Here is a 55,374-nt window from a genome sequence, read left to right on the forward strand (position 1 = left end):
GCTAAGCGAAATAATCCAGGCTAAGAAAGACAAACACCAGATGATAACAGCCATATGTGGAATATAAACAAACACATTGACAAAGAAAACAGTTTAGTGGTTACCAGGGGAAGGAGGGGTTGGGGGGTAGGTGCAGGGGGTGAAGGGGGGCACTTATGTGGTGACAGACAAGGAATAATATACAACTGAAATGTCACATTGACGTAAACTATTATGAATTTAATTAAAACAAAAAAATGTAAAAAGTCAAGCGAACACTGTTCCCTAAGCAGTAAGAGCAAAATATGTTTTTTAAATAAACTTTTGACATGAGACCATGGCTAATGGTTAACGAGTCCAGGAGTAACGAAAGGTGAGACTTAGAGCCAGCCTACAGCATCACCTGCTGTGTCCCCAGGTTGTCCAGTGTGATAGGCACGTGCTGCTCGAGCAGATCAGTTGGTGAAATATTCTGGGAGCAACGCATGACCATACCATGAAGGGTTAGGAGGCATCAGGCACAGCCCTGCTGGAAAGCGTGAAAGTCTCAGAATCAGCTGTGGGTTTCCTGACCCTTTTGAACCATTTCCCATATTGTTTCCGAACCTGCAGAGGAAAAGCCCATCTGCTTCTCTGGATCAGCTCACTGAGAGGGGTGAGGATGGGAAGAGTCCTGGGCGAGAGGGAGCATTAGTGGTACCTGCTGGCTGAGGAGGCAGTACACCAGGAAGATGAAGACGCCCTGCAGGCTGTTGATGATGGTGAAGAGGTGGGCCATGACGTGGGCAGCTGGACGAACCTGCAGGATTCCCAGACACCACGTGCATCCCAAGATGAAGAGCTGAGCTGTAGCTTTAAAAGTCAGCATCTTGTGGAGGAGGAGAAAGGAGACTCCTAAGGCACCCAGAGCAACAAAACCAAGAGTATTTTCATCTCCACCCAATGGATGCTCCTGCCTTCCTCTGCTGGTGATGAGTTCTCAGGCTGCGCTGTGATCATCTTTGATCTTTACCAGTCAATGATTCCCCACAATGGAAACGGCACTCAGGTACAGGAGGGCAGTTTGATTGGAATCGAGGAGGATAGTGATACTTCAAATGTAAGGTTCAAAAATTTTATGACGCTCCACGGGGATCCCTATTTTCACTCAGCAAACACTACTGAGGAGGTACTGTGCATCGGGCTTTGTGCTGGGGTCTGGGCATTAAAAATAACAAAGGCAAGATTCTATTTTCATTTGGAAAAGATGATGATAGGAATATAAGAAGAAAGAGTGTTAAATTTGCACAAGGGTTCCTGGAGCAAAGGGCTGCCAACCTCCTAGATTTGATGTTGACTAGATTCCAGAGAAGGAAATGGACAAGGGGTGAGAAGTAACCTTAGCCGAAGGTGTTGTATGAAAGTGTAGGCTGGTGTGGGAGCAGACACAGAGTTTTCTGAGTGCTTCATGGGAACATAAATCTTACTTGCACTTTTGTCATGGGACTGCTGATAAAAGTCCAAAGAATGTTATGAACCAATGTCAATTCTTCCTGCTGCTGAGGGAGGAACAATCTGGGATTAGAGATGGATGGAAAGTTTTGGCTGTGGTGTCAGCCACACACCGCTGAGTCTGAGCTGGCTGCTACAGAAGCATAGCTGGGTCTGATTACTCTGGGTTCTCAGAAGACCCTGAGAAGCGGCAGCAGGGGCTGCTGAGGACCATGGCTTCGCCCTTGGGACCACATGCGGCTGTGGGCTGTCACCTGCTCCTCCGGCTTACCTTGTGTTCTGGAGGGTGGACACATCACTGTTAAGGGGAGAGAGCCTGCTTTTCAAAATCCAGAGGGTCATCAGAAAGAAAGCTAGGTTGACCTTCAGGAAACCGCAGAAGGATTATTGATTAAATTCCAATCATTTTCTGTATCCTAGCCCATCCAACATCAATTCCACATAGTTTTCATATTTCCTAACAGTGTTAGAGTTTGTAGTTTTGGGGGCAGTCTTAGAAAACCAAACTGAAACCATGACAACCCAAGGACATTCCGGCTCATTCACCCCTTTATAATTCTGCCCTTGTAATGACCCTCAGGTCAGGAGCATGAAGGATGCTCTGAAGTCATCACTCACAGAGAAGATGGCACAGACTGGTCCAAGGAAGCCCCATATAAATCCACTTTCTGAGCGGAGCCAGCAGCTGAGCAAGACAGAGAATAAAAAATACATGGGTCCTTAGGGAAATAGAAGGACAATGTAATGACATCCATTCATCCTTCAACAAATACTGAGTATCTTGTCTGTGATAGGCTATGTGGTTGGGCTCTGAAGATACAGCAGTGAAGAAAGTAAACATTGGACTTCCAAACAACATGGCAGAGTGAGCTGTCCCCTTCGTCTCTCTCCCCTTTGAACTACAACTAAATTGGCATGCCCTGACCAACAGAGGAGGCCCACACAGCACAACAGGACTCCTGAAAGACACACGCAGCTTATACATCTGAGGGTGGATGGACTGGCCCCCTGGGAAGTGGTGGAGATAGGTGAGCACACCCTGCTCTCTACTGGTGGGCCTGTGCACACATATGAATGCTTTCCCACCTGGTACATGTTCCCAGAAAGTGGGAACATGCACCAGGGCGACTGTAAGAGGAGGCAGCAGTAACCCTTAGCCCGTGCTCATGGTCAATCTCCCAGCAGAGAGGGGGACCCCACCGCACCCCTCCAAGCACAGCAGGCCTGTGGACCATGGACTGTGGACCATAAACAGAGATGTCAGCAAATCTACATTCTGGGGCAAAATCTCCCCAGGAAAACTCACAAGAGCTCACAGTGCTGCTGAGCCCCAAAGAGGGCAGTTCCCAGGCTGTTGAGGGAATAGGCATGGTAGGTTTGAGCCCACTGGTGATCATTTTTGGGCAGGGAGGGCCCCTGCAGCGCCAGAGTGAACCTAGCCCAGCGAGGAAGCCCCGACTGACAAGGACAGTCCACATAAGTGCCTGAACACACCCCAGGCAAGCACCCATAATACCCTCACAGCTTCCAGCAGACAAGGTGGGGCCAGGAACACTGCTCCTGCTCCCCTCCCCCAGCAGTAACAGGGGGAATCTGTGCCCCAAGAAGATGACAAATGCCCAAACAAAAGATTAGTTCATCAAACACCATGAGAAACTGCAGTGACAATTCAGAGCAGAAGGAAAATGACAATTCTCTAGAAACTGACACTGAAGGCACAGAAATATACAACCTAAATGACAGAGAATTCAAAAATAGCCATCATAAGGAAACTCAATGACTTACAAGAAAACACAAAGAGACAATTCAAGGAGCTCAGCAATAAAATGAACCTCTGCAACAAAAGAGTCAATAAAACTATAAAACTATATAAACTATATAAGACTATAAAACTAAAATCAAGCAGAAATTCTGGATATGAAAAACATAATTGATGTAATAACAAATAATCAAGAATCATTAATAAATACAACTGATCTTATGGAAGAAGAATTAGTCTCCTTGAAGATAAAAATGTGGCAATTCTACAGGTGGGGGGGAGACAGAACTAAGATTGGTAAAAAAAAAAAAAGGAATTCTTTGAGAAATATCCAACTCAATTATAGAAAGTGACATGAGGATTATAGGTATTCCAGAGGGAGAAGCAGGGGAGAAAGGAGCAGAGAGCTTGTTCAAAGAAATAATTGCTGAGAACTTACCAAGGGTGGGGTGGTTTCAGATTTACCTATAAATGAAGCTAATCAAACGCCCAACTTCATCAGCACTAAAATACCTTCTTGAAGGCACATAATTGTAAAAATGGCAAAAGTTTGTGATAAAGAAAAAATGTTAGGAGCAGCAAGACAGAAGGAAATAACCTGCAAAGAAAACCCTATCAGGCTTTCAGTGGATTTCTCAGCAGAAACCCCTACAGGCTAGGAGAGAATGGAAGGATATATTCAAAATACTGAAAGACAAACACTTTCAGCCAAGAATACTCTATCCAGCAAAACTTTCCTTCAGATACGATGGAGAAATGAAAGCTTTCCCAGGTAAGCAAAAGCTGAGGGAGTTCATTGCCACTAGACCTCCCCTACAAGAAATAAAGAAGCCCTCACACCAGCAACAAAAAGTCAAAGGTCTACAAAGCTCTGAGCAAGGAGACAAATAAACTGACATGATCAGAAATCTGCAGCTCTCTAGCAGAGCAGGGATTCAAAGGCTCAATTACAACTTATAAGATGAAGGGAAAGAAAGCATCAAACACAATGATAAGCACTTCAACTCAGCCACAAACGTACAAAATTCAAAACATAAAATTTGTAATGGCAGTTACTCAGAAGAGGAGATGAAAAAGGAAGGAACCTGCCTAGATTAATGGAGCTAAGAGGTTATAAGAAACTGGACTATCTCATCTCCAATATCTTTCCTACAATCCTCATGGTAATCACTAAACAAAAAATCAGAGCAGAGCCACAATTCACAAAGAGAGAGAAAACTGAGAAATCCGTCTCAGAAAACCAACAAAATGAAATGACAATCAGAAATACAAAGGAAGAGAAGAGTGGAAACATAGAACAACCAAAAAAAAAAAAAGGTAAAATGGCAGCATTAAGCCCTCATATAACAAAAATCTCTTTAAATGTAAACGGTGTGAATTCTCCAACCAAAAGACGCAGAGTAGATGGATGGATTAAAAGACAAGACCCAACAATATGCTGCCTCCAGGAAGCACATCTCAGCTCCAAACACAAACACAGGCTTAGAGGGAAGGGATGGAAGAAAATACTCCAAGCTAACGGCCAACAAAAGAAAGCAGGTGTTCCCGTACTTTTTTCAAACGAAACAGACTTCAAGTTAAAAAGACAATGAGAGACAATGGGGCAGTATGTAATGACAAAAGGTCCATTCCACCAAGAGGACATAATACTTATTAATATATTTGCACCTAAGACAAGAGTACCAAAGTACATAAAGCAATTATTAACAGACCTAAAGGAAGAAATTAACAGCAACACAATAATAGTAGGGGACATCAACACCACATACATCAATGGACAGATCATCCAGACAGAATGTAACGAAGGAAACAGTAGATTTAAATGAAACAATTGATAAGATAGACTTAATAGATATATATAGAACATTCCACCTGAAAACAGCAGAATATACATTCTTCTCAAGTGCAAATGGATCATTCTCAAAGATAGACCATATGTTGGGAACCAAGGCAAGCCTCAATAAATTTAAGAAGATTGAAATCATCCCAACCATCTTTTCTGACCACAATGCTATGAAGCTAGAAATCAACCATAAGTACAAAATTGGGAAAGTCAGAAATATGTGGAGACTAAACAACATGCTATTGAACAACCATTGGATCATTCAAGAAATCAAAGAAGAAATTAAAAAATACATGGAGACAAATGAAAATGAAAATATAATATACCAACTCTTATGGGATGTAGCAAAAGCAGTCATAAAAGGGAAATTCTCAGCAATACAGGCCCACCTCAACAAGCAAGAAAAATCTCAAATAAGTAATCTTAAAACGTACCTAACAGAGCTAGAAAAAGAAGGACAGACAAAGCCCAAAGTCAGAAGAAAGAGGGAAATAATAAAAAACAGAGCAGAAATAAATGAAATAGAGACTTAAAAAAAAATAGTAGAAAGGATTAATGAAACTAAGAGCTAGTTCTTTGAAAAGAGAAACAAAATTGACAAATCCTTAGCCAAACTCAACAAGAAAAAGAGAGAGAAGTCTCAAATAAGTAAAATTAGAAATGAAACAGGAGAAATTACAACAAATACTGCAGAAATACAGAGGATTATGAGAATACTATGAAAAACTATATGCCCACAAATTCAATAACCTAGAAGAAATGGATGAATTCCTAGACTCATACAACCTCCCAAAACTGAATCAAGAAGAAATAGAGAATCTGAATAGACCAATCACAAGTACAGAGATGGAAACAAGAATCAAAAACCTCCCAAAAAACAAAAGTCCAGGACCAGATGGCTTCTCTGGAGGATTTTACCAAACATTAAAAGATTTAGTACCTACCCTTCTCAAACTATTGTTAGGTGCAAATATATTAATAAGTATTATGTCCTCTTGGTGGAATAAACCTTTTATCATTCTATACTGCCCCTCTTTGTCTCTCATTGTCTTTTGTAACTCGAAAAGTTGAGGAAGATGGAACACTTCCTAACACATTCTATGAGGCCAACATTACCCTGATACCAAAACCAGACAAAGACAACACGAAGATGGAAAACTACAGGCCAATATCACTGATGAACTTAGATGCGAAAATCCTCAACAAAATATTGGCAAACTGAATACAGCAATACATTAAAAGAATCGTACACTACCATTGAGGGGGATTCATTACAGGGACTCGGGGACGGTTGAACATCTGCAAACCAATCAATGTGCTATAACACATTAACAAAATGAGGAATAGAAATCACATGATCATCTCAATAGATGTAGAGAAAGCATTTGACAAGATCCAACATGCATTTATAATTTTAAAAACTCTCAATAAATTGGGTCTAGAAGGAAAGCATCTCGACATAATAAAGGTCATATACAACAAACCCACAGCTAACATCCTACTTAATGGGGAAAAACTGAAAGCCATCCCTCTGAGAACAGGAACAAGACAAGGGTGCCCACTCTCACCACTCCTATTCAACATAGTACTGGAGGTATTGGCCAGACCAATTAGGCAAGAAAAAGAAATAAAAAGAATCCAAATTTGAAAGGAAGAAGTGAAACTTTCACTATTTGCAGATGATATGATTCTATATATAGAAAACCCTAAAGAATCCAACAGAAAAGTATTAGAAATAATCAACAACCACAGCAAAATTGCAGGGTACAAAATCAATTTTTGAAAATAAGTTGCATTCCCATACACTGACAATGAACAAGCAGAAAAAGAAATCAAGAATACAATCCCATTTACAATTGCAACAAAGAGGGTTAAATACCTAGCAATAAACTTAACCAAAGAGGTGAAAGACCTGTACGCTGAAAACTATAAGACGTTATTGAAAGAAATTGAAGAAGACATAAAGAAATGTAAAAATATTCCATGTTCATGAGCCTGAAGAATAGACATAGTCAAAATGTCCATACTACCTAAAGCAATCTACAGATTCAATGTAATCCCTATCAAAGCTCCAACAACATTTTTCACACAAATAAAGAAAGAATTCTAAAATTTATATGGAACAACAAAAGACCCTGAATAGCTAAAGCAATCTTGAGAAAAAAGAGCGAAGCTGGAAGCACCACAATCCCTGGCTTCAAAACATACTCCAAAGCTACAGTAATCAAAACAGTATGGTTCCAGCACAAAACCATGACAAACAGACAAACAGATCAATGGATCAGAATTGAAAGCCCAGAAATAAAACCACACATCTGTGACAGTTAATCTTTGACAAAGGAGCCAAGAACATACAATGGAGAAAGGAAAGTCTCTTCAATAAATGGTGTTGGTAAAACTAGACAGCCACATGCAAAAGAATGAGAGTAGATCATTATCTTGCACCATACAAAAAATCAACACTAAATGGATTAAAGTTTTAAATGTAAGAAGTGAAACTATAAAAACCCTAGAAGAAAATATAGGCAGTACACTCTTTGACATTGGTTTTAGCCACATCTTTTCAAATACCATGTCTAGTCGGATAAGGGAAACAAAAGAAAAAGTTACCAAATGGGACTACACCAGACTAAAAAGCTTCTGCGAAGCAAAGGAACCATCAACAAAATGGAAAGACAACACACTAACTGGGAGAGAATATTTGCAAGTCATTTATCAGACAAGGGGTTGATATCCAAAGTATATAAAGAACTCACACAACTCAACAACAAAAAAACAACCCAATCAAAACATGGGCAGAGGATATGAACAGACATTTTTCAAAGGAAGATATACAGATGGCCAATAAACACATGAAAAGATGTTCAACATCACTAATCATCAGGGAAATGCAAATCAAACTACAATGCTATATCACAATGGCTATAATTACCAGTCATAATGGCTATAATTATCAAGACAAAACAACAACAAATGTTGGAGAGGATGTGGAGAAAAGAGAACGCTCATATACATAGAAATGCCATATGACCCACCTATCCAACCACTGAGATCTACCCAAACAATTTGAAATCAACAATCCAAAGTAACATATGCACCTCTATCTTCACTGCAGCACTATTCACAATAGCCAAGACATGGAAGCAACCCAAGCGCCCACTGACCAATGATTGGATAGAGAAGATGTGGTATATATATATACAATGGAATACTACTCAGCCATAAAAAAGACAAAGTTATCCCATTTGCAACAACATGGAAGGACCTGGAGGGAATTATGCTAAGCGAAATAAGCCTGACAGAGAAAGACAAACACAGGTGATTTCACTCATATGTGGAATATAAACAAACACATGGACAAAGACGACAGTTCAGTGGTTACCAGGGGAGAGGGGGAAGGGGGTGAAGGGGAGCACTCATGTGGTGACAGACAAGAAATAATGAATAACTGAAATTTCACAATGATGTAAACTATTATGAACTCAATTAAAAACAAAGAAAGGATCTTGTCAAGATGGTGGTGTAGGCAGATTCTTCCCACAAACACAACCAGGTTACAACTATTCTTGGAAAAATTACCCTGGAGAGAAACTCAAAACTGGATAAAAAGAACTCCTACAACAAGGGACAGTCCTAACTGAGGCGGAAGAGGCAATAATGCCTTCTGGAGAGAAAAAAACTACCTTTGCAAGCAGCAGAACTTCACAGCCAGCCAGGCAAGAGCCACCCTAAGGTACACAGCCCTCCCTGGCAGAGTAGGAGGGTATCGTGGGAGTTCGTTACCACTGTAAGCATCCTTTAGACTCAGCACAACTGAGACAAGGGTCCTACTATCTGGCATTGCTGGTTATTAATTGCAGCAGCAAATACCCACAGAAAAGCTATCGGATGAAAGCCAAAAATACCTGGCTCTTAAAGGGCCCATGCACAAACTCACCCATCTCAGCAACCTAAAATCACCAAAAAGACAGCTGCACCATCCTTTGGTGAAGAGAGACTCACCTGATAGGCTCTGGGTGAATCTCAGTGAGAGGTGAGACCTCTCCAGAGACTAAGACTTCGGTGGCAGCCATTGTTGTGACCTTGTACAGGCATGCTGACACAGATGGTGGCAGATGTCATTGATGTTCTTCCCATGGCCTGATAGCCCAGAGGTCTGTCATACCCACTAGAGCACAGATTTAATCCAGTTCAGCCAGGGCAGGAAGCCCATCCTAGAGATCGGCCTCACCCAACAGCAAGCCCTCAGACTACTTGTCGACCTGCATAGACTGGGTGCCTTGATCCTCTAAGGCAGGCGAGTGTGTCTGCCTCTGTGGCTGTGGGACAGGGCCTGTGTGAGGACAAGGTGAACGGTGGGGGGCGTTGGTGGAGAGGTGGGGGCCACTGCAGTGGGGCAATTGGGTATGCTCCAGGTGATCAGGAAGTGTGCATGGACCAGGGCTGTGTTGACAATGTGTGTAGAGCTGTGAGATGATGCTTCTCAGTCACCCACAATTAGCCACAAAGAGGATTGGATCCACCTTCCAAAGCCTGAAACAATTGGATGCTCCCTGCTACACCAGCCACACTCAGCTGCAATCCTAAGAGAGCTGACAATAGCCTTGGAGGTCTGAGACCTACAGCAACTGTAAGCCCCTGAGCCTAGCAATCAGTTACATGAGTACCTACCCAATTAACAGGAAAACTGCAAAAGGAGTGTGCTAATAGACCTTGTAGGCAATGGTGCTGGGGGTCCCCAAACCCAATTTAAAAACAGCTGGCTAGGGAAGGAAAGACTAGACTCCCAGAGTACCTACAGTATGAGCAACACTGCCACAGCAGAAGCACACAAGTAGGCAAAACAGGGGTCACTCCTAGATCATTTGGACTGGTGATAGAGAGGGAAGCACACTGCTGGGCCTCATAAGGCATCTCTTACATAAGGCCACTTCTCTGATTCACCTAATGCATAGATAGAAGCACAGAGAAAGAGGCATAATGAGGAGACAAAGGAATACATTCCAAGCAAGGGAACAGGACAAAAACCCCAGAAAAAGAACTAAATGAAATGGAAATTAGCAATTTACCTCACAAAAGAGTTCAAACAAAAACTCCTAAGGATACTCACTGATATTGGGAGAAGACTGGATGGACACAATGAGAAAGTGAACGAAGAATTGGAAAATGTAAAAAAAGAACCAATCAGAAATGAAGAATACAATACTGGATATGACAAATTCACCAGAGGGACTCAATAGCAGAGTAGATGATACAGAAGAACAGATCAGCAAGATGGAAGAAAGACTAGAGGAAATCACCCAAGCTGAACAGATAAAAGAAAAAAGAATTAGACAGAATGAGAACAGTCTAAGGGACCTCTGGGACAATATCAAGTGCACTCGCATTCGTATTATTGGTGTCCCAGAAGGAGAAGAGAAAGACAAAGAAGCAGAGAATCTATTTGAAAAAATAATAGCTGAAAACTTTCCTAACCTAAGGAAATAAACAGACATCCAAGCACAGGAAGCACAGAGATCACCAAACAGGATGAACACCAAGAGGCCTACACCGACATATTAAAATTAAAATGTTCAAAATTAAAGATAAAGAAGAGAGAATCCTAAAAGTGGCAAGAGAAAGGCAACAAGTGACATACAAAGGAAACCCCATAAGGCTATCAGTGCACTTCTCAGCCAGAAGACTAGAAGTCATAGGCTAGAAAACAGTGGCAAGACTTATTTAAAGTGGTCAAAGAAAAAAAACTACAGCCAAGAATACTCTATCCAGCAAGGCTATCATTCAGAATGGAAGGAGAGATAAAGAGCTTCCCAGACAAGGAAAATTAAAGGAGTTTTATCACCAAGAAACCAGTTCTACAAGAAATGCTGTAAGGACTTATTTAAGTGGGAAAGAGAAGACCACAAATAGGGATAAGAAAATTATCAGGGGGCTGGCCCCATGGCTGAGTGATTAAGTTCACACACTCCACCTTTGGTGGCCCAGGGTTTCACCAGTTTGGATCCTGGGCGCCGACATGGCACCGCTCATCAGGTCGCGTCGGGGTGGCATCCCATGTGCCACAACTAAGAGGGCCCACAGACTGAAATATACAACTATGTACTGAGGGGATTGGGGGAGAGGAAGAAAGGGGGGAAAAAAAGAAAAAGATTGGCAACAGTTATTAGCTCAGTACCAATCTTTACAGAGAACAAAAAAGAAAATTATATAAAAAAAAACCCGGCAATTAAATCACTGGTAAAGGCAAAAATACAGCATTGAGATGATGTGCTGGTGAAAAGACAAAAGTACTCAGTCCTTACAATGATAAGAGGGTAATGGATAGACACACACAAAACAAGAGATTAGATATGATTTCAAAAACATAAAATGTGTGAAGAGGGGATTAAAAGAGTAAAGCTTTTAGAAAGAGGTCAAGCTAAAGAGAATATCAACTCAATATAGATTGCTATATATGTAGACTATTATACAGAAACCTCATGGTAATCACAAAACAGAAACCTATAATAAGTAAACAAATAAGTAAGATGGAATAAATCAAGCATATTACTAAAGAAAGCCATCAAACCACAAAGGAAGAGAGCAAGAGAAGAAGAAAGAAGACGAGAAGAACTACTAAAACAACTAGGAAAAAGAGGTAACAAAATGGCAATAAATACAGTTTCATCAATAGCTGCTCTAATGTCAAATGACTAAATGCTCCAATCAAAAGACAGAGGGTGGCCAATTGGATAAAAAAAAAAAAAAAGATCCACGTATATGCTGCATACAAGAGACACACTTCAGATCTAAAGACACTCACTAACTGAAAGTGAAAGAATGGAAAAAGATACTCCATGCAAATGGCAAAGAAAAGAAAGTTAGGGCAGCAATACTTAGATTAGATTAAATAGACGTTAAAACAAAAATTGTAACAAGAGACAAAGAAGGGCACTACATAATTACAAAGGGAACAGTCTAACAAGAGGATACAGCACTTGTGAATATCTATGCACCCAACATAGGAGCACCTAAATATATGAAGCTACTATTAACGTACATAAAAGGAGAAATAGACAGTAAGACAATAATAGTAGGGGATTTCAACACTCCACTTACACCAATGGATAGATCATCCAAACAGAAGATCAATAAGGAAAGATTGGCCTTAAATGACACGTTAGACCAGATGGACTTAGTAGATATAGAACATTCCATCCAAAACCCACAGAATACACATTCTTTTCAAATGCACATGGAACATTCTCCAGGACTGATCACATATTAGGCCACAAAACAAATCTCAATAAATTTAAGATGATTGAAATAATACCAAGCATCTTTTCTGACCACCAAGATATGAAACTAGAAATCAACTACAGGAAGAAGAATGAGAAGCAAAAAAAATGTGTAGATTAAACAGAATGCTACTGAACAACGATTGGGCCAATGAAGAAATCAAGGCAAAATCAAAAAACTCCTGGAGACAAATGAAAATGAAAATACAACATGCCAAAATCTATGGTATACAGCAAAAGCAGTTCTAAGAGGGAAGTTTATAGCGATTCAGGCCTACCCCAACAAACAAGAAAAACCCAAATAAACAACCTAACAGTGCACCTAAAGGAACTTGAAAAAGAAGAAAAAACAAAGCCCAAAATCAGCAGAAAGAAGGATATAATAAAAATCAGAGCAGAAATAAACAAAATAGAGACAAAAAAACAATAGAAAAAATTAATGAAACCAAGAGCTGGTTCTTTGAAAAGATAAACAAAATTGAAAACCCTTAGCTAGACTCACCAAGAAAAAAAGAGAGAAGGCTCAAATAAATAAAATCATAAATGAAAGAGGAGAAATTACAACAAATACCTCAGAAACACAAAAGATTATAAGCGGATACTATGAAAAGCTATATGTCAACAAATTGGATAATCTAGAAGAAATGGATAAATTCTTAGAACCATCCAACCTTCCAAAACCGGATCAAGAAGAAGTAGAGAATTTGAATACACCAATCACCAGCAAGGAGATCAAAACAGCAATCAATAACCTCTCAAAAAATAAAAGTCCAGGACCAGATGGCTTCCCTGGTGAATTCTACCAAACATTCAAAGATAACTTAATACCTGTCCTTCTCAAACTGTTCCAAAAAATTGAAGGAAGGCATAACTCATTCTACAAAACCAACATTATCCTGACACTGAAACCAGACAAGGACAACACAAAAAAAGAAAATTACAGGCCAATATCACTGATGATAATCGATGCAAATATCCTCAACAAAATTCTAGCAAATCGAATACAACAATACATTAAAAAGATCACACATCATGATCGAGTGGGTTTTATTCCAGGGATGCAGGGATGGTTCAATATCTGCACATCAATCAAAGTGATACACCACGTTAACAAAATGAAGAATAAAAAATCACATGATTATCTCAATAGATACAGATAAAGCGTTTGACAAGATACAGCATCCATTTATCATAAAAACTCTAAATAAAATGGTATAGAAGGAAAATACCTCAACATAATAAAGGCCATATATGACAAACCCACAGCACATATCATTCTCAACAGAGAAAAACTGAAAGCTATCCCTCCAAGAACAGGAACCAGACAAGGATGCCCACTGTCACCACTCTTATTTAACATAGTATTGGAAGTCCTAGCCAGAACAATCAGGCAACAAAAATAAATAAAAAGGATCCAAGTTGGAAAAGAAGTGAAACTGTCACTATATGCAGATAACATGATTTTATTGAGAGAAAACCCTAAAGAATCCACGAAAAACTTTTAGAAATAATAAACGAATAGAGTCAAGTCACAGGATACAAAATCTGCAGACAAAAATCAGTTGTGCTTCTATTCATTAGCAATGAAGTAGCAGAAACAGAGATTAAGAATACAATCCCAATTACAATTGCAACTAAAAGAATAAAATACCTAGGAATAAACTTAACCAAAGAGGAGAAAGATGTATACACTGAAAACTATAAAACATTGTTGAAAGAAATTGAAGAAGACACAAAGTAATGGAAAGATATTCCATGCTCTTGGATTGGAAGAATTAACATAGTTAAAATGTCCATACTTCCTAAAGTAATCTATAGATTCAATGCAATCCCTATCAAAATTCCAACAACGTTTTTCACAGAAATAGAACAAAGAATCCTAAAATGTATATGGAACAACAAAAGACCCTAAAATACCAGAGGAATTCTGAGGAAAAAGAACAGAGCTGGAGGTATCACACTCCTTGATTTCAAAATATACAACAAAGCTATAGTAACCAAAACAGCATGGTACTGGCACAAAAATAGACACACAGATCAATGGAACAGAATCGAGAGCCCAGAAATAAACCCACACATTTATGGACAGATAATATTCAACAAGGGAGCCAAGCGCATACAATGAATGGAGAAAGGAAAGTCTCTTCAATAAATGGTGTTGGGAAAACTGGACAGCCACATGCAAAAGAATGAAAGTAGATCATCATCTTACACTGTGTACAAAAATCAACTCAAAATGGATTAAAGACTTGAATGTAATACCCAAAACCATGAAACTTCTAGAAGGAGACATAGGCAGTACACTCTTTGACATCGGTCTTAGCAGCATATTTTCAAGTTCCATGTCTGACCGGGCAAGGGAAACAAAAGAAAAAGTGAACAAATGGGACTACATCAAACTAAAAAGCTTCTGCACAGCAAAGGAAACCATCAACAAAATGAAAAGACAAAGTAACAATTGGGAGAAGATATTTGCAAACCATATATCTGATAAAGGGTTAATATCCAAAATATATAAAGAACTCATACATCTCAACAACAAAAACACCAGACAACCCAATTGAAAAACAGGCAAAACATCTGAACAGAGATTTCTCCAAAGAAGATATACAGATGGCCAACAGGCACATGAAAAGATGCTCAACATCATTAGCTATCAGGGAAATGCAAATCAAAACAACAATGAGGTATCACCTCACTCCAGTCAGAATGGCTATAATTAACAAGACAGGAAACAACAAATGTTGGAGAGGCTGTGGAGAGAAGGGAACCCTCGTACACTGCTGGTGGGAGTGCAAACTGGTGCAGCCACTATAGAAAGCAGTATGGAGTTTGCTCAGAAAATTAACAATAGATCTACCAGATGATCCAGCTATCCCACTGCTGGGTATTTATCCAAAGAACTTGAAAACACAAATGCATAAAGATACATGCACCCCTATGTTCATTGCAGCATTATACACAATAGCCAAGACTTGGAAGCAACCTAGGTGCCCATAAAGGGACGAATGGATAAAGAAGATATGGTATTTATACACAATGGAACACTACTCAGCCATAAAAAATGATGAAATGCAGTCATTTGTGACAACTATTAATGAACTTGAGGGTATTATGCTAAGTGAAATATCAGAGGGAGAAAGTCAAATACTATATGGTCTCACTCATAAGTAGAAGATAAAAACAATGTCAAACAAACACATAGCAACAGATGTTGGATTGATAGTTACAAGAGGGGAAGGGAGGAGGGTGAAAGGGGTAATTAGGCACATGTGTGTGGTGATGGATTGTAATTAGTCTTTGGGTGGTGAACATGGTGTAATCTACACAGAATTCAAATATATTATGATGTACATCTGAAAGTCATATAATGTTATAATCCAACGTTACTGCAATAAAACCAAAAATTAAAATTTTAAAAAACATAATGAATTAAAAAAAAGTAAACATCTTTTTAAGCCCCAGAAATATCACATCAGTAAGAGGCACACAGTTAGACACACTGTGACAATAAACAAAAATGTGGGGCAATGACAATGTATCATAGTTGTCCCACTTCATTCTGGGCCTGAGAGATTAGGATGGTTAGTGAAGATTCCCACCGGAATTTACAGGTTAGTTGAGATATGAGCAATGAGTGGATGTCACTGAGAGAAACAGTGTTGAGGCAGGGCCCTAAAAATTCTTGGGTTCGTGGGACTCAGTTTCAAGAGTCTCGTGAACCTAATGTGGTTTGAGAGGGTTTTCCTGAACTATTCAATTTATTTATCCTTCACCTGCTGCAAAAGCCATCCACTGAGTCTAAAATCATTTTTCTGGCTTTATTGAGACATATTTCGCACCTGTAACATTCACGGATTTACACTGTGCATTTCAGTGATCGTGAGTATATTCAGAGTTGTGCAACCATCACCACAATGTAACTGTAGGAAATTTTCAACAAACACATGGAGAAAGAGAACAGATTAGTGGTTACCAGAGGATAAGAGGATGGGTGAGGACAAAAAGGGTAAAGGGACACATATGTATGGTGACAGATAAAAACTACACTATGAGTGGTGAGAAACTGAAACTGAAATATAATAATGTACAAAGAAAATTACACAGTTATAAGCCAATATGATCGAAATAAAACAATTTTTTAAAAATTACAAATTCCACCCTAGCACGTGCTACCTGTTTATAAAACTAAAGGATTGAAAACAAACTAAATGTCCATCAATACAAGGCTAGCTATTGAAATTATGAAAAATTTATATAATAAAATCTTATCATCTGTAAAAGGAAATGAAGAATCTCTATATGTATAGCTGAAGAATGTTCAAGATACGATGTTAAATGAAAAAATTTAAAGTGCAGAACAAAGTATATGGTATGCAACCATTGGTAGTAGAAATATATTTAAAAGAAAAATATGTGATTTTTATATTAACAAAATGCTTTTGAGAGAATAAAAAAAGAAACTTCCTTCACATTAGTGGTCACACCTCATCCTGACTGGCAGGTGCCCCACCCCCACCCTAGCCTCAGGGCACCGTTAATCTACTTTCTATCTCTATGGTTGCCAATTCTGGACATTTCACGTGAGTGGAATCATAAGATATGTGATTTTTTAAAATTGGATTTTTTTTCATTTAGCATAGTTTTCAAGGCTCATTCATGTTGCAGCATATTTTCATGGGTGAATAATATTTTTTATTCTTTATTAATGGCTAAATAATATTCCACTGTCTGGCTATGCCACACTTTGTTTATCCATTCATCATTGAGGAAGGACATTTCAGGACAATGGAGAGTGAGGCGGGACATTTCAGGACAATGGAGAGTGAGGTGGGACGTTTCAGGACAACGGAGAGTGAGGTGAGACATTCCAGGACAATGGAGAGAGAGGAAGGACATTTCAGGACAATGGAGAGTGAGGAAGGACATTTCAGGACAATGGAGAGTGAGGAGGGACATTTCAGGACAATGGAGAGTGAGGTGGGACATTTCAGGACAATGGAGAGTGAGGTGGGACATTTCAGGACAATGGAGAGTGAGGCGGGACGTTTCAGGACAATGGAGAGTGAGGTGGGACGTTTCAGGACAACGGAGAGTGAGGTGAGACATTCCAGGACAATGGAGAGAGAGGAAGGACATTTCAGGACAATGGAGAGTGAGGAAGGACATTTCAGGACAATGGAGAGTGAGGAGGGACATTTCAGGACAATGGAGAGTGAGGTGGGACATTTCAGGACAATGGAGAGTGAGGCGGGACATTTCAGGACAATGGAGAGTGAGGCGGGACGTTTCAGGACAATGGAGAGTGAGGTGGGACGTTTCAGGACAACGGAGAGTGAGGTGAGACATTCCAGGACAATGAGAGGAAGGACGTTAGGACAATGGAGAGTGAGGAAGGACATTTCAGGACAATGGAGAGTGAGGAGGGACATTTCAGGACAATGGAGAGTGAGGTGGGACGTTCAGGACAATGGAGAGTGAGGCGGGACATTTCAGGACAATGGAGAGTGAGGCGGAATGTTTCAGGACAATGGAGAGTGAATTAGTTCAAGAGAGTCACTAACGAACAAAAACAAACTAGAAACAACCACCACCTTTGAGGAATCTGATAACAGGAGTGTTACAATATATGATCTAAAACACTTAGTTTTTAAAAAATGTATGATATATAAGGAAACAAAATAGTATGCATCGTATACATGAAAAAAATAGCCAAAAGAATATGCCCCTGAAGAGGCACAGATTTTGGTCTTAGTATCAAAGTCTTTAAATGCATTATTATAAATATATTAAAAGAACTAAAATAAATGATGTCTGGAAAATTAAAGGGAAGTGTGACTACTGTCTCACCAAATAAAGGATACAAATAAAGAAATAAAAATTATGAATGAAACAAAATGGAAATTCTAGAGTGGAAAAGTACAATAACTGAAATGAAAAAATACTCAGAGTGGCTCAACAGAATCGAGCGGGCAAAACAAAGACTTCATGGGGCCAGCCCCAGTGGCATAGTGGTTAACTTCAGCACACTCCACTTCAGCGTCCCGGGTTTGATCCCCAGGTGTGGACCTACACCACCCGTGGCCATGCTAGGGTGGCAACTCACATCCAAAATAGAGGAAGATTTGCACAGATGTTAGCTCATGGCAAATCTGCCTCAGCAAAAAAAAAAAAGAAGACTTGCCATATGGCCCAGCAATTCTACTCATAGATATACACCCAAGACAAATGAAAATATGCGTCCACACAAAAACTTGTACGTGAATGTTTACAGCAGCATCATTCATAACAGCAAAAAAATGGAAATAAGTTAAAAACTCATAAATTGGTGGGCAGATAAACAAAATGCAGAATATGAATATAATGGAATAATATTTCCAAAACAACAAGAATGAAGTCATGATACTCACTACAACATGGATGAACCTTGAACGCACCATGCTAAGTGAAAGAATCCAGTCACAGAAGATCACATGCATGACTTCAGTTATGTGAAATATCCACAATGGGCAGATCCACAGAGACACAAAGTGGATGAGTGACTGTCGGAGGATGGGGTGGAGGAGTGGGTAGCGGGAATGGGGAGTGAATGGTACTGTACACGAGCTTTCCTTTGGGGAGTTGAAAGTGTTCTAAAATCGGATTGTGGCAAAGGCTGCACAACTCAATGGTTAGTCTAAAAGCCACTGATCTGGACACTTTAAAGGGGTAAATTTTAGGGATGTGAAATATATTTTAATAAAAATGTAAAAACAATAAACCTAGTATGAAAAGCTGAAAATAAAAGACTGCAAGCTCTGGAGCGTGGCTGTCTGGATTGGAATCCCAGCTCTGCTACGTGCCAGCAGTGCACCTATGGGCATTCACCTAAACTATGTGTGCCTCAGTTTACTCATCTGCAAAATGGGGCAAGTGACAGTGCACATCTACCTCATACTATTGGTGTGAGGACTGATTAAGATAACACAGACAAAAATGGTTAGAAAAGTGCCTGGCCAAAAATAAGCACCTTGTAAATCTTAACTATGATACAATCTATTATTTTGATTATTTAAATAAGGTCTACTTTTCCAAATGAAAAATTGGAATATCCTTTGGATTTCAATAAGGAAGCAGATTAGATTTTTTTAATTTTGATTTCATCTTTGTAATTTCAAGGACAGAGATTGAAAGACATTCTCCTTAACTGTTACTATCTTCCTCCAGAAAACATCCTAGGGATTATTACTTAGTGTCTCTCTCCATATTATGGTCTTGGATAATCAAAATACTATGCTGGTTCTATGGTGGCCGTGGTTGTGCTGGAGAAGATGAGGACAAATGGGAAAGTGCATTTACCGGGTTGATGTTCCATAGAGACGAGGCCTGGATGCTGCAGAAATGACCACGATCACGGCCAGGACCCCGTAGCCCACAGGGAACATGAGCTTCTTCATGAACCTGCTCACACTGGAGTAGTTGACCACCGTCAGGTTGCGCGCAGTGAGGAAGAGGTGCAGGCCCTCCAGCAGCATCCAGGTGAAGGAGGCCAGGTAGAGATAGTGTAAGGCGCCCGCGATGATGGCGCACAGCACCTGGAGGAGGAGTGACGCAGCACCAGGAGGGAGGGTGGGGGTGGAGTGTGGCCCCAGGACCTCTCCCGTGCCTTGCCATTGGGGAGAAGTCTGATGCGTATGAAGGAGCGGTAGGGGTTTGTTGTCTAGTTGCATCAGTCAATGTGACATTGGTCACTCACCCCCTGACCTTCCCTGGGACCCAAGATCATTACATTAACGTATCCAGAGCAGCATGGCGTCATGGACTCAGCACCCCCTTGGGGCAGGCTGGAGGGTCCACTGGGACAGGGTCAGTACAGTGATCTCCGTTCGGTCAATGGCGGTGGAGGAAGGGAGGTAGGGGCCAGGAAGAGGCAGAGTGAGAGCTGCAGGTGGAGCGAGGTGCTGGTGTTCTGGATGGCTCTGCACAGCAGGAAGGTGAGGGCCGCCAGGAGGAGGCACAGCAGAGAGAGGCTCAGCCCCACGTGGGTGATCACATCCAGCATGGGATCCTCCTCCTGGGACCCAGCAAAGAGGAGACCATAGTCACTCCTTCCTGCTCTGGGGTAATGGCCCTTCCACCATTTTTTTTTTTTATTTTTAGGCATAGAAAAATTAGGAATGGAGGAGCCAGGTAAACTTTTGATGTTTGACTTCAGTTGCCTACAGGTTCAGAACGTTAGGACACTATGTGATTGTGAACTGACTGATTCAGAGCCTGGACGAAGCCCTGCCTCTCACAGGGGCTTATTTTCCTTAGAGGTCACCTGAGTGAGTCTCTGGTTTTGGTGACCTAGAGGAAGTAACCAGCTCACCTGCACAGGGGAGGAGGCCAACACGGCCCCTGACCCACCTGTTCTCAACGGCTCCCCTGGTGCCCTCTGCCCTCTTCCAAGTCATCCTTTCTGCAGCCCCTGAGCACTGCTGCACCAGAGACCCCTGAGGTGAGCAGAGGTCTAATTTGGGCGGCCATCCCTGCCCCCGGGTGGACACACCCCTGCTTCCAGGGTACTAGTCAAAAGCCAATCCAAGTGCGGCTGTGAAGGCATATGGCAGATGGAGGTCCCACATCAGGTCCTACATCAACTGACTTGAAGAGAAGGAGTTTATCCTGGGTGGGCCTGGTCTAACCAGGTGAGCCATTGAAAGATTCAGGGTCTTCCTGGAGCAAAACACTCAAAGTTCGAGCGAGTTTTCATGTGAGGGAGCATCAGCTGCTGGCCTCCAGATAGGAACGCTGACACCTTGTGAGAAACCCCAGCAGACAAGACCACATCAGAAGGGATGCAGGCGGCCCCCAGGTGCTGAGCATGGTCCCCCGCTGCCAGGTAGCAAAAAAGTGGGACCTCAGTCCTACAACTGCAAGTAATTGAAGTCCCCCAACAACAGGCAGAGCAGAGGAGAACCCCAGGCCTCAGAGGAGAGGCTTGTAAGACCTGTAAGATGCCGACAGACAGCCCAGCTGCACCACGCAGGACTGCTGACCTGCAGAGACTGGGGGTGACACATATTGTGGGTACTTAAGCTGCTGCATCTGTGGGAGTTTGTTGTAGTGTGACAGACATTGAACACAGCCCCTCTCAGGGTCCTCACCTCCACATCCTCGGGGGTTCACCAGGATAAGCAATGCTGCCTGGCAAGAAGCCCAGGCAGGTGGTGTTGCCGTTCCAGCTGCCCAGCGTCCGGCACCCTGTGGTGGCCCAGTGCCCGCCCCCGTCATCAGCTCCCTTCCAGAAGGCACAGATCAGCTCCTGCCGTGTCCCGGGCTTCTCTGGCTGTGGGCAGGTGGGGTTGACCAGAGAGGTTGGCCTGGAGACCTCGCTTGGGTCCTGAGCGCGGGCTGAGGCTGAGGATGCTGTTCATTTGCAGCTGCCTGCTGAGCACCTGCTGCGTGTGCCAGGTGGGGGCGCAGCAGTGACCAGGGCAGACCCACGTCCCTGCCCTGGGGGGCTGACACGCTCGGGGAGACAGAGGGTAAATAATAGACCTGATAAGTAAGTAAACTAGACAGTGTGTTGGAAGGTGTCAGGGGCTGTTAAAAACATAAAAAGAAGGCACAGGGAGGGAAGGGAGCTGGCTTCAGGTTGTAATTTTCAATCAGGAGGTCCGGGGAGGCCTAAAAGAGAAGGGGACATTTGAACACACTGGAAACAGGGAAAGGGCTGAGTCACGGGAGGGAAAGGTGTCCCAGGCAGAGGGCACAGCAAGTGCAAAGGCCCTGAGGTTTGAGGAAGGAGCAGAGTGGGCGCAGGTGGGCTGCAGAGGGACCACTGGTGACCCTGGCCACCGGGTGAGCAGTGGGGCTGACCCCTCCCCACCCCAGGACTCACAGGGTGGGGAGAAGGCGAAGGTGACCTTGGGGTCGAGTTTCGTCGTGTTCGTGTTGCTCAGAAAGACCGAGTTGACGGTCGAAAGGAGACTCAACTGGATGCCATAGAGGGGGCTTTCGTGGGTCTCCTCCAGCTCGGCTTGCCTCTTCGGGGTCCAGCTCCAGGGAGGCGTTGGCCAGCAGTTTCTGCATGTTGGGGTTGGAGAGGATGCCTGCCACGGTGGCCTGGACAGACACACCGGCCCGTCTGCCCTCCCTCCTCCCTGAGATGCCTCATCCAGGCTGGCCATTCCTGGGGGCCCGTCTGACCCTCACCCCTGGCCACATCCCAGCCCTCCCTCTCCACGGGTGCCCCCCGCACCCTGCCTTACCCGACCCCGCAGCCACGGCCGCCACGGCCCAGTCCAGGAGCATCCGTGCGTGGCTCTGGCCCAGGGTGACGTTCCCGTGCCCCTGCTCCTGGATCACCAGGGACAGCTCTGAGGGGAGAGGGGCAGTGACTGGGGGTCCGGGGCAGGACGCGTGTAGGGCTGGGGCAGGCAGGGCAGGACGAGGCCTCACCTGTGCCTGCAGGAGACTGGTAGGTGAAGGAGCCTCCAGGCACGGCCTTGGCGAGGGTCCTCAGGACTTCTTCCAGGCCCGAGAGCAGGTGGGTGACCGTGTGGTGCCGGTCAGGCAGGGCCAGGGTCTCCAGGTCCCCGGGGGCTTTCAGCAGCTCGTCCACTGACTGGATGAGGTCCTGGGGGTGGTGGGTGACAGCCCCTGGGTCATCGCACCACAGGGGCCCCCTGAATGACCCTGCTCTCCCCCACCAGTGTCAAATAAAAATGGCAAGGAATAGGATATATTGGAGTATATGAGGAAGCCATTTGGTGTAAACCTAATTCGGCCTGAACTTGTCTTTCCAAAAGGGCCTGACTGAGGCCGTTGAGCATGCATTGTATATCTGCTTTAGAGATTCCCTATGGCAAGAGCAAAGGCCCTTGAGATAAAGGTGCAACTTCCCTCCCCCTCCCAACTTTGGCATCTCCTTAAAGATTAAGCATCTTTCTTAGGCTGGGAACAGATTGCAGCGCTCATCTGTGACCCGCCAGCCCGAGGCAACACACCTGCCACCCTGCGGGGTTCACTAAGACAGCAGACCTATCTGCCATTTCCATCAAGAGCTGTGCTGACAGGGCAGCCTAGTGACTACTGTAAAAGGGACACTTCAATCATATGTGAAACACACTCTTTGAGGGTATAAAACCACCCTATGTACCCCCACTTCTTTGGAGTGCTCCGTTCCTTTGTGGAAAGACTCTCCCGGGTTATAATCCTAAGATTTAAGCTGAGGCAGCCTGTGTCCTGTGCGTGTGTCACAGCCACGGCGCTCGAAGTCCCTCAGGACGGGCCTCCTGCCCCTCCGCCCAGAACAGTCGCCACGAGCCACGTGGCCGTCGGGCACTGGAAATGTGGCTGCTCCAAATGGAGCCAAGCTTGAATGTGAAATACGCAGCAAAATTGCAAACAATTAGTTTGAAAGAACGTGGAATATCTCAGTGACATTTTTATGATTCTGGGTTAAAATGGTAATATTTTGGATCTATTGGGTTAAAGGCCATTTTCTCAGTAATTTCCCTTGTTTACTTGTACTTTTTGTTAACATAGCTACCAGGAAATTTAAAATGACATACGGGCTCCCGCTTTTCTACCTGATAAGCGTGCTCCACACCGCGCCCCGGGCGCCAGCTGCTGTTCTTGGAGCCTCTTCTCTTAGTTCCTTTATGAAGTGAGGAGACGGGCGGAGTCACTTGCCTGAAGTCACACGGCAGGGAGGGGCAGAGGGTGGGACGGGGGATTTGAACCCTTGTGGCCCAGCTCTAGAGAGAAAATCCTTAACTGCTCCCTTCTCCCCCTCGAGTGCACGCGTGCTTTTCAGGCTGTGTGGGCACGTCCGCGCTTGAGTAACTGGTGTAGACATGGCGTGTATGTGGCCCACATGGACATGAGTCTCCCTGAGCAGAGGCCCTGCTGGGGCTGTCTCCACTCACACGGAAGCATCCCCCAGACACCGCAGAGGGGACAGTCCTGGGCCTCTGGGTCCTGTCCCTACCCAGACGGTGTCCTGGGCCGAGGCTGGCTTGAAGTGTCTGCGCAGATCCTGGACTCCTTCAAAGAAGCCAGAGAGACTCTGGGGGAAGGGGAGAAGTAGAGGTCAGGGAACCTCGAGGGTGGGCGGGGAGCTTGGGGAAAAGGGGCAGACAGGGCAGGCTACACTGGGGGGGGGAGGGGGGGATTCCTCCTCCCGGTCCCTGCTGGAGCCACTCACCTGGCTCTGGATTCCAGGGACGGAGCCCAGGTGGGGAAGGTCACCTCTACAGGGGACAGACAGGGGTTCATTAGGGGTGACAGGGTCAGTGCTTGTTGGGGTGGAGTCTGGGGTCGTGTCAGATGAGGTTGCTCTTCGCACACAGTAGTGCGTTGGTTGTCCCCGGAGCCCCAGTAGGGGTGTCCACCCTGGGCGGCAGCGGCACCTGTATGAGCCCGCGGTGTTGACACAGACAGTGGAGTTGTGAAATGAGTTCTGCCCAGAGCTGTATTCATTGACATCTGGGGACAGGAAGATGGGGTCAGACCAGGCCACAGCCTGGAGGAGGCCCCTCTCCCCTCCACGCCCCGCCCCCTTCTCCGTATTTGTGTCCCCTTGCCCCCTAGGCTGGAGGCGATGACACCTGGTGACAGCACACCCCGAGTGGTGACCCCAGGTCATGGGGAGTGCAAATGTGACACAGCAGGTGAGCCAGACGGAAGTGCAGGTTGTGAAATAATGGGAACCTTCACCCCAGTTAGTAATCAGCTGCTGTCTGGGGTCCGGAGGTCTTTCCCCATGGTACCCCAGCTCCTTCCCAGGACCCCCAGATGTTTTCCCATTTGGTCTCTAAAGGCTTAGTGCCTGGCCCAGCAGCCGCCCCCAGCCTTCATGCTGCTGGGTCCGCGTGGGAGCCATCGAGTATGTGAGCAGGTGTTCTGGGTAGGGGTCCCCAGGAGGGCAGCAGCCGAGCTCTGGACCTGCACAGACGGTGCTGTCTGGGCCTTTGGGGACCCAGGAACCGGCTTCCAGCCAGGGCGGCAGCAGCACTTGTAGCTGCCCAAGACACTGAGGCAGTGGGTGGAGCTGTGGCAGGGATTGTGCCCCGAGGCACATTCGTTCACATCTGAGGACAAAGCCAGAGGGTCAGGCCCTGCCCTCCACTCACTGCACACCCCTCACTGCCTGGCACTAGGACCCCACCATTATTGCATGCGCCACCACCTGGTGAACTTCGCCTTCACCCTCAAAGCACCTTATGGTGGCCTCCCTGCAACGTGGCCTTGCAGGGACCACAGACCCCCACTTTACAGGCAGGGGACCAGGAGGGAAACTGAGTCATGGGGGCTGGACTTTTTGACCAAGTACTCTTGCTGGCTCCTTCCTGGGCCCTGGTCCAGGTTGCCTTTTTGCTGGAAAGTGGAAGTGACAGCTTCCTCTGCTCCCATGTGACAGACGAGGAAGGGGCAAAGTCTGGGGGTGCTCTCAGGGGCAGGGGGGATCCATAGGGGACCCAGGCTCAGAGGCCCGGCCACCTCCCTGCTCTGTGGGGACTTTTCGGGAGGCGGGGCCCTGGGCAGGCTCAGCGGGTGTCTTCATAGGGCCTGAGGATCGGCTCCTCCTCGGGCTGCAGGACCCGCCTCGGCTCCTTCCCAGTCCATCCAGCCTCGGTGTCTCCCCCGGGGCTCTACCTGTGCACAGATTCGGGTCCTTTGGGTTGAGCTCCAAGCCGGGCGGGCACGTGCAGGTGTAGCTGCCCAGGGTGTTGATGCAGACACTGCGGCCTTTACAGATTCTGGGTTTCTGCTGACATTCGTCCACGTCTGCAAGGGGAAGGAGAGATGACGCGGCCTGTAGCCATGGGCAGCCCTCAGGCTGGGAGGCAGCCACGTTTCCTGGCAGAGAAGCATCTGGAAGGCCCCACTGTCTGTTCCCGGGTGAGTGGGCGCCCTTTTTCATTCACGTGGAGGCCTGAGGATGGATGTGGTGGCCTGGATGCGCTGATGTCCAGAAGTGGCTGGAGGTGGCCTGAGTCCTCCCTGTCCCCAGCTCTGACTCCCTCAGCCTCCGTGGGCAGCTCCCAGCTGGGTTGGGGACAGCAAGGCCACCTGTGTCTGAGGATGTGGTCAATGGCCAGGTGGGCTTCCCTGGGATCCAGAGCAGTGAAATGCTGCATTCCCCGAGCAGCACCATCCTGGACCCAGTGATGGCCTTTGCTCAGGGTGGGTGCTTCTGGCTGAGCTCTCCTTGGAATCCCCGTGAGCCTGGCAGGACTGTACTCTCCCATCCACACTCACTCTGAGACTCCAGCTCCGTGGAAATGGACCACGAGCCACCCCTGAGCCAGGACCCTCCAGAAGGAGGCGTTCGGCAGCAGAAGGGAGAGTGAAGATGGTGCTGGACAGTCCAGGGCGACCCAGACAGCGGGCGCCAGGCTGGGTGGACAGTGGGGCTGACAGACGTCTGGCCAGGTAGGCTTGGGGCTGTGAAAGTGCCTTTTCCTGATTCCCATGAAGACATCCTCTGGACTGACAGAAGTGGCGAGATTCACATTGGATCAAGGCCAGCAGTGGGTGAGGGCTGGTGGCTGGAAGGGGAGCAAGTGCTGATGGGAGAGGGGTGGCAGAGGTTTCTGTCTTCTCAGCCCTCAGCCTCCCTCCAGGGACACAGACCTGTGGACCCGTGGAGTGGAGCTCAGCCTCCATCTTCTGTGCCCAAGTGGTCCAGGTCAACATGGGGCCAGTCTTGACCCCCTTGGGAGAGGGTCAACCTGGGGTGATGGTCCATGATGACGGCCACTCTTGCCATTTGGTCCAGACAGGAGCTCTTCTGTTCACCCGATTCTCTGGGTTTGTGTGGGGGGTTTCCATGTCATGCTGTCCACCTCTGACCCTGCTTCCCCCCAGGGTTCCGGTCATCCGTGTTGCCCACAGGCCATGAGCTGAAATTACTGGGGAGGGTCCGGGCAGCGCCTTGTCCCAGAGAATTTGATGGAGGCCGAGCCGCCGGGTCAGGTGGCAGGAGGCGTCTTCACCAGGTGGGGATGTTGGCCAGGGACAGAGCCAGCTGGGGAATGTGAACCTGCCCTTGAATCTCCCCTCTCTCGGGTTTCTGGACGGGGCGCCTGGGTACATCATGGCCTGGGGGATCTAGGGGGCTCCAGGTGTGGCCGAGCCCCTGTGGGCTTCTGGCAGTGACTGAAGAGGATGCATATTGTGCTGGTACCAAGACACTGTGAGCCCGTGAGGTCTCTTGATGCCAACCCTCTCTTTTGTTTCATGAAAATAAGATGCCATGTCATCAAGGACGATGTTCCAAAATTCCAGAAGTGTTCCTCTGTGGAAGTTTCTGAGCCTTGAGGTCCAAAGAGGGCAAGTGACTAGGTTGGTGCCAGGATGGCCCTCTGCTACCTGGAGAAAGTGGTGCAAAAGACCCCAAACCTCATAGACGAGGGGATGGCAGACGCGGGGTGGTTCTTACCTTGACACGTGTTCTCACTCTCGTTTCTGAATGTTGTTGCCCCAGAAACAAGCCCATATCCTGGGCTACACGTGCAGTAGTAGCTCCCATGCACATTCTGGCAATCTGCAAAATTTCCACACAACACCCAAAGGGTGGTCCACACTCATTGACGTCTCGAACACAACAGCGGAGAGGGTTACCTCTCAAACGGGAGAGTTCCTAGAGAGCAGAGACGCTGGCCCCAGGCTCACCCTGCCACAGGGACAGCACAGAACTCAGCTCCTGGGTGGCACCGCTGGGACACAGCTGGGCTGGAGCCATCTGCTCCAGAAATTCTGCCTAATTGTCTGCTGATCTCCACTCTCTGGCTGGGCCTGAGGGCACCTAGATTCAGAAACTCTGCTGTCCCATGATGGGGGCTGGAAGGAGGTGTGCACCCCTCTCCACAGCTGGAGGGGTAGACGGAGGCACTGACTCAGCTCTGGACCCTCCCCTGGGTGCTCTGGGCACCACAGGGGACCCTGCAGTGCACTCCAGTCAGGGTGCCAGTGGCATTGAAGGCCACTCTCGATGCCGAGGAAGGGGAGGGAGCCATAGTGGGGGCTGTCCAGGGCCACGCTCATCATTCACACCTGGGGATAAAGCCAGGTGGTCAGGAGCCTGCCCAGCGCTGGCTTCCATTGCCCTTTACTCACAGTGGCCCAAGTGCACCCACACTCCCCATCAGGCACTCCCCAGCTCCCCAGATCAGGCCTTTCCCAGATGCCCCAGGATGTCTCCAGGGGAGTCTTTCCATCTCCACCCCTGAGGGAAGTCTCCCCTTATCAGAGCCTGTGGTGGATGTGAAATGAGGAAGCAGCACAAGCTTCTCACGGCTGAGTCATCAGGGTGTCTTCTGGCATCTTCTCTCTCCTTGTTCTCTCATCATGAGAGGAAAGATGCCCATGAGCCACATCCCCTTTGAGCAGCTCAGGACCCACAGAGCAGGGGCTGCACAGCGTAACTGAAAACAGCATCAGCTTAGTAAGAACCGCAGACGCAAAAACGAATCAACATGCAGGGCAGGAATGCAGCCCATGTGCATCCAAGGAGGGGACCAGAGACTTCAACACCTGAGAGGACTCACAGCGTCATGTTGAGTGAGGCAGACGGCTGGTCTCCCTCAGATCGGAGCTCTCTTCTCTGCACCTGCATACTTCCCTTCTAAGGCCCAGACCCAGGCTGTGGGTGTCAGCACCAGGACAGGACAAGACGCAGGAGGGATGCATGCCTGAGGGATTCGTGTTCAGCCCCCACCTGGCAATAGGGCTTCCCTCCTCTGTTCTATGATGGCGGCAATGGCTGGACATTGTTCCCCAAAGTTGACTGGAGAGAGTGAAGCCAAGTGTGGGACCGTTGAGAATGAGGTGCAAGGGATGGCGGGGAGACACGAGGATGGGACCTCTCCACCTGACAGGCGCCCTCCAGAGAGGAGCTGGGATCCAGCTGCATAAGCAGCAGGGTCTCCTGTCCATGGTCACCTGTCTAGAAATCTCCGTGAGACACACACGCACACACAGAGGAGCCTTTAGGAACACCACCAGGGTCGTAGATGGCTGGGCCATTGTCACAAGACCGTCGGCTTTGTCCACCTGACAAAATTGACTTTCCCCCAAATATTAAATAACACATGAATACTAGGAAAACAAGAAAATTATACATAATCCACTCCACAGACTACTGAAACTTTTAAGGGAATTTTCTCTCATTTTTTCAAATCTATAAGGAGTGTTTTTCCCTTCATTATCAATAAATACGCATCCAAGACCATTTTGAGTCAATGAGGAGTATTTCCTAGTGTAAAAACAGTATAATTTTCTTCTTTTCCCATTTTTAAAACTCGTGGTAAAATGCACAAGATAAAATTTACCATCTGAACTATTTTTAAATACAACAATGTCCTTTTATGACCCTGTATTGTTGAAGAAGGAAAATTGCTTCGTTTTACACCTGGAATTCGATTCGACCACATGATTAGTTGTAGGATGTGGGAAAGTCACTCGATCTCTTTCCACCAAATTTGATCATTTTAAACCACAAGCCGAGCTCTGCCTGCCTCACGGGGCTGCTGTGAGCAGGAGGTGAGAGACCGTGGTTGTGAGCTGGGTTCCTGGCGAGCTCTGGCTGGTAGCAGGGCCTGAGCTCCCCGGCCCGGGCTGTGTCTTTCCTCCTGCTGCTTCCATTATTTCTCCCGTTTCTTTGTGTTATTAGAATAATGACAATAATAACATCAGTAGCAATGATGATAGCTGCCATTTGTGGACAATTCGCTGTGTACTAGTCTTTCCCTGTTCTTCCCACAGAGAAATGTTAAATCTCACACCATCCACCTGGGGCAGGTGCAGTGGTTATCCCCCAACTCACAGACAGGCAAACTGAGAGCAGACTAATTTCCCGAATGTCGGAGAGCCAGTCAGGGGCAGAGCAGCACTCGGAGCCCTTGGAGCCCAGCTGCCCTGTGTGAGCTCGCGACACTCTCCCTACTGACTGTGAAAGCAGGTGCCCACGTCCCTCACACTTCCCCTGCCTGTCTCCTCTCTCATCCCTGACAAAGTGCTTCTGCGCTGCTCTCAGGGCTGAGGACTCTGGATGCCCCACAGTCTCCCCCACTGTCCCCACGTGACCCTACCACCCCAAGACCCTACTGTACCATCACAACTGTCCGTGGGGTTGGTGATGATCTCCCCAGACCAGGAGCTGAATCCCAGATGACAGCGACAGGCGGTGGCATTGATACATGTGGAGTTCCGAGGGCACCGGGAGCACAGCCTGGAAGGGCTATGGGACAGCCGCCATGGTCAGAAAGTCCATGGAATGGAGGAAGTCAGCTGTCAGCAGGAGGGTACAAGAGTAGAGGACAGGAGGGCAGAGGGATGACCCCCATCAAGGAGGAAGAGCTCAGAAAAATCTGGACATTTAGGGGGTAAGAAGCAGATTCTCCTGTCCCCAGAGGGCCAACTCTGAGCCTCGCTTGCAGAATAAGGCTCCTTTCCCTATCTTGTTGGTGACAGAACCCAGACCCCAGCATGGACGCCCCAGCTTATGTCAAAATGGGGCTGGCCGAGCAGACTCACCTCCAGGACTCAGGGCTACAGCTCCCAATGGCAACAACAGCAGCACTGAGAGTCCTGGGGCAGAAAAAACACAGAAATGACAAAGAGAGGAGAGTTAAGCTCCAATTTTAATCTCTGTCCCGTGGAGGTGGCTCTGGCCCTGCAGCACACGGCTTTCCAGCAGCATCCCCAAGGCTCCTGTCCTTCACTGGAATCGAGGACTCAGCCTCTCCCTCCATCCCCCAGGACTGCCCGAGGACTCGGTCACTGACAGCCACATCCACAGCGATATCAGCAGGGCACGGAGCCCTGGAATCAGGAGGGGGAGGTCACAGGTGAGGAGTGGGAACTAAGGAAGCTGCAGGTAGAGCGACTCTCTCCTGGTGAGTGGACTCTCCAGGGACAGCAGCCATGGCTTCCTGGTTCCTCCATGAGGGCTGCCTGGCGTCCTCTAGTGCACTGAGGGCACCGCCTTCCCCTTTAGCCCCCAGGCCAGTCCTGAGAAATGAGTCACTGAGCAGGCGCTGTGGGGTGAAAGCCGCTATGGGCGCTAAGGAATTAAAGCTCATTTACAGACAACAACCAGTCTGCCTCACAGGGTCTGTCATCACATCCACGTGAGCTGAAACTCTATTCAGATCTGTTAAAATCTCTGTTAAGTCCCCACCTGCGCCCTACGAATAAGCTTCATTGACTTTCTCCTTTGAGACTAAATATGATGGAGCTACCTATCTTTCTTATAACTTCTTCCCTGCTCTCCCTTACAGAAATAGTGGGAAAATGAGCCAGAAATTGAGCACAGAAGAGAGAACATTCTCAAACTGGACAGACAGTTCCCAGGTAGCTTTAGTCTTCTCTCACCATTGTTATGATCCTTCCTACCTGGCAGCACCCTGAGATGTCTGTGCCTTTATGGGATTTTTCTTTTCAGCTAAAAGCAAAGATGAATTTCCCTTAATGCTGCACTGCCAGTTCTCGCTGTGCAAGGTGGTGGAGGACCTGGCGGACAATGGGTTTGGGGATGGACACACTCACGTCTGCAGCCCAGATGTCCCCTGGTGGCTGCAAGGCTTCAGCAACGCTGCCCATCGTTTGCCCACACTTGCCCCAGTGCAAAGTGAGTGCAATGGTAACTGTGATAGGATGAGCTTTATTCTGACCATAGATTAGTGAAGACTAACAACGGGTTAGCGCAGTGCCTGACACAGAGCAGACAGACAACACACGTCAGCTAAAGGGAAGGAAAGAGCAAAAGAAGGAAAGGAAGAGCAGCTCCCTCCTGCTCCTCTACGACCTTCCTGTTCCCTGAGACACAGCTGCGTGGGCCAGACTCCAGGGTCAGGCGGAATCACACGCTCAGCTTGGTTCTCTCAGAGGTCAGATTCCTAGACTTCTACTCTGCCCTCCTTGCCCATGAAATGTCCTTTTCTCTTGTGGCTCCGTCCGGTGCTGAGGAGAGCCAGGCTCCAGGGCCAGACTGCCCGAGTCCACACCCAGCCCGGAGCTGCCCCTCGGGAAAGCTGTGCAGGCGACCCATGCCTCAGATGCCCGTCAACCGTGCTCCTGTTCCTAGAGTGTGGCACCCAGAGCAGGCACAAATGATCCTAATGTCCCATGCATGTGAATAAGGTCATTAGTCTACTGAGATGTTATCCATGAACACCTTAAAATGTGCACATCTGGGAGAAGCTAACTTTGCTCTCCATTTCTTTTAAATGCCCACAGCGTCTTGTACATTGGACCCTCCAGAATATGCACAGATGTTTTCAAAAAAATCATGTTCCAGAGGGCAGATGGTAAGAAATACGGCTATTTTCAGAAAAACCAGGAGACTAATTACAACCAATGAGGACAACATATAGGTAACATCTAACCTACAAGGTGACAGGTTTAATCCTAAACACTGAGGGAAATAGAGACTAATCAGAATTAAGCTGACCTCATAGATATCAGTTTTCACTAATTCACTCGTGTTGTCCTTCCGATCATTCCATGACCCACACAAAACTGATAGACTTAAGGACTTTGTTTTTCTTAGAATATTAGACTTTTCTGAGAGTTTGGTTGTCTACTCTTCTGAAAAACAGTGGCATACGTGGTATGATGTTTAATCTTATGCATCCCTTTGCCTGGGCCGCAGCACCCAGATATTTGATCAAACACCAGTCTAGACGGTGCTGTGAAGGTATTTTTAGATGATAGTAACATTTAGACCAGTAGACGTTGGGCAGGCAGATTACCCTCCACAATCTGAGTGGGCCTCACCGAATCAGTTGAAGAAATTAAGAGAAAAAAGACTGACCCCCTCTGAGGAAGAGGGAATGCTGCTTCCAGACTGGCTTCAGACTTGAGATGCAACATCGAGTCTTCCCTGGGTTTCCAGCCTGCCGGCAGGTTTTGGACTTTCCAACCTCCACAATCTCATGACCCAAGTCCTTAAAGTAAATCTAGAGAGGTAGGTGGACAGACAGACGGACAGAGACAGAGAGAGACACAGAGAGAGAGATACATCCTGTTGGATCTGTTTCTCGGGAGAACCTGAGCTAATATGGGTGGTAAATCCCTTAGTCCCCACCTTTGCCCTCGCAATAAGTTTCACTGACTTTCTCCTTTGAGGACTGAACAGAACTGAGCTAATATCCTTCTTAAAACTTCTTCCCCGCTCTTCCTTACAGATATGGTGGGAAAACGAGCCAGAAATCGGGCAAAGAGCAGAGAACATTCTTAAACTGTATAGACAGTTCCCAGGTAGCTTATTCTTCCTCATCCTTGTTATAATTCTTCCTACCTGGCGGCAACCTTAGAAATCTGTTTCTCATGGTGCAGAGTCCAGCAAGCCCAGCCACGGAGGACGTCAGATCTTGGTCTGTCTTTGAAAAAGTCTTAATGTTTAGTATGACTTCTGTCTTGATGAGCTGACTTAGGAAACCACTGGTCTGGTCTTCCTCCTAATCTGCTCGATGATTAACGTCTCTAAAACTCACAGTTCTATTTTTACATTTTTCACAACATTAGCAGAATTTGCTCTGAAAGCCTGGCTGAGGCTGTTTTTTACCTCTTTTTGATAGAGGAAGATGTGATACTGTGTTTAAAAGGCCTCCCAAATGTGAGGAATCATTCTACTGATCTCTTTGCCCCTACAAGGATCTCAATTCAGAATGAAAAGACATGTCTATTTATTATCTATTAACAGATTTCTTAAAGCTCTTGTTTTGAAATAAATATAGATTCACAGGCAGTTGCAAAAACGATACCAACCTGTCCTGTGTACCCTTCACCCAGTTTCTGTCAAAGCTTACATTTTTATGGGATGATCCTGCAAGGTCTAAACTGAGCACCTGACACTGGGACAATGCATGTGTACAGTTCGGTGTCACTTTATCCCAAGTGCGCATGCCCATAACCGTCCTGCAGTCACGAGGTGTAATATTCCAGCACCACAGAGGTCCCCCTCATTCTGCCCAACATCCCAGACCCCGGCAGGGCTAAAACCAAGTTGTCTCACTCTTCAACAATGTCAAAATGGTCCCCGATCCATGTTTATTGATAAAGGAAAATATTCGTGGTACGTTTTAGAAGAGGACAAAAACACACTCCCCAAATCTTCCAGTAGTCTATGTGGTGGGATTATGGCGATTTTCTTTGCTTTCAGCTTTTACATTTTCTGTGTTTTCCACACGTCCATGTGTGTTAGTCTGCTAGAGCTGCCACAACAAAATAGCGTGGAATGGGTGACTTCAACAACAGAAATTTACTTTCTCACAGTTCTGGAGGCTGGGTGTCTAAGATGAAGGTGCTGGCAGGGCTGGTTTCTGGTGGGTCTCTCTCCTGGCTTCCAGATGGAGGCCTTCTCGCTTTGTCCTCATGTGGCCTTTCCTCTGTGTGTGGAACAGAGAGAAAGATCTCTGCTGTCTCTTCCACTCCTTTAAAGACGTCAGGCCTGAGCAGCCCTGATGGCCTAGTGGTTAAATTCGGCACTCACCATGTCAGCGGCAGAACCACACCACCCGTCTGTCGGGGGCCATCCTGGGATGGTGGCTCATGTACAGGAACCAGAACAATTGACAACCAGGATATGCAGCTGTGCCTGGGGCTTTCGGGAGGGAAAACAAGGAAGGTTGGCAACAGATGTTAGCTCAGGGCGAATCTTTCCCAGGAAAAAAAAGACATCAATCCTGTGGGACTAGGGCCCCACCCTTATGACCTCATTTCACCTTAATTATTCCTAAAGGACCCTGTCTCCACATATCCTTACACGGGGGTGAGGCTTCAACATATGAACTTTAGGGGTCACAATTTTGTCCATTACATCACATTTACTTAATATTTGGGGCATAAGTAAATTTAATTAAAAAAAAGATGTCTTCATTTCCCCTTCATTCCTGAGGATATTTTTTCTGTATTAGAATTCTAGGATGACAACTCTTTTCTCTCAACACTTGCAGAGTGTGTGCCTTGCTCTGGCCCCCGTGGTTTCTGATGACCAGTCAGCAGTGATTCCAGTTGTTCTGCCTTATAGATCAGGCCTCTTTACTCTCACTGTTTCAGGGTTTGTTCTTTGTCTTTAGTTTCAAAAGTGTCACTGTGCTGTATCTTGGCCTAGATTTGAGTTTATGCAGCTTGGAGTAGCCGCAGCTTCTCGCATCTGTTGCTTGTCTTTTGACAAATTCAGGATATTTTTAGCCTTTTTCCTGAATAACTTTTCACATCCACATTAGTTTTTCATCTCCCTCTGGAATTCAAGTACACAAATATTAGATTTTTGTTATAGTCCCGCAGGGCCCTGAGACTCTGCTCAATTTTTTTTTTTTTTTGTATATTCTGTTTAGTCTTCTTTGGTCTGTCTGGATAATTTAAATTATTCTGTCTTCAAGTTCATTGTTTTATCCCCTCCTTTTGTCTCCATTCTGCTATTGAGCCCATTTGGTAGATTTCTCATTCCAGATATTGGATTTTTCAGGTCTAATATTTCTATTTAGGTCGTCTTTATATCAGATGTTTCTTTGTCAAGGCTTTCTATTTCTTTGCCGAGACTTTCTGGGTTTTCATTTGTTTCAGAGAACTTTGTTTGTGATTGAGCATTGGAACATTTTTTCTGACAGGGGCTTTAAAATACCTGCCAGGTCATTCTACCACTTGTCTCACATTAAACTGAGATTTTTCTGGTTCTTGGGAGGATAATGACTTTTTCATCATACCCTGGATATGTAAGGTATCATGTTTTGAAATTCATAGACTCATAAACTTAAGATATTATGTTTCTAAAGTCTTCAGTTTTGGCTGACTCCTCTGACATCATTGCAGTGGGGAAAGGGCTGCCATCTTGTTTCTGGCCCATGAGGGTGGGATCCAGCTTTCCCGCTTGGGCGCCACTGATGCTCCCACGGGGGAGGGATACCTTGTTACCGCTGGGTGGGGTTGGAGGGTCTTGCTCACAACCGGGCCTCTGCTGACACCACCTGACTGGGCTGTGGAGAAACCTCCTCACATGCCTCCACTGACTCCACAGACGGGGGCTCTTTCCAATGGACGTGATGAGCATCCCAGCTCCTTCTCTGCTGCAGCCCGTGGGGTGAGAGGAACGCTTCGTTACAGACGGCAGGAGTGGAGGGCTGGTCTTCACACCTGACCTCTGCTGCTGAGGGGAAGACACAGTGTTTTCTGTGGTGTTTGGCTGGAGTGGGCAGTTACTGTTGACCTACTCTCTGTTGTGTTGGCTGCCCCTTCTCGCTCTTTTGGCTAAGGGGGAGGAGGGTTCTCTCGGTGGCACTTCTTTTATCTGTACCCATTGGTATTTCCGGGTTGCAACCTCTTCATTCCAAGTCTGGGATGTGTGAGGCAGGAAGAAAACCGACAGAATCAACACTGCGTATTTCCTTGGGTCTCAGAGTCCCTGTGCTGTCTGCCTTTTCTGTGCCTTTCAGAGTCTTCTTATGGTTGTTTTCTGTATAAAATGTTTATATTTACTATAGTTGTAGGTGTGTTTTAACATAAACTTTTTCATACTATCACTTGTTCTCAACTTGTCCTGCAGTCAACAATACTTTTTGGAGAGTTTTTACATGTCGTACATACAGATCTACACCTTTCTTTTTGGCTGCTGTTGCATATATTTATATGACACAATATGAATAAATTATATCTTCCATTCCTTTTTTTGATGTACTTTTCCATGGCCTCATTTCTCATTATCACAATAATTCTGCAATGAATGTCTCAGAAATATCACAGGGGGAACATTTGTAAATTTCCTTGGAAGAAGCATCAAGTGGCTCAGGTACTTGGTTGAAGAGCATGTATATTTTACATTGTAACAAGTTCTGCCAAACTTCTATCTAGTAGGATCTATCAAATTACCCAGGTGCTATAGAAGTGGATCAATTTCCCACATTCATACTTTTTTGAATTTCATTTTTAACATGAAAAAATTTGTTGACCCACGGCTTAAGTGACTTGCATGTTCCAGTCAATCATTTATCTCATTTAGAAGGAAATTAATAAAAGAAGAGAGATTCAGGGACTTTAAAATGTCAAGAAGGTGTGTTCCTTATGTATTTGTGGATGGAGAAAGTCAAAGACTTCAAGAATATAAGCCAGCCTCTCTGAGCATCACAGGTGCCTCCATCCTTAGGATGACGAGGCCAGACCAGGTGAACTGCATGGTACCTTTCAACTCTACAATTCTAAGATTCTGTAAACTTAGCAGTTAACCATTAGGATGCTTAAGGATCACAGATGTATTGGAATCTTGAAATTATAATTATCAAAGGTTTTCATTTTTTCCCAAGTTGAAGGACAAAAATTTATCTTATTATCATTTCAATCTGTGCTTCTCTCATTTACCAGAGTAAATTTCAACGAATTTTTGTGTATTTTTGCATTTTCATGGTTCTCTCTGTGAGTTACCTGCTCATATCTTTGACACACTTTCTATCGTTTTCCTTCATTCTTATTATTTAAGGAGTTAACAATACGTGCGTGTGTGTGTTTATGTGTCGCACGTATCTGTATTTAGATATCTTTTGCTAAATAATGCAAAACTTTTTATTGTACCACATGTCTCCAAACTCTTATTACGGTGTCTTGTGTCACATAAAGTATTCTTCCTGAAAACACTGTCACCTGCTTTATTTCTGGGGAAGAATAAGGGGAGAAGAGAAAATATTCAACTGAATTTGAGCGGCAGGTAAATTGGAAGCAATGGAGTCAACAACTTTAAGTCTCTAAGCTTCCTCTGATCCATCAGAGAATGCTGGAACTTCCTTGTTTGGAAATTCAAAAATCTCCCTGGAGGATGGTTCATTTTCAGTGGGTTAAAAGAATAAAGAACCACAACCCCCAATCACCAATTAGGGTTTCCACACAGAAAATAAGTCCAGGTTACTCCTTTCAAATGTGCATTTTCATATTAAGCTGCAGTTACAAATCCTAGATGTTTTCTCTTGACACAGCCCTTCTCTCGCCCCTGACAGGAGCCCCAGGAACCTGCAGAGAGTGTGCATCACCAACCAGATGTGAATCCAGCTGTCCCTCCACACTGGAGTCCGACTTCTGATGGACTGTCCTAGCTCAGCTGCCCCCAGGGCCTGGAAGCAGTAACCGTACTGTCAGGGAGGGCAGGTGCTAAGGATGCCACCAGTCAGAGAGTTGAACGCTGGGCACTGGGTCCAGGATGACATGCACACCCTGTTCACTGCACAGTGTCTGACCAGCGAGGACAGGAGTGTCTTGGAACAACAGTCTCACTAATGATACCGCATGTCTGTTCTCACACTGATATAAATGGGGTAAATCTTATCCCTATGACAATTGGAATAATGATGAAATTGAGGGTGGTGTCACCATAAACTTTTCATCTTCTTCTGATCCAGTTTTTCCATTATTTACTGTATGGATTTTTTGAGATAGTTCTTGTCTAGAATATTGCCCTTCATTTTCTAATATTGTGATCATTTTGGTAGGTTTTAATGTACATGGAATTTGTTTAGTAGATAATTTTACCTAAATTAATATCCTGCTGTTCTGACACCATTTATTGGAGAGAACATTGTTTCTACACTGATTTCACATGACACTTTTCACACATTGATTTGAGATTCCATTTCTTTTGAATACTAAATTGCTATATTTGGTGTATTCTTTATTCTGTTTCTCTTTCTGAAACATGTCACACTTTTTAAAATTCCATAGGTTGTTGATTTTGTAAATCTTATGAGATAAATTTCTGTACTTTATGTCACATAATACCAAGTGAGTAGCATAAGGAAAGACTTGAGTTAGAAAGACTACTGCAATAGGGAGGATGCTCAGGTCCCAGGACTCTGTGAGCTTGTCACAATCACACAGACAAGGGTTTTCTTTTAAAGGGTAAAGTAGGAGGCAGGCAGAGAAAATCAGAATATTTGGACGGGAAGCTGGAGAAAGAAGAGGAAATGACCAATGAGTTCTGACAGCAAGAGTCTTCTTGTCATCAGCAAATTCCCAGGGGAAGCTGAGGGGGGATGGTAGGAGGGTGGGGGAAATGTTGCACTTTTTTTGTTCTTGTTCAGCCTTGAGGGGAAGCAGATTTCTGGGGGCTGCAGGAAAGAGAGAAGCTGATTAAAATTTCATCAAGACAAAGCAGAGGGTGAGAAGTGCAAAATGTGAAAACTTGGTCACTAATTATTCTTCACAGCTGTGCTGCCTCTCCTTTCACATTGTTTCTTCTGCGCACAGTAAACTTCATAGTTAGTTTACTACGTTCCATGAAAAATGTCTTAGGAATTGATGACTGTGTTGACTGTGGAGATGAATTGACTGTGGAGATGGTTCCTGACCATATTAAGAATCCCCACCCCCCCAGTAAACTCCCTCTTTATGGAGGTTATGATTTCTTTCCGTTTCACTTACAGTTTCTTCTTGAGAGCTTCAGGCATTTCTTGCAGGATTCTTCCTAGGTATTTTTGAAGTTTTTACAAAATTTTAAACAGTTTTTCCTATTGTACTTTAAAATTGGTTTTTGTTTTGATAGAAAACCATTGATTTTGAATGTTGATCTTGCTGTGAGTGTCTTATTGAACTCTCAATATTTGTCATCAAACTCTGAAGTTTTCTTGGTAGACAATTATGCAAGCTGCAAATAATGACTGCTTGGCGTTTCTTTAAAGAATCTGTACCTGTTTTCATTTCTTTTCTCATTGCATTGCTTTGCTGTTAGATGTGGAGTGAGAAGTGCAAACCAATTGAGGTATCAATTTTTAAAGTATTTTGATAGAATATTTAACACACGGACCATGAGGTTGCCTCACAGAAGTCTTCCTTCCAGACCGAAGGTGAAGGCCTAATGGTTACTGACCAGAACCTGCAGTTTAACAGAAGACAGCAGGTGTCTGTATGTATGGCGCTCTGCAGGCAGAATGAAGTTCAAGCAGCACTGCGGGCAGAGCGCATGTTAGGAGTCAGAGCTGGAAAACGTCATCCCTTAGAGTGAGCCTCTCGGCAACTGCATTCTTGCCTTTACCTGAGAAAGGCACAGTATTTTTAAATTTTTATTTGTTTTTCGTAAGAAGTAAAACGTGAATTCATTCTTGTTGTAAAAATACACTATCTCAAATGCAGAAGAACCAGAAAATGAGTGATAAGACGGCAGCATTAAGCCTTCATATAGCAATAATCACTACAAATGAAAATAGATTGAATTCCCCAATCAAAAGACACAGAGGTGGCAGGATGGATTAGAGAACAAGACCCAACAATATACTGCCTCCAGGAAGCACATCTCAGCTCCAAAGACAAACACAGGCTCAGAGTGTAGAGACAGAAGAGGATATGCAAGCTAATGAAAAACAAAAGAAAGCAGATGTTGCCATACTTACATCAGACAAAGCAGATTTCAAGAAAAAACAAGTAAAGAGAGACAAACAGGGGCAGTATATGATGATAAAAAGGACAATCCCCCAAGAAGCAATGACACTTGTAAATATATATGCACCCAACACGGGAGCACCAAAGTACATAAAGTAACTATTAACAAACCTAAAAGGAGATATTAACCACACCACAATAATAGCAAAGGGCCTCAACACTCCACCCACATCAATGGAAATATCATCCCAACAAAAAGTCTAAAAGGAAATAGTGGAATTAAATGAAAAGCTAGACCATAGGGACTTAATAGACATATATAGAGCACTCCATCCAAAAACAGCAGAATACACATTATTCTCAAGTGCTCATGGAACAATCTCAAGGATAGACCATATGTTGGGAAACAAGGCAAGCCTCCAGAAATTTAAGAAGATGAACTCATATAGCATCTTTTCTGACCATAATGCTATGAAACTAGAAATCAACTACAAGAAAAAAGCTGAGAAAGGGACGAAGATGTGGAGACTGAACAACATGCTACTGAACAACCAACGGATCAATGAAGAAATCAAAGGGAAAATCAAAAAGCATCTGGAGACAAATGAAAATGAAAGCACACCATAGCAACTCACATGGGATGCAGCAAAAGCAGTCCTAAGAGGGAAACTTACAGCAATACTGGCTCACCTTAACAAACAAGAAAAATCTGAAATAAGCAATCCTACACTACACCTAAAAGAATTAGAAAAAGAAGAGCAAACAAAGCCCAAACTCAGCAGAAGGAGGGAAACAATAAAAATTCGAGCAGAAATAAATTAAATTGAAACAAAAAAGATAGTACAAAGCAGCAGTGAAACAAATGGCTGGTTATTTGAAAGGATAAGCAAAATTGACAACCCCTTAGCCAATCTCACTAACACAAAAAGAGAGAAGGCTCAAGTAAATAGAATTAGAAATGAAAGAGGAGAAATTGCAACAGATAATGCAGAAATACAAAAGATTATAAGAGACTATTATGAAAAACTATATGTCAAGAAATTGGACAATCTAGAAGAAATGCATGAATTCTTACACTCTTACAACCCCCAAAACTGAATCAAGAAGAAATAGAGAATCTGAATAGACCAATCACAAGTAAAGAGATTGAAACAAGAATCAAAAACGTCCCAAAGAATAAAAGTCCAGGAACAGACAGCTTCTCTGGAGAATTCTACCAAACATTCAAAGAAGATTTATCACCTATGCTTCTCAAACTATTCCAAAAAATTGATTAAGATGGAACACTTCCTAACACATTCTATGAGGCCAACATCACCCTGATACCAAAGCCAGATAAGGACAACACAAAGAAGGAAAACTACAGGCCAATATCGCTGATGCACTTAGATGCAAAAATCCTCAACAAAATATTGGCAAACCGAATACAGCAATACATTAAAAGGATCATACACCATGATCAAGTGAGATTTATACTGATCAAGGATGCAAGAATGGTTCAACATCCACAAATCAATAAATGTGATACACCACATCAACAAAATGAGGAACAAAAACCACGTGATAAGCTCAATAGATGCAGAGAAGGCATTTGATAAGATCCAATATCCATTTATGATAAAAAAAAAAAAACCTCTCAACAAAATGGATATAGAAGGAAATTACCTCAACATAATAAAGGCCACATATGACAAACCCACAGCCAACATCATACTCAATGGGGAAAAACCAAAAGCCATCCCTCTGAGAACAGGAACAAAACAAGGGTGCCCACTCTCACCACTCTTATTCAACATACTACTGGAGGTTTTGGTCAAAGCACTTAGGCAAGACAAAGAAATAAAAGGAATCCAAATAGGCAATGAAGAATTGAAACTCTAACTGTTTGCAGATGACATGATTTTATATATTGAAAGCCCTGAAGAATCCATTGAGAAACTATGTGAAATAATCGACAACTGCAGCAAAGTTGCAGGGTACGAAATCAACTTACAAAAATCAGATGCAGTTCTATACTCCAATAACAAACTAACAGAAAGAGAAGTAAAGAATACAATCCCATTTACAATAACATCAAAAAAAACAAAATGTCTATGAGTAAATTTAACCAAGGAGGTGAAAGGTCTATACAATGAAAACTGTAAGACATTACAGAAAGAAACCAATAATGACATAAAGAAATGGAAAGCTATTCCATGTACATGGATTGGAAGAATAAACACACTTAAAATGTCCATACTACCTAAAGCAATCTACAGATTCAATGAAATCCAAAGCAGAATCCCAATGACATTCTTCACAGAAATAGAACAAAGAATCCAAAAATTCATATGGGGCAAGAGAAGACCCTGAATAGCTAAAGCGATCCTGAGGAAAAAAAGAACAAAGTTGGAGGGATAAAAATCCCTGACTTCAAAATATACTACAAACCTATAATAATCAAAACAGCTTGGTACTGGTCCAAAAACAGGGACCCGGATCAACGGAACAGAATTGAAAGCCCAGAAGTAAACCCACACGTCTACAGACAGCTAATCTTTGACAAAGGTGCCAAGAACATACAATGGAGAAAGGAAAGTCTCTTCAATAAATGGTGTTGGGGAAACTGGACAGCCACATGCCAAAGAATGAAAGTAGACCATTATCTTTTGCCATACACAAAAATTACTCAAAATGGATCTAAGATTTGAAGGTAAGACCTGAAACCAAAAACTTGTAGAAGAAAATATAGGCAATATACTCTTTCACATCAGTCCGAAAGGGATCTTTTCAAATCGAATGTCTACTCAGACAAGGGAAACAAAAGACATAAACAAGTGGGACTTCATCAGACTAAAGAGCTTCTGCAAGGCAAAGGAAAGCAGGGTGTAAACGAAAAGACAATGCACCAACTGGGAGAAAAACTTTGCAAATCACATATCCGACAAGGGGTTATCTCTATAATATATAAAGAACTCACACAACTGAACCACAAAAAACAAACAACCCGATCGAACAGTGGGCAAAGGATATGAACAGACATTTTTCCAAAGATATACACATGGCAAATAAACACATGAAAAGATATTCAACATCACTAATCCTCAAGTGTATGCAGGAGAGAAACAGCCAAGGATGGGACCACGGGGCTCAGAGAACTGAGAAAGCTGCCAGCAGTCGATGGCAAGGCAGACATACTCTTTATTCACTCTGGCCGACAGACGGTGGGGGGTGGGGCACAGCTGCTCTTGTGGCCCCTTTTATATGACTACTAGACAAAAGTGGCAGACAGCCAGCAGTGTTGACATAATGCAGGTTACATAAGGTGTTTACATACGTGGTTGGCCGATGTGCTGCCTGCAACGGACATGCTGAGTCACATCTGCCCAGAAGTTGCTGCAGTCTGATGGTCCATAGTACCTCCATTCCCCTTCATGGGAGAAATGCAAATCAAAACTACACTTAGGTATCATGTTACACCTGTTAGAATGGCTATAATCACCAAGACAAAAAATAACAAATGTTGGAGAGGTTGTGGAGAAAAGGGAACCCTTATCCACCGCTGGTGGGAATACAAGCTGGTGCAGCCACTATGGAAAACAACATGGAAATTTCTCAAAAAATTAAAAATACAAGTACCCTACGACCCAGTTATCCCATTACTTGGCATTTACCCAAAGAACTTGAAATCAACAATTCAAACAGACTTATGAACCCCTATGATCACTGCAGCACTATTCACAATAGCCAAGATGTGGAAGCAACCCAAGCGCCCACGACTGGACTAGATAAGGAAGATGTGGTATATATATAGAATGCAATACTACTCAGCCATAATAAAAGGACAAAATTGTCCCATTTGCAAGCACATGGATGCACCTTGAGGGTATTATGTTAAGCCAAATAAGCTGGACAGAAAAGGCAAACACCATATTATTTCACTCATATGTGGAAGATAAACACATGGACAAAGAGAACAGTTCAGTGGTTACCAGGGGCAAGGGGGTGGGCGCAAAGGGTGAAGGGGCACATTATATGGTGACTGACAAATAATATGTACAACTGAAATTTCACAATGTTATAAACTATTATGACCTCAATAAAAAACAATACAATACCTCAAACACCAGAGATATGTTCTAACCCCCCTTAAAGAGATATCCTCAACTATCACAAAATCATAACTTGTTCTGCTAAACGTAGAAACAACTTTTTAATTATGAAAGTTAAATAAGTGCATAGCCTTGTAAACATTCAAATGGTAATAAACTTGTAGAATTATCTAGTATTTTACTAAAAACACCCGCCAACTTGACCTCTCTTTGTATCGACATGGAGATTTCTCTGCGTCCACATAGATGGCAGTAGTTCAGGCTTTGCCAGCATTCCTTAAAGTCAAGTTAACTTCTCATTTTCCACTTCTGCAATGGTTCATTCAGAGTAACTGCTCTGGAAAATACAAACACGCCAAGAAAAATCTTTAGATTGTCCTCATGATCCAGAGAGAAGAAGCCCCCTCTACATGGGAACGCTTTAATGTGAAAAAAGTATAGTTATCCGCATATGAGTTTATTTCTTTTTGCTTATAAGCAATTTAGAATTTTACTTTTTGTTTTCACATCACAAAAAAGTATATGAATATTATCTTTGTAAATGTCTAAAGCAATGTATGTACTCAGCAAAGTATGAAAAGTACCCCCTACGTCGCATAGCTGACCCCTGCAACACACAGGCACATGTGAACATGCGTGTTCTCTCTCCTTTACAAAGGGACTCATGACTCACACTTTGTAATGTACCCAAGCATTTATCTAAATATTAATCTACTTAATTTTATGTATCTATATGTATTTTAAAAACCTATATTAAATATGTGTAAGGTTCTGCAACTAGCATTTTTCACGTGAAAATAGTCCTTTTTATGTATATATTACTGTAGTCTTTTTTTCACAGCTCCATAGATTTTCCTTCTATAGTTGAACTCTAATTTGTTAAACTGCTCCCTATTAGTAAATTCTGTAGTTCTGAAGGAGGACTTGGAAATTTGAAGTGGGTACATCGTTGATTATTTGACAGACATACGGACGTGATATTGAGGCTGAAGGACGGCAAAGACCCCAGATCTGTCTGTGAAATCCTTGACCTGTTACCCTGATAAGAAGAATTGAGGCCCATGATCTAACACAGATCTCAGGGCTGCAGTGTCCGGGAAGCAGGAGAACTGAACGGCCTAAGGCTGAATTATCTGTAAGGGGTAGGGAGAGGGTGAGTCCGTGTACACCCATAACTTACTGCTCCCCCTCCACCCAGAGCATCACGGCCCCCACACTGAGCTGAGATCTGTGGCTCCCTGCAGTCGCACCGTAAGGCCTGGGGAGGCTGGGACCACAGAGCTTCCTGTGTTCCCAAAATACTGCTCTTCATGAGAAATTTTAGCACTGTCTTGTTTCTGCGTTTCTCTTTGATCTTCATGTGAAAACAAAAAATGGGTAATTATGGAGAAAACTTGACTATTCTTCCAAACACCCAGAAGACACCTCTTCTTTTTACACTCTGTTTATTAAGTACACAGACACTGTGTGCTTACGTTGTAATTTGAAATAGCAGGATGAGAGGCACTCACAACTATGCACCGGGGGGCTTTGGGGAGAAGAAGAAGAAAAAAAGATTGGCAACAGTTGTTAGCTCAGGTGCCAATCTTTAACAAAAAAAAAATTTTAGATAACCATCCACAAATTAGAGATTCTGCCAAATTTCTTCTTGAACCCTGCCTCGATCCTACTCCCCTCAGCAGAATTCCTTTATGAATAGGATGCGTGTTCTTCCTTAAAAACTCAAGGAAGAACTTATAACCTTTTGACCACATCAGTAATAACATATTCCTGTTGAAACATCTCAGACATTATAGAAGTTGTCATACCCTTTAATCAGTGTCCCCAAACTTAGGCTCCTTACTTCGCATCTGTAAAAAGATATGATGTTTTACTATTTATAAGAATTAACTCAACAGTACTATGCAGACTGTATTTCAAGTTGCTTTTTTATGCTCAACTGTGTATATTGTAGCTCATTTCATGTCAGTATAGAAGCTGTGCTATAGGCAGATGTATTTTATTCTTTCTTATTCTGACAGATATACCCCCATTTACTTTGTCATTCCTGATTCATGGATGCCTGTGTATTTAAGAAAAGTTAACAGTCATTTTTAATTAGAGGACAAGAAGAGCGGTGATTGAAATGCAAAACCAACTCTACACAGCGCTGGTGTTTTCCATCTGGCAAAGCGTCCTTCCCCCCAAACACAGGCCCTTCAGTTCTCTGCAGGCACACTTGCCCTACAACTTTCCCAACTTTGCCAAGCACTGAGGCCTGATTTCAGGATAGAATACTGAATTTAGAGTCCTCTGAAAACTAAAAAAAGTACTTTTAATTTGGAAACGCACATTTTCACTCCCTAATAGATATTTGTAATTACTAATGTTTAAGTAAAATGAATGGCTATTGCTGTGCACTCTTAAGTGCCATAAAAAGGCTTTTGTCTTTGTACTGGGTTACGGTCCTTTGGGAAGATTCTCCCAGCTCACTGGTGAGCTCAGAAGCAAAGTGTGACAGTGACCGCGTTGGTGTAGTAGTTTCCAGGGCACCTTAGAGGACAGGAGAACAAGTGGGCGGCCTCTAGAGAAGATTTGAGCCTCAGCCAAATTGCTCTATTTTTAGAAATCTTAACTTTTTAGAGATGTTTTAGGTTCACAGCAAAACTGAGGAAGGTACAGAGATTTCCCACGTGCCCCCTGCCCCAACACATGCATGGCCTTGTCCACATCCCTCACCAGATGGGTACCCCAGTTACAATGGAGGCACCTCCATTGACACATCACAATCACCAAGGTCTCTGGTCTACATCAGGGTTCACTCTGGTGTTGTCCATTCTACTGCTTGCATCTCTTCTGCTCTTTCCCTTTGGCACATATCCTGCAAAATCCTTCCTGTAAATATTTTTCTATGGACATGGGAGCGTTTCTCCAAGGGAGATTAAAAGAAGTGGGCTTTCTGGGCCCCAGGGTGTGCGCATCTTAAATTTTCATAGTTAGTACCGAATTGCAACATACAGTGTCTATATCAATTTACCCTTGTACCATATGGGACTATCCATTCCACCATGGCCTAACCAATGTGGCATGCTATCCAACCCTGTAGATTTTTACAGTATAATGCTTGACAGTATCAATTCCTCATATTAACCTCACTTTCCTTGATTACTACATATTTATTAGAACTTTTCTTTTTCTGTTAATTACCTCTACATTTCTCATCTAACATTTTGTTAGCCTTTTAATTATTGAATTTTAGAAGTTCTTTGTACGTCATACATATTAATCTTTTATTAACATTGCAAATATTTCATCTTGTCTTCAGGCTTTGTTAATGGTGTAGTTTATCATCCAGACACTTCTATTTCAGTAGTAAGGCTTGTCAATTTTTTTCTATGCCTGTGGATTTTCATTGTTGATTGAAAGGATGTTATTAATGAAATTTTACATTGTGACTTCTGTTTTCTTTTGAAATTTCCCATATCTTCATACACGTTGTCCACCTTTTTGGGTAGAACAGGGTTTCTCAACCTTGAGGGTAACAGAATAGAACGTGAAATTTCCTGTTAAAAGCTACTTTCTCTTTACGCTTTGTTGCTGTAGAAACTTTCCAGTTTCTAACGGAGAAAGGAAAACACCCGTTTTTAGCATCTCTAACGTAAAGGAGTTAGAGCATAGTTTTTCAAGCTCAGCAGTATTGATCCTTAGGGGCTGGGTAACTCTTTGTGGCCGAGGCTGTCCTATGCGTTGTAGACTGTTGGGCAGAATCTTTTGCCCTCACTCACTAAATGCCAGTAGGCGCCCCTCCAGCTGAGAAACCAAAGATGTCTCCAGAAATTGCACCCTGGGGCAAAACCGTGCCCCTGGTGAGAACGACTACATTAGAGCCTTTAACACATTAATCTTAGTTATTTAAAATTTCCTGTTTGTTAGTCTATCCTTAATTCCGGTTCTTTTGATTTCTCCATGGGTTGGTTTTTCTTGCTTTTGCTTGTGTTTCATAATTTTTGATTGAATGCTGGACAATGTGTGTAGGACAGTAGTGTGTGGGAGGGCCCATAGCTAGTGTATTAAGTTAAGAATATGCATTGTGACCTGCTGAATGAGCAGGCATGAGCCACCCCCGTGGGTCAGTGGATGGCACCCTCGGCATCCAAGCTCCCGCTCTGAGGAAGTGAAAACCCAGCGTTGTCCTGACTGAAGGTGCAGTTTCCACACACTCACATAAAGGCAGTAAAGTAACAAGATTTGTAACTTACAGGTCCCAGGACTGGAGGGTGTGTGTGCAATGATCAAGGGAAGGGCAGTCCTCTGGCCCAGCTCATGAGGGAGCAGGAGGTAGAGAGCAGGATAGAAAGCAGCTATGGCTTATGGGGTGCTTGGGGCAGACATGACTAACTTTTCATGGGCTCGACTCTAAGTGGTTATTTTAAAAGCTGACCCAGGGGAAAAAAAAAAAAAACACAGGAACTTGTGGCAGAAATCCTAAGCTCAGGGCATTATCTAAATGTCCAGACTCTGGGTGTGGGCAGGGTTGTCATGCTATAAAATGGCTTGGCAGCAACTCAAAATACCTGTTTCTCATCACAAGTAGACACTGAGGGATTTATTATTTATTACTGGAAGTGGACACGCTCTTCTTCTGCTAGGATGCCGGAGTCCCGCCCTGGCTGAGTCCAGGTTCCTGAGGGATGGACGGCGTGGGCGCAATGAGGGGAAGATAAAGGGGACGTGAGACTTGGGTTGGTGTGAGCAAGTACAACTTTACTGTGCACAAGTGTCGTTTTTATATTTTTCAGGATTAGTACAGAAATAGCTCTACAAATATTCTCAGAAAGATAAGGAAGTAAAAAACAAGCACAAGAATATTTATTAGCATTCTATTCTCTAGAGCATAAGGTTAATGGTAGTCTTCTCCACAATTAACTAGTGTTTGTTGTCTCTAAGCTAAAAGAGATAGGTACCTAGACATCTGTCGTAATTCATGGTACAGTTAAATCAAAGAGAGAAGGTCCAGGCCTCTGGACAGGACAGCATTCCGTCTGGTTACGTCCTGGGGGAGCCATCCCTGCCTCCCTCAATCATTTACGCCATTAATGTAGATGGTTAATGGGAACAAAAGGCAACTCCAGGGTATCTTATCCCCAGGGCTACGGTGCATTCTCAGCGGGCAGTTAAACATCTTTACATTCCCGCGCCCTTTAGGGGGTGAACGCATTCCTTTGTCTTTTAGATTGTAGAGCTAACAGTCCCTTAAGCACACTGCCCGGAGAAAATATCATTTTGTTAGTAAAGTAAAGGCCTGAAAAGCTAAGCTAAACTATATATCTTCAAGAATAAAAAACAGAAATAAGTATAGACATAACCTTGATAGAAAGCATGCATATAATTCAGAAAATATCAGGGGTGTCGGCCAGCCATTCTTCACCGAGGGGCATCCCTGCACCCCTCCGCCCTTCTAGTCATCAATTATTTATTATTTATTGCTTTTAGGAGAAAACCTCTATAACATTTTAACAGAAAGCAGAAGGTCAAGAATAATATATAGATACTTCTTGATCATCCAATTAACCAGCAAACTTAGAAGGACGATGCATATATATATTTAGACAAAGAACTGGAGGGAGAAGGAAACATTAACCAGATGGAGGCCATAAACCTAATTCGACACCTTATCTGGGCAGGATTCCTTTCTGCTTGTCTCAAAAGGGACTGTGTGCTCCTCCACTAATTAACTGAAAAATATCTTGAAAGTTACCTGCAGATGGTCACATTCTCTTACTATATCTAATTTTCCCGGGGGGTAGTGCGTCCCAAGCAGCCACCCAAAGGAGTGAAAACTGGAGGTTAAGAAAGGAAAAGGAATGAAGGGCAATTAGAAGCAGCACAGGTTTCAGAACTATGTGAGGGGCTGGCCCGTTATTCTTCACCATGGGCGACCCTGCACCCCTCGGCGTTAATTGGCTGGACGCTGTCAAACAGCCGATCAAATGATGTAGCCACGGCTCCCGGCACTAGGATGCTTTTGAGGGGTCTTGAGTCTATCCGGTCAGGAGGCATTGCGCCCTGGGCTTCAGTTTATCCTAGCGTTACCTTGTGATCTTGTGTTTTGGTGGCGGCTGTTTTGCCAGAGGGTTTTCCTCACTGCTCCGCCTTCAGCTGTAGACCCGCCCAGCGTGGCTGCACCTCAGAGAGGGTCTCTGCACGTTCCTGCCACTCCCTCAGAGATTCTACACTCGCACGATTGCCCACCTTGGCCCTGGTCAATTCATTAAAAAGTGAAGGTGAATTCTTCTTAACCGTTTGTGTGGCACCCAGATCCCTGCCGTTTGTGCTCTGCCACAGGTGAGCCAGTGCCCTGACAGTCTCTGCTGCACGAGCCTGTCTTCCCTTAGATTTTAGGCTCTTTTTGTTTTCCTGTGACCTCAGCTCTCTTATGGGTTCAAGAGAATGAATGATTTTGTAGTTTATATGGATTTTTCTTCTTATTAAGTTGGGAGTGATACTCATTTCCATTTTCTATTTCCTAAGAGATCACCTGTATTTTCTCTAATATTTAAAATATTTTATTTTCAACTTTTAGATTTTAAATCCATCACCATATAGCCATGAAAATTCATAATTTTATGACATATCATTTCCCAAAGTTAGTTTTCTGCAGAAGAAAAAGCATTTGATTTGGACATCAGGAATTTATGAGTGGATATCTTTAATAAGGTAATAGCTAAATATATTTAGTCACTTTTCTTACACTTTACAATTTTTAAGCATAGAAAGAATCTGAAAGGGTGATATAAGAGACTGTCATCTGGATTCAGCAATTATTAGCATAGTGCTACATTGAAAAGTCTTTTTCGATCTATATACACACATACATATTCTTGCTAAAACATTTGATGGTCACTGGCAGACATCATGATGCTCCATTCTTCAATATTTCTTCAACAAATGTTGAAGATTTCAAAGAATATTCTCCAGATAACCATAATATGATTATTACACCCAAGAAAATTAACAATTTTTAACTTTTAATATCTGATACATATTCAAATTATCCCAATTCCCTCCAAAACACCTTTTAAAGCTGTATATCTGAACCAGAGTCCCTCTAAAACTGACACTGAATTTGATTGTATTGTCGCTTCTGTCTCTTAATCTCAAGCAGCCTCTAGTCATTTTAAAAATGATATTGACTTTAGAAGAACCCAAGCCAATGGCTTGTTGAATGCCTCACATTCTCAATTTGCCTGATTGCTTCCTTTTGATGTCATTTAACCTGTTCTTCTGTCCCCTGTATTCCATGTATATTGAAAGTTAGATCTGGAGGAACAGGTGTCAGCAAGGTTGACTATAAAGGGCCAGGTGGTATATATTTTTAGCTTGTCATTCTTACAGTCTCTGTCATAGCTGCTCAACTCTGACACTGTAGCATGAGAGCAGCCATAGACAATACATCCATGAATGGGTGTGGCTGTGCTCCAATAAACCTTTATTCACAAGAGCAGGCGGCTGCCTGCACTTGTCCTGCATGCTACAGTTTGTCCACCCTTGGTCTGAAGGCTGGATTAGGTTTAGGTTAGACTGATTTGTCAAAATTCTTTATTCACCACAAATGGGATGCTGTAACTTCATGTCTTCTCAGGAGATACCTGATGTCAGGTTTCCCATAGTGGTGATGTTGAGCCTGATCATTAAGTTCAGATGGTGACTGGCAGATCTCCACGCTGTAGACGTGCACCTTGGCCCTTGTGATGAACCAGTAATCTGAGGGGGTTCTTGGTCACTGTGGGACCAGCCTGTCCTCCAGCAGCCTTTCACCCAGTTCTTTTAGTGGCCTTTTACTGGATATTGAAAAAAACATGATATTCTCATTTTATCATATTTTCCACATTTATTGTTTGACATTTTAGGTGTCACTATGGGCTCATGGATATTTTTATTTCATATGTTGTATTTATTTACAGTAATTTTCCTTAATGTTCAAATTGATGCAGATTTGGTCAGTGGGGCCCACAGGGAATTTCCTGTAGGTGTAACAGCTCTGGATTTGGATCTTGCCTAGACTGCATGCTGAGGATGAAATAATATGTTATAGATAAATACAACTTATGAACTGTGCAGTAGCAATATACACCTTTTCCTACTGGTCAGTTTATAAAATAAAAGGATGTAGAGACTATTCACAAGATTCTGATTTTTCTCTAACTGAAAAAACTTCTTTTTTACCTATAAGCTCTGTGAAATTAGGAACGGAATCTGTCTTGATCTGTGTGCAGCACATGGTGAGTAAAAAATACATTTTTAATGAATAAATTAGAAAGCCCTAGAGATGGAGAGTGAAGAAGTCGAGGCCGGTCGGCAGGGAGACAACCTGTCCCCGTTTGCCTGTCACTGAGGTGTTTCATGGGGATTCACCGTTTATCCGCATGAAAGTGTCTGACTGAGCGTGACTTTCCTCTCTGATGCTATTTTGAGAAGGTCCTTTGAGGCTGGCTTTCCTTGTTATATATCTTCAAATTGAGGAAGAATCTTTGCAGCAAAAGAGGTTGGAGCAGAGGGGGTTAATCCAAGGCAGCTGGGGAATTGGGTCGTAGCTCAGTGACTCTGCTGGGAGTGAGATCATGCCGTATGGACGAGAAAACCCAAATCCTCCAGCAACTGAATGTCAAACCATTTCCTGCATATGTGCTCCCATAATGGCGCCATGAAGAGTAACCGGTAACAAACATGAAAAGTATTTTTAACACTTTGTCCAAAGGATGAAGTTCAGAATTTTCCAGGATACAAGATTTTCTGCTTAGCTCTTAATTTAATCCTCCTGAGAATGAAGGTTTAAAAATGATACTGTGTGAAAAAGTACAAAACTGGTACACTAAAACTATAAAACATCGTCTAAAGAAGTCAAAGACGACCTAAAGAAATGGAATGACATCCCATGTTCATAGAGCAGAAGACAATGTAAGTAAGATGGCAGCACCCTCAAATAGATCTCCAGATTCAACACAATCCTTACCAATATCTTGGTTACATCTTTCTCACCCAGGAGATCTGGGGCACCGTCATGTTGGGGTCTGTCTCCTCCCAGACCAAAGCTTCCCCAGGCCTCTATGGGGAAGGGGTGCCTCCACCTTGCCTCCTCTGGGTCCTGCCCCTACCTGGACGGTGTCCTGGGCCGAGGCTGGCTCTAAGTCTCTGCCCAGATCCTGGACTTTTTCAAAGAAGCAGGAGACACTGCAGGGGAGGGAGATGAGGAGGTCAGGTCACTCGAGGGTGGGCGGCGAGCTTCGGGAAAACAGGCGGACAGGGTGGGCTGCATGGGGAGATTAATGCCTCCTGGTCCCTGCTGGGGCCACTCACCTCGTTCTTCATTCCAGGGGGCGGAGTCCACGTGGGGAAGGACATCTCTGCAGGAGACAGAATGGCGGTTCCTTAGGTGTGAGATGGTCAGTGTGTGTGTTGGGGGTGGGGTTTGGGGCCGGGTCAGAACAGGTACCTTCACACACGGTGGTCATTTGCTTATTCAGGAATTCAGGTTTGGGCACGCACCCTTGGCAGCTGTGGCATGTGTAGGAGCCCACAATGTTGACGCAGACAGTGGAGTTGTGGCATTGATGCCACTGGGACCTGCACTCGTCCTCATCTGGGAACACAAATATGGGGGTCAGGCTCCTCTCCTCTCCATGTCCCACCCCCTTCTTCTCATACTAATATGCCCCTTCTTGGCTGGAGGTGATGCCACCTGGCAACCACTCTCCCTGAACAGTGGATGCAGAGGTTATGGGAAGTGTGCAGAGGCCTGAGACACAGCACACAAGCCCCGTATGGATGTAGAGGTTGTGAAATAGTGAAATACCCTCATCTCAGTTAGTGATTAGCTGCTGCCTGGGGTCCCTAACGAGTGCCCCCCACACCACTGCAGCTCCTTCCCCGTACCCCCAGGTCGTTTCACATCTAGCCTCAAGAGAACTAACGGGTGGCAGAGCAGGGCCCGTCAGCCTTCGTTCTGCTCAATTCAACACGTGATCAGAAATTCTGACTGTGCGTCTGAGGACGTTCTTGAGGGGGAACTCCCACACTCATCTCCCCTCTGGAGCAGAGAGGAAATGGAGCCCACCCAGTCTGCCTGGAAGGCCAGGAAGGGCTGGGACGGAAGCCCAGCCCCTGGTCCTGAAGCCTGAGGCTTTCAACAGACATCTCTTGGCCATGACATGACCACTGCCCTGTGTCCTGAGTCCCCGGACAAAGTGCCTCCGGGCTGAGGGCTCCAGATGCCCCACAGTCTCTGATGTGCCCCCACCACCCTCAAGCCCTGTACCTTTACAACCACCATGGGATTGCCAGGACCTCTCAGGTGGAGACACGGACCTGGGGTAACAGCAACAGACTCAGAACACCATGAGGATGCAGACTGCAGTCAGGAATGGAGGGCGCCAGCTGCCGGCTGGGGACCAGAGAACAAGGAGGGGAGGATGACCACTGTCAGAAGAGGAAGAGCTCTGGAAACTGGGCCTTTGGGGAGGAAAAAACAGCATTTCTGATCCCCCGAGGAAGACCATTTCTGAGACCCACTCACAGACTGTGTCCCCCACTTCCCCTCACTGGTGAAGGAACGCAGACCCTGCA

At 44.4% G+C, this 55,374-nt stretch overlaps 2 protein-coding genes across 2 annotated transcripts; both read right to left on the reverse strand.

The window, feature by feature from the left end:
* Positions 1-1,737: 1,737 nt before the first annotated feature.
* LOC139084243 (adhesion G protein-coupled receptor E3-like) lies at positions 1,738-20,631 on the reverse strand. Its single transcript, XM_070626612.1, is given in 5 exon segments — positions 1,738-1,833; positions 2,089-2,155; positions 19,688-19,923; positions 20,203-20,244; positions 20,247-20,631. Coding segments are annotated over 5 exon segments (687 nt in total). The 5' UTR covers positions 20,493-20,631.
* Positions 20,632-22,486: 1,855 nt separating this feature from the next.
* On the reverse strand, positions 22,487-31,927 carry LOC103543589 (adhesion G protein-coupled receptor E5-like). Its single transcript, XM_070626613.1, is given in 15 exon segments — positions 22,487-22,692; positions 22,775-22,952; positions 24,309-24,386; positions 24,525-24,543; positions 24,624-24,688; positions 24,690-24,805; positions 25,265-25,291; positions 25,294-25,410; positions 25,976-26,107; positions 27,765-27,893; positions 27,896-27,919; positions 30,436-30,563; positions 30,860-30,913; positions 31,010-31,147; positions 31,818-31,927. Coding segments are annotated over 15 exon segments (1,521 nt in total).
* Positions 31,928-55,374: the final 23,447 nt, after the last annotated feature.

This window comes from Equus przewalskii, chromosome 6 (genome assembly GCF_037783145.1).
Source record: "Equus przewalskii isolate Varuska chromosome 6, EquPr2, whole genome shotgun sequence".
NCBI lineage: Eukaryota > Metazoa > Chordata > Mammalia > Perissodactyla > Equidae > Equus > Equus przewalskii.